Here is a 72089-nt window from a genome sequence, read left to right on the forward strand (position 1 = left end):
AGTCTATCTGCCCGCTGAGGTTTCAGTCTCCTGTTGTAAAGGACACCAAAAAGGGAGAATGCAAGTGGCACAAGGGAACCAAGCAGCCAATCAGGCAGCTAAGAGAGCAACATTACACAGTAACGACCTAAAAGGGGTTGCCACCTTAGTTCCACAGGCTAATTTGCCAGAAACTCCTTCATATACTGAAGGTGAGACTCTTAAAGCTAACAGTGAATGTTTTGAAGATCATATGGGGTGGTTATAAAAGGAGGGACTCCTTTTTCTGCCTGGAAACCTTCAGTGGAAGTTGGTTAACTCTTTACATGTCATCACTCATTTAGGGGAGAAGGCCCTCCAAAGATTACTAGAAAGGTCTTTCAGAGGAACGGGCCTCCAAACTATAAGGTAAGTGGTATCCTCTTGTCCCACGTGCCAATTAAAGACTCTTGAGAGTCCCTTGGACTGCAAGGAGATACAACCAGTCCATTCTAAAGGAGATCAATCCTGGGTGTTCATTGGAAGGACTGATGCTAAAGCTGAAACTCCAATACTTTGGCCACCTCATGCGACGAGTTGACTCACTGGAAAAGACTCTGATGCTAGGAAAGATTGGGGGCGGGAGGAGAAGGGGACGACAGAAAATGAGATGGCTGGATGGCATCACCGATTCGATGGACATGAGTTTGAGTGAATTCCGGGAGTTGGTGATGCACAGGGAGGCCTGGCGTGCTGTGATTCATGGGGTCACAAACAGTCGGACACAACTGAGCGACTGAACTGAAATGAACTGAACTGAAGGAGCTTGAAGACACCAGTTGGCCCAGCCTGTGCAACGGAATGGGACCTACCCAGGAGAGGACTGACAGATGGACTTCACCCAGATGCCAGTTTCTCAATGGTGTAAATACCTATTAGTCATGATAGATACAGTCACAGGATGGATTGAAGGCTTTCCCATCCAGGCTGAGAAGGCTAAGCAGGTGGGTAAAAAGAAAAAAAAAAAAAAAACTGTTCCATGAAGTTATTCCAAGATTTGGTCTGCCCAGGTCATTACAAAGTGACAATGGGACATAATTTACTTCTAAGGTCACCCAAGGGGTCTCCAAAGCATTGGGCATTACTTATTACCTCTATTGTGCCTGGAGGCCTCAGTCTTCAGGAAAAGTAGAAAGAGCCAACCAATTCTTAAAATCCACGATAAAAAAGATAACCCAGTAGACCTCCCTCTGTTGGAAGGAGGCTTTACCAATAGCTCTCCTCCATACCCATATTGCCCCTAAAAAACAGGTTGGTCTTAGTCCTTCTGAGATGCTATATGGGAGGCCTTTTGTTTATGTCAATGACCTCTTCCTAGATGTAGAGGCTCAGACCCTCTGGTCTTATAACAAGACCATTGGGCAATTCCAACAAGATATAGGCTTATGGGGTGTGAACCAGGACCCAAAAGATTCTAAAGAGCCACAACTACATATGCTCATTAACCTCAGATATGCAGATAACATCACCCTTATGGCAGAAAATGAAGAAGAACTAAAGAGCCTCTTGATGAAAGTGAAAGAGGAGTGAATATGTTGGTTTAAAACTCAACATTCAGAAAACTAAGATCATGGCCTCAGGTCCCATCACTTCATGGCAAACAGATGAGGAAATGATGGAAACAGTGACATACTTTATGTTTTTTGGGATCCAAAATCACTGTAGATTGTGACTGAAGCCATGAAATTAAAAGACGCTTATTCCTTGGAAGAAAAGTTATGAGCAACCTAAACAGCATATTAAAAAGCAGAGACATTATTTTGTCATCAAAGGTACATCTAGTCAAGGCTATGGTTTTTCCAGTAGTCAGGTATGGATGTGAGAGCTGGACTATAAAGAAAGCTGATCGCCGAAGAATTGATGCTTTAGAACTGTGGTGTTGGAGAAGACTCTTGAGAGTCCCTTGGACTGCAAGTAGATCCAACCAGTCCATCCTAAAGGAAATCAGCCCTGAATATTCATTGGAAGGACTGATGCTGAAGCTGAAACTCAATACTCTGGCCATCTGATGTGACGTATTGACTCATTAGAAAAGACCCTGATGCTGGGAAAGATTGAAGGTAGGAGAAGGGGAAGACAGAGGATGAGATGGATGGCATCACTGACTCAATGGACATGAGTATGAGTAAACTCCAGGAGTTGGTGATGACAGGGAGGCCTGGTGTGCTGCAGTCCATGGTGTCACAAATAATCAGACATGAATAAGCGACTGAACTGAACTGATATTCTCCAGGCACTCAAGTCTTAATTAAAGTCTGGAAAGATGGGTCTCCAAAGGCTCAACTCCAGCCTACATGGAAGAACCTCTACCCTGTAATACTTTCTACTCCCACCGCAGTCAAGGTACCAGGACATGACTCCTGGATTCACTACTCACAAGTCAAACTGTGGAAGAAAACAGAAGATGATATTCAATACACCTGTCAACAAGTTGAAGTGCCCGTTGAACAAGGATATACTAAATTACACCCAACCACAGAAAATATCACTCAACCTTAGATGGACACCACTATAAGGACTCTGAGGCTTGAGACTAGCAAGAGGGGGAGGCCCAGTGCCCCTCGCCATCCCAGCTCAGCAGGAAGTAGCCAGAGATACCTCAACAGCACTACTTCCAAAGAATTGGACCTCCCATCTCTTGAGGGGGAATGTTAGGTAGTTAGAATAAGAAAAAAGGAGTCCAAAATGGTGGTGGCTAAAAGACAAAGAAAGGGGAAAGGTCGTGGAAATGGAACAGAAGAAAAACCCTGGACCAGAGTGAGAATTTCAGGTAAAACATACACTCCCCCTTCTTGGCTAGCCCAAGTTGCATAGGGCATGTATAAAAGGAGGAAGCCTAGAAGGATTGAGGCCTCTCCTTTGAGGTTGGCCTGCCCTCACACCTCGAACATGTACTATCCTTTACTAAATAAAACTGAGCTGTAACCGAACTGTAACACTGGTCCACCATTTCAAATTTTTGCTGCAGCAAGACAGAACCAAGGATATTACACCCTCCACTGAGAAAAGAAAATTTTTTGAAATTAAAAGATGCTTGCTCCTTAGAAGGAAAGCTATGACAAACCTAGGCAGCATATTAAAAAGTAGAGACGGGGTGGGGGTGCGGTCCTAAGATGGTGGAGGAATAGGACGAGGAGATCACTTTCTCCCCCACAAATTCATCAAAAGATCAATTAAATGAGGAGTTTAGAACTGGGAAGTGTACACAACTCAGGGCCCGCTTTAGACAGTTCCCATACACAGCGATCTAGAGCCTGAGCAGTGTAGACTGGGAAAGCACACATGCTGTGAGCAGGGGCAAACCCAGTGTGGCCCAGACACTGCGAGCACTCCCCACACATGCCAGTGATATTTGTTTGCAGTGCTCCTCCCCGCCCCCCAACAGCACAGCTGGACAAGTGAGCCTAAATAAGTGACCACCTTCACCCCCTTGTGTCAGGGTGGAAATTAGACACTGAAGAGACTTGCAAACAGAGGAAGCCAAAATAAACAAAGAAGAGGGAACCACTCTGCAAATGACCAGTGCAACAGATTAAAACACTGTAGTTAGCACTGACTACATTGGAAGGGGCCTATAGACCTTGAGAAGTATAAGCTGGAACAAGGAACTGTCTGAAACTGAACTGACCCCACACTGTACTCAACAGCTCTAGAGAAATACCTAGATATATTTTACTATTATCATTTTTTGATTTTTTTTTAATTTTTAAGTTCTTTATTACTGCTTTAATTTTCATTTTTATAACCTAATATTACCTTGCCAAAAAAAGACCCTATTTTTAAAGCAAAATTCATATATATACATATTTTAATAACTTTTGTGATTTTGCTTTGTTTTTTTAATATTGTATTTTTGAGACTCTATCCTCTACTCTGGAGAAGGCAATGGCACCCCACTCCAGTACTCTTGCCTGGAAAATCCCATGGACGGAGGAGCCTGGTAGGCTTCAGTACATGGGGTCACTATGAGTCGGACACAACTGAGTGACTTCACTTTCACTTTTCACTTTCATGCATCGGAGAAGGAAATGGCAGCCCACTCCAGTGTTCTTGCCTGGTGAATCCCAGGGATGGGGGAGCCTGGTGGGCTGCCGTCTATGGGGTCGCACAGAGTTGGATACGACTGAAGCAACTTAGCAGCAGCAGCAGCAGTAGCAACCTCTACCCTAGATTTTTAATCTTTGCTTTTTGGTATTTGTTATCAATTTTGTACCTTTAAGAATCCAATCTTCAGTACCCATTTTTAATTAAGCGTGTGATTACTGGCTTGATTGCTCTCTCCCCTTTTGACTTTCCTTTTTCTCTCCCAGGTCACCTCTATCTCCTCCCTCCCCCTTCTCTTCTCTACCCACCTCTGTGAATCTCTTTTGGTGTTCTGGGCTGTGGAGAACACTTAGGGAACTGATTACTGGCTAGATCTGTCTCTCTCCTTCTGACTCCCCCTCTTCTCCTCCTGGTCACCTCTATCTCCTTCCTCCCTCTTCTCTATGTAATTCCGTGAACCTCTCTGAGTGTTCCAGAGAGTGGAGAGCACATAGGGAATTGATTACTGGCTAGATTTCTCTCTCTCCTTTTGATTCCCCCTCTTCTCCTCCTGGTCACCTCTATCTCCCTCCTCCCTCTTCTCTACTCCATGTAACTCTGTGAACGTCTCTGGGTGTCCCTCACTGTGGAGACTCTTTTCACCATTAACCTAGATGTTTTATCATTGGTGCTGTATGGATGGAGAAGTCTTGAGGCTACTGTAAGAATAAGACTGAAAGCCAGAGGTGAGAGGCTTAAATTCAAAACTTGACAACACCAGAAAACTCCTGACTCCAGGGAACATTAATCAACAAGAGCTCACCCAAAAGTCTCCATACCTACACTGAAACCAAGCTCCACCCAAGAGCCAACAAGTTTCAGAGCAAGACATACCAAGCTAATTCTCCAACAATGCAGGAACATAATCCTGAACATTAAAATACAGGTGGCCAAAAGTCACACCAAACCCATAGACACCTCAAAACTCACACTGGACACTTCATTGCACTTCAGAGAAAAGAGATCCAGCTCCACCCACCAGAACACCGATGCAAGCTTCCCTAACTAGGAAACCTTGACAAGCCACTAGTCCAACCCCACCCATATGGAGGAACCTCCACAATAAAGAGGAACCACAAACGTCCAGCATACAGAAAGGCCACCCCAAACACAGCAATCTAAACAAGATGAAAAGGCAAAGAAATATTCAGTAGGTAAAGGAACATGATAAATGCCCACCAAACCAAACCAAAGAGGAGGAGATAAGGAGTCTACCTGAAAAAGAAGTCAGAATAATGATAGTAAAAATGATTCAAAATCCTGAAAACAAAATGGAGTTACAGACAGTCTGGGGACAAGGATTGAGAAGATGCAAGAAATGTTTAATAAGGACCTAGAATAAATTAAAAAGTCAATCAATAATGAATAATGCAATAACTGAGATCAAAAACACTCTGGAGGGAACCAACAGTAGAATAACTGAGACAGAAGATAGGCTAAGTGAGGTGGAGATAGAATGGTCGAAATAAATGAAGCAGAGAGAAAAAAAGAATTAAAAGAAATGAGGACAACCTCAGAGACTTCTGGGACAATGTTAAACACCCAAACATTTGAATCATAGGAGTCCCAGAAGAAGAAGACAAACAGAAAAGGCATGAGAAAATACTTGAGGAGATAATAGTTGAAAACTTCCCTAAAATGGGGAAGGAAATAGCCACCAAAATCAAAGAAACCCAGAGAGTCTCAAACAAGATAACCCCAAGACAAAACACCCCAAGGCACATATTAATCAAGTTAACGAAGATCAAACACAAAGAACAAATATGAAAAGCAGCAAGGGAAAATCAACAAATAACACACAAGGGGATTTCCATAAGGATAACAGCTGATCTTTCAATAGAAACTCTACAGGCCAGAAGGGAATGGCAGGACATACTTAAAGTGATGAAAGAGAAAAACCTACAGTGCAGATTACTGTACCCAGCAAGGATCTCATTCAAATATGAAGGAGAAATCAAAAGCTTTACAGACAAGCAAAAGCTGAGAGAATTCAGCACCACCAAACCAGCTCTTCAACAACTGCTAAAGGATCTTTGCTAGACAGGAAACACAGAAAATGTTTATAAACTCGAAGCCAAAACAACAAAGTAAATGGCAATGGGATCATACTTATCAATAATTACCTTAAATGTAAATGGATTGAATGCCCAAAGAAAAGACAAAGACTGGCTGAATGGATACAAAAACAAGACCCCTATATAATATGCTGTCTACAAAAGACCCACCTCAAACCAAGGGACACATACAGACTGAAAGTGAAGGGCTGGAAAAAGATATTTCACACAAATGGAGACCAAAAGAAAGCAGAAGTAGCAATACTCATATCAGATAAAATAGGCTTTGAAATAAAGGCCATGAAAAGAGACAAAGAAGGACACAACATAATGATCAAAGGATCAATCCAAGAAGAAGATATAACAATTATAAATACATATGCACCTAACATTGGAACACTGTAATATGTAAAGCAAATGCTAACAAGTATGAAAGGGAAAATTAACAGTAACACAATAATTGTGGGAGACTTTAATACCCAACTCACACCTATGGATAGAGCAACTAAACAGAAAATTAGCAAGGAAACACAAACTTTAAATGATACAATGGACCAGTTAGACCTAACTGATATCTATAAGACATTTCACCCTAAAACAATGAATTTCACCTTTTTCTCAAGTGCACACAGAACAGTCTCCAGGACAGATCACCTCCTGGGCCATAACTCTAGCCTTGGTAAGTTCAAAAAATTGAAATCATTTCAAGCCTCTTTTCTGATCACAATGCGGTAAGATTAGATGTCAATTACAGGAAAAAACTATTAAAAATACAAACATATGGAGGCTAAACAACACACTTCTGAATAACCAACAAATCACAGAAGAAATCAAAAAAGAAATCAAAATATGCATAGAAACAAATGAAAATGAAAACACAGCAACCCAAAACCTATGGAATTCAGTAAAAGCAGTGTTAAGGGGAAGGTTCATGGCAATACAAGCTTACCTCAAGAAAGAAGAGAAAAATCAAATAAATAACCTAACTCTACACCTAAAGCAACTAGAAAGAGAAGAAATAAAGAATCCCAGGGTTAGTAGAAGGAAAGAAATCATAAAAATCAGGGCAGAAATAAATGAAAAACAAAGCAAAGGAGATCACAGCAAAAATTAACAAAGCTAAAAGTTGGTTCTTTGAGATGATAAATAAAACAGACAAACCATTAGCCAGACTCATCAAGAAAAAAAGGGAGAAGAATCAAATCAACAAAATTAGACATGAAAATGGAGAAATCATAACAGACAACACAGAAACACAAAGGATCATAAGAGACTATCATCAACTATATGCCAATAAAATGGACAACTTGGAAGAAATGGACAAATTCTTAGAAAAGTATAACTTTCCAAAGCTGAACCAGGAAGAAATAGAAAATCTTAACAGACCCATCACAAGCATGGAAATCGAAACTGTAATCAGAAATCTTCCAGAAAACAAAAACCCAGGACCAGATGGCTTCACAGCTAACTTCTACCAAAAATTTAGAGAAGAGTTAACACCTACCCTACTCAAATTCTTCCAGAAAATTGCAGAGGAAGGTAAACTTCCAAACACATTCTATGGAGCCACCATCACCCTAATACCAAAATCAGACAAAGATGCCACCAAAAAAAAAAAAAAAAAGAAAGAAAACTATAGGCCAGTATCACTGATGAACACAGATGCAAAAATCCTTAACAAAATTCTAGCAAACAGAATTCAACAACATATTCAAAAGATCATACATCATGATCAAGTGGGTTTTATCCCAGGGATGCAAGGATTCTTCAATACTCACAAATCAATCAATGTAATACACCACATTAACAAATTGAAAGATAAAAACCATACGATTATCTCAATAGATGCAAAGAAAGCCTTTGACAAAATTCAACGTCCATTTATGAGAAAAATCCTCCAGAAAGCAGGCATATAAGGAACATACCTCAACATAATAAAAGCCATATATGATAAACCCACAGCAAACATTATCCTCATTGGTGAAAAATTGAAAGCATTTCCCCTAAAGTCAGGAACAAAACAAGGGTGCCCACTCTCACCACTACTATTCAACATAGTTTTGGAAGTTTTAGTCACAGCAATCAGAGCAGAAAAAGAAATACAAGGAATCCAGATTGGAAAAGAAAAAGCAAAACTCTCACTGTTTGCAGATGACATGATCCTATACATAGAAAACTCTGAAGACTCCACCACAAAATTACTAGAGCTAATCAATAAATATAGTAAAGTTGCAGGATATAAAATTAACACACAGAAATCCCTTGCATTCCTATACACTAGCAATGAGAAAACAGAAAGAGAAATTAAGGAAACAATTCCATTCACCATTACAATATAAAGAATAAAATACTTAGGAATAAATCTACCTAAGGAAACAAAAGACATATATATAGAAAACTATAAAACAATGATGAAAGAAATCAAAGATGATACAAATAAATGGAGAAAAATACCATATTCATGGATCAGAAGAATCAATATAGTGAAAATGAGTATACTCTCCAAAGCAATCTATAGATTCAATGCAATCCCTTCCAAGCTACCAATGGTATTTTTCAGAGAACTACAACAAATAATTTCAGAATTTGTATGAAAATACAAAAAACTTCAAATAGCCAAAGCAATCTTGAGAAAGAAGAATGGAACTGGAGGAATCATCCTGCCTGACTTCAGACTATACTACTGTAACTATAAAGTTACAGTCATCAAGACAGTATGGTACTGGCCCAAAGACAGAAATATAGATCAATGGAACAAAACAGAAAGCCCAGAGATAAATTCGCGTACCTATGGACACCTTATCTTTGACAAAAGGAGACAAGAATATACAATGGAGAAGAGATAACCTGTTTAACAAGTGGTGCTAGGAAAACTGGTCAACTACTTGTAAAAGAATGAAGCTAGAACACTTTCTAACACCATACACAAAAATAAACTGAAAATGGATTAAAAATCTAAACATAAGACCAGAAACTATAAAACTCCTAGAGGAAAACATAAATCATAGCAGGATCCTCTATGACCCACCTCCCAGAGTAATGGAAATAAAAGCAAAAATAAACAAATGGGACCTAATTAAACTTAAAAGCTTTTGCACAAAGAAGGGAACTATAAGCAAGGTGAAAAGACAATTTTCAAAATGGAAGAAAATAATAGCAAACTAAGCAACTGACATCTGGTCCCATCACTTCATGGGAAATAGATGGAAAAACAGTGGAAACAGTGTCAGACTTTGTTTTTTTGGGCTCCAAAATCACTGCAGATGCTGATTGCAGCCAGGAAATTAAAAGACGCTTGCTCCTTGGAAGGAAAGTTATGACCAACCTTGATAGTATATTAAAAAGCAGAGACATTACTTTGCCAACAAAGGTCCGTCTAGTCAAGGCAATGGTTTTCCCCGTGGTCATGTATGGATGTGAGAGTTGGACTGTGAAGAAGGCTGATCGCCGAAGAATCGATGCTTTTGAACTGTGGTGTTGGAGAAGACTCTTGAGAGTCCCTTATACTGCAAGGAGATCCAACCAGTCCATTCTAAAGGAGATCAACCCTGGATGTTCATTGGAGGGACTGATGCTAAAGCTGAAACTGCAATACTTTGGCCACCTCATGCGACGAGTTGACTCACTGGAAAAGACTCTGATGCTGGGAAAGGTTGGGGGCGGGAGGAGAAGGGGACGACGGAGAATGAGATGGCTGGATGGCATCACCGACTCTGTGGACATGAGTTTGAGTGACCTCCGGGAGTTGGTGATGGACAGGGAGGCCTGGCGTGCTGTGATTCATGGGGTCGCAGAGAGTCGGACATGACTGAGCGACTGAACTGAACTGAACTGAACTGAAGCAACTGACAAAGGGTTAATCTCAAAAAGGTATAAGCAGTTTCTGCAGCTCTAGTCCAGAAAATAAAAGACCCAATCAAAAAATGGGCCAAAGAACTAAACAGACATTTCTCCAAAGAAGACATACAGATGGCTAACAAACACATGAAAAGATGCTCAACACCACTCATTATCAGAGAAATGCAAATCAAAACCACGATGAGGTACCATCTCACTCTGGTCAGAATGGCTGCTATCAAAAAGTCCACAAACAATAAATGCTGGAGAGGGTGCAGAGAAAAGGGAACCCTCTTACACTGTTGGTGGGAATGCAAACTAGTACAGCCACTAAGGAGAACAGTGTGGAGATTCCTTAAACAACTGGAAATATAACTCCCATATGACCCAGCAATCCCATTGCTGGGCATACACACCAAGGAAACCAGAATTGAAAGAGACACATATACCCCAATGTTCATCACAGTACTGTTTACAATAGCCAGGACATGGAAGCAACCTAGTTGTCCATTGGCAGACGAATGGATAAGAAAGCCGTGGTACATATACACTATGGAATATTACTCAGCTATTAAAAAGAATGCATTTGAATCAGTTCTAATAAAGTGGATGAAACTGGAGGCTATTATACAGAGTGAAGTAAGTCAGAAAGAAAAACACCAATACAGGATATTAACGTATATATATGGAATTTAGAAAGATGGTAACGATGATCCTATATTCAAGATAGCACAAGAGACATAGATGTAAAGAATAGACTTTTGGACTTTGTGAGAGAAGGCAAGGGTGGAATGATTTAAGAGAATAGCATTGAAACATGTATATTATCATATATGAAACAGATTGCCAGTCCAGGTTTGATGCATGAGACAGGGTGCTCAGGGCTAGTGCACTGGGATGATGCTGAGGAGTGGGATGAGGAGGGATGTGGGAGAAGGGTTCAGGATGGAGGACACATGTACATCCATGGCTGATTCATGTCAATGTATAGCAAAAACCACTACAATATTGTAAAGTAATTAGCCTCCAATTAAAATTAATTAATTAATTTAAATAAAATAAAAAGCAGAGACATTACTTTGCCTACAAAGTTCCATATAGTCAAAGCTATGGTTTTTACTTAGTCATGTGAGAGGACAATAAAAAAGGCTGAGCACCAAAGAACCGATTCCTTTGATGGTGGAGAAGACTCTTGAGAGTCCCTTTGACTGCACAGAGATCAAACCAGTCAGTCCTAAAGGAAATCAATCCTGAATATTCATTGGAAGGACTGATGCTAAAGCTGAAGCGCCAATACTTTGGCCACCTAATGTGAAGAACTGACTCATTGGAAAACACCCTGATGTTGGGAAAGATTGAATGCAAGAGGAGAAAGTGATGACAGAGGCTGATATGGTTGGATGGCATCACTGACTCAATAGACATGAGTTTGAGTAGACTCTGGGAGGTGGTGAAGGATAAGGAAGCCTGGCGTGCTGCAGTGCACAGGGTCTCAAAGAGTCAGACAGGACTGAGTGACTGAACACCACCACCTGGGTGGGGGCTTTAGTTTCTACAGAAAACTCAGAGGTATTTTGTATACTCCTTGAAGAAGAATCAGGCCCCTGCCCTAAAGCTGCATTATTGTTTTTTGACTGTTTCTCCTTTGTTTCTCCCTTCTCTAATAAAAAGCTCTTTGAATTCCCAACCCAGGGATCAAACCATCGTCTCCAGGCAAGAATACCATTTCCTACTCCAGGGGATCTTTCCAACCCAGGGACCATTGCAATGGCAGGATGGTTCTTTACGACTAACACCAACTGGGAAGCCTGAATGAAGCCTACTTTCTACAAACAAGTAACAAGAGACACAGAAAATCCAGTCATGGTCAATACAGAGTATTTTTATGAGGAAAAGAAAGTGAATTAATTAAACCTAATTTTAAAAATCACCTGTGAGACATGATGAGTGAGTGAGTGAAAGTCACTCAGTCATGTCCAACTCTTTGTGGCCCCATGGACTGTAGTCTGCCAGGTTCCCCTGTCCATGGAATTCTCCGGGCCAGAATACTGGAGTAGGTAGCTGTTCCCTTCTCCAGGGGATCTTTCCAACTCAAGAATTGAACACAGGTCTCCTGCCTTGCAGGCAGATTCTTTACCATCTGAGCCACCAGGGAAGTCCTGGGAGACGTGATACATGTTAACAATATAGAATCCTGGACCTCATCATCAGATATTCTGATTAAACAAGTGGTGCCGCTGTAGTTATCCTCAGACCATTAAATCACGCTGAAATAGTGTTTTATTATTATCGTCACTGTCAGAGACTCAGCAAGACCATGTGGAGAAGGGTCTCATTGCTCCATACTGACACAGGAGAAAAGGGGACAGGGCATAGACTTTAAAAGAATGATATAGGACAAGACATAAAACAAATGGGTCCAAGATGGTGGACAAGTGAACTTCCACCATTGTAGCCACATGTACCGGTAAACAAACTCACTCAGAAGGACAGTACAGACAGTCAAGTGTAGTTTATTACACCTGCGGGCCCAAGGCAGAGTCTCCTCTTAGCCAAGGACCCCAACCAGTTTCTGTGAAAACTTTATATACCCTAAGTGTACGTGCACAAACCCACCTCCCCAAATTCCTTGAAACTTGCCCAAACAAAAAGGGAGAGATGCAATCACAATAAACCCATTACTTATGTGTCATGAGCTTAAATAAACAATTGGTCATTTATCAACAGGCCCGAGGTAACCCTCCTATAAGCACAACAAAATTTATGACCCTGTCCGGTGACAAGGGTGATTACTGTGTTTTCCTTTAGACAGTGGATAATCTAGGTACATGTCCTGAAGCTCTTTTGTCCAGAAGGGGTCTGTTCTTTCATTGGTATAGACACCGAGCACAAAGTTCAGAGTCCACCGGGAGGGTGACCATGCGTGCAGCTTATGTAGGTCACGCCTAAAATGGAGTCCAGATCCCTCGGTTTCCTTCTCCACCACTAGACCCTGAGCCTCGGTATACACTCATTGTAGCACATCAGCAAGCCAAGTGATAGTGGTCCTCACAGTCACCATGACAGGTCCAAGTTGTTGTTCAGTTGCCAAGTCATATCCAACTGTTCTCAACCACATGCACTGAAGCATGCCAGGCTTCCTTGTTCCTCACCACCTCCCAGAGTTTGCCCAAGCTCATGTCCATTGAATTGGTGATGCCATCCAACGATCTCATCCTCTGTTGCCCTCTTCTCTTCTGCCTTCAGTCTTTTCCAGCATCAGAGTTTTTACCTGTAAGTCAGGTGTTCACATCAGATGGCCAAAGGCTGACTATAAAAAACTAAAAAGTGGTCAATGGCCCAATTCCTGGAAATCTCCACCCCCTTCCTGTAAATAGTTGCAATAATCCTCCCACGCATTAGCCTATGAAATTACCCATCCCATAAAAACTAACCACACCATATTTCAGGGCTTCTCACCTTCTGAGGTGGCCCACGCTCTGTGGAGTGTGTTTCTCTCTAAATAAACCCACTTGTTACCTATCACTTTGTATCTCACTGAATTCTTTCTGTGATGAAACATCAAGAACCTGAGCTTCATTAAGTCCTGAAACCAAGTGTGTGATCTCAGTTGGAAACCACAAAGGTTCAAGTCCCAAACTGAGTTTTAGCCAGGTTCAAGTCTGAGCACATGGGTTCAAGTCCCAATCGGAAGTAAACAGTTTCAGTAATAACAGATTACTTGATCAGCTAATCAGCATCTTGAAAAAACAACTTTGGTCCCAGGAAGCGAGTAAATACCCTAGCACAGACTCCTAGTAGTTGAGGTGGCTTAAGAAGGTTGGTTATCAAGTCCAGAATTATAGAAAGCCTGCATGGAGTCTTGGGCTTCCCCAGCTAGCTAATAATATTCACATGGTTTTGTTTGCAATTAAAACTTTCTTAAAAAAGAAAATTTCTTTATACTGCATTCAATTAGTTGTTGGTTCTTGATTTCTAACACATGTCTTTTTTTCACTTGCACCATTGCAGGCCCTTGATAACGATCCTCGACTATTAGAATGGCAGCCAGGAAATTAAAAGACGCTTACTCCTTGGAAGGAAAGTTATGACCAACCTAGATAGCATATTAAAAAGCAGAGACATTACTTTGCCAACAAAGGTCCGTCTAGTCAAGGCTATGGTTTTTCCCATGGTCATGTATGGATGTGAGAGTTGGACTGTGAAGAAAGCTGATCGCCGAAGAATTGATGCTTTTGAACTGTGGTGCTGGAGAAGACTCTTGAGAGTCCCCTGGACTGCAAGGAGATTCAACCAGTCCATTCTAAAGGAGATCAATCCTGGGTGTTCATTGGAAGGACTGATGCTAAAGCTGAAACTCCAATACTTTGGCCACCTCATGCGTCGAGTGACTCACTGGAAAAGAGTCTGATGCTAGGAAGAATTGGGGGTGGGAGGAGATGGGGACGACAGAGAATGAGATGGCTGGATGGTATCACCGACTCGATGGACATGAGTTTGAGTGAACTCCAGGAGTTGGTGATGGACAGGGAGGCCTGGCGTGCTGTGATTCATGGGGTCGCAAAGAGTCGGACACAACTGAGCGACTGAACTGAACTGAACTGAATGTTCTGCTTTACCCCCTTAGAAATCCACTCTGAAAACTCCTCAGTGTTCAGTCCTTCAGAGATTTCCTATTACCAAAAACCAAATTCACAAATTTCAAAAGTGCATACTTCGTTAAATTGAAATGTAGATTACTGTGCTTCCCTGGTGGTTCAGTGCTAAAGAATCCACTTGTCAAGGCAGGAGACACAGGTTTGGGATGACCCCACAAGTCACCGAGCAACTAAGCTTGGATGCCACAACTATTGTACCTGTCCTCTATAGCCTGGGAACCACAACCACTGAGCCCATGTGCCACAACTACTGAAGCCTGCCCACTCTAGAGCCCGTGTTCCACAACAGGAAAGCCACCACAACAAGCAGTCCATGTACTGAAATTAGAGAGTAGCTCCCATTCTCTGCAACTTGAGAAAAGTCTGCACAGCAACAAAGATCCAACACAACCAAAAATAAATAAATAGAAGTATGTTAGTCATTCAGTCGTGTCCAACTCTTTGCAACCCCACGGACTGTAATCCGCCAGGCTCCTCTGTCCATGGAATTCTTCAGGCAAGAATACTGGAGTATATAGCCATTCCCTTCTTCAGTGGATCTTCCCAACCCAAAGATCGAACCCAGGTGTCCTGCATTGTAGGCAGATTCTTTTTTAAAACAAAGAAATGTAGATTATTAAACAGTATTTGATGACTTGAACAAAAAGGAAATGGCAAGACATGAATTCAAATAAAATACTATTGAAGAGCAAAACTAAATTTTAAAATTTTCATACTGAACATGTTTTAATTTTTGCCAAGAAATGGCTACTAATTTTTGCAAGAAAAAAAATGATAACATCACATTTCTTTGAAAATAGTGTTTGCAGTCATCTATGTGAAGTAAATCAATCTGCAATGTTAGAAAATAAATTTCATGGAACAGTATGGAGGTTCCTTAAAAAACTAAAAATAGAACTACCATATGATCCAGCAATCCTACTTCTGGGCATACATCAGAGAAAATGATAATGCAAAAGAATACATGCACTCCAGTGTTCATTGAAGCATTATTCACAATAGCCACGCTATGGAAATAACCTAAATATCCATCCACAGAGCAGTGGGTAATGAAGATGTCGCACGTATATACAATGGAAGGTTCAGTTCAGTTCAGTCGCTCAGTCGTGTCCAACTCTTTGAGACTGCATGAATCACAGCACGCCAGGCCTCCCTGTCCATCACCAACTCCCGGAGTTCACTCAAACTCATGTCCATTGAGTCGGTGATGCCATCAAGCCATCTCATTCTCTGTCGTCCCCTTCTCCTCCCGCCCGCAATCCTTCCCAGCATCAGACTCTTTTCCAGTGAGTCAACTTGTCGCATGAGGTGGCCAAAGTATTGGAGTTTCAGCTTGAGCATCAGTATTTAACTTAAATGCAGAGTACATCATGAGAAATGCTGGGCTGGAAGAAGCACAAGCTGGAATCAAGATTGCTGGGAGAAATATCAATAACCTCAGATATGCAGATGACACCACCCTTATGGCAGAAAGGGAAGAAGAACTCAAAAGCCTCTTGATGAAAGTGAAAGAGGAGAGTGAAAAGGTTGGCTTGAAGCTCAACATTCAGAAAACAAAGATCATGGCATCTGGTCCCATCACTTCATGGGAAATAGATGGGAAAACAGTGGAAACAGTGTCAGACTTTATCTTTTTGGGCTCCAAAATCACTGCAGATGCTGACTGCAGCCAGGAAATTAAAAGACGCTTACTCCTTGGAAGGAAAGTTATGACCAACCTAGATAGTATATTAAAAAGCAGAGACAATGGAAGGTTATTCAACCATAAAAAGAATGAAATGATGCCATTTGCAGCAACATGGATGGACCTGGAGATTATCATACTAAGTGAAACCAGACAAAGACAAATATCATGATTATTGCTTATATGTGGAGTATCAAAACGACACAAATGAAGAACTTTCTTACCAAAGGGAAATAGACTCACAGATGTAGAAAACAAACTTACCAAAGGATAAAGGGAAGGGAAGGATAAACTGGGAGATTGATGTTGACATAGATACACTACTATATATAAAATAGGTGAGTTTTGGAAAACAAAACAAAAATAAAATAAAATCGATAACTAATAAGGCCTACTACATGCCCCCTGGAACTCTACTCTGTAATGACCTATATGGGAAAAGAATTTTTAAAAGAGTGGATATGTGTATATGGATAATTCACTTTGCTATGCAGCAGAAACTAACACAACATTGTAAATCAATTATACCCCTATAAAATGTTTTAAAAATGGAGTATAAGCTACACAAATTTTGAATTGATATGTTGTGCACCAGCCTGGAGGACAACCCACGCCAGTATTCTTGCCTGGAGAATCCCATGGACAGAGGAGCCTGGCGGGCTACAGTCCATAGGGTCGCAGAGAGTCAGACAGGACTGAAGCGACTTAGCACGCAGGCACGTTGTGCACCTGACACTGATACTGTAAATCAACTCCTTCAATTTAAAAAATAATAATAATAAGGAAAAAAATCCTAAAAAGGAAAAGAAAAGGTACTTCATGTAAGTTTGTGAGTTTGTGTTTGGGCGGATTTCTGAGGCTCCAGAACTTAGACCGGTTCCTCAAAGCGGTTCAGAACACTGAAAAGAACTGCTTACATACACAACACCACCGTTGGCAAAAGTAACATCCCGCTTGGAGTCTTTCCTTTGGTAAGATTCCAGGCGGGGCGTGTCCCAACGCTGGGCGACTCACCACCGCAGGCACTGGGGGTGGCAGATCGCGGACCTCGCTCCGGAAGCACGCTCAGGGGGGCAGGTACCAGGGCGACTGCGCGACGCTTTTCGGACGGGACTGCCCCGGGGGAAGGTTCAGGGACAGCCACCTGAGACGGCCCCTCGCTCTGCGCGCTCTGAGTCCGGAGGAGACGCGTCCGTTGCCCCTCCGGCAGCCCTCGCTGTCCCAGCCATGGCCACGCGCCTCCTCCGCGGGACCCTGCGCCTGTGGGGCGGCCGCGCTGCCCCGTGCCTGCCGCCGGCCTCGCGGTGAGTGCCGGCTGGGCTCCAGCTAGTCCGGCCCCGGGGCTGCAGCGCCGGGCGGCGACCCGCACACCACTCCTGGGGCCTGGAAACCAGGCGGCCGCGCTCTCGGGGCCGGCGGTCTCGCCACCAGGGGCTGGGGTTGAGTTGTGGGGGCGAAAGTGGGTGGGAGAAGAGGCTGGGCCTTGCCCCTGGACTCACAGAACCTAGTGGGACCCACGGCGGTTAGCAGGGCGGCGCCGGCCTAGCAGCCTCAACGCGAGCGCAGCCAAAGGCGGCGGGAGGCGCGGGGGTGGGGGAGGTTCCCAAATACTGCTGTGGCTCCAGTCTAGCCCGAGTGGATCCGAGGGCCGCAACGGGCACTGTGAGTCCGCATTTCTTAAGAGTTCTTGCGAAGCGTCGACGCACCCTCTGGCCACAGTTGGTAAGAGTTCGAGGCACGATTTCTGGTCCAGTTAGATCTGTGGAAGAAGGCACAGCCAACTTGTGAACTTGGAAGCGGGACTTTCACTGCCTCCCAGATCTCTAGAAAAGAAAGCATATGCAGCGATGCTGGCTTAGAGAAGACATCCCAGGACAGGAAAAGACCTGGTGACGGCCGCATTAGATAAGGAAATTAACGTAAGACTTAACAAATCCTTTAGTAAGTTAAATGCATGGGAATTAACGGAGAGAGTTTCTAAGTGACTCGGTGATTATTAAGGTAATGTTTATAAGATCAAAAGCTTCCGATACCGGCTGACACCTCAAATACAGTCATTGAATAAATAAACTGGAAGCACTTGTTTATTTATTCATTCCGTTCCGTTCCGTTCCGTCGCTCAGTCGTGTCCGACTCTTTGCGACCCGGTAGACTGTAGCCTACCAGGCTTCTCCGTCCATGGGATTTTCCAGGCAAGAATACTGGAGTGGGTTACCATTTCCTTCTCCAGGGGATCTTCCCGACCCAGGGATCAAACCCGGGTCTCCCGCATTGGAGGCAGATACTTTAACCTCTGAGCCACCAGGGAAGCCCTATTTATTCATTACCTATGTAAAAAAGTGACACGATGGATAAATCAACTTATGGCGGCATTATGGCAGCTCTGGCTCAGTGGTAAAGAATCCGGCCTGCCAATGCAGGAGAGGTGGGCTACAGTCCATGGGGTGGCAGAGCCTCAGATGGGACTGCACACACACAAGATGCTGTGGGAATGGAAACAAATTTCCTGCTGCTCCTGAGGAGGGCTGGGAAGGCTTCATGGAGGAGTAAATTTACTTTTCGATACACATATTTTTCTAAGCTCTCCCCCAAACTTCATAAGACAGTGATGCTCAAATTTTTGGATTTTAAACTTTGTGCTGTTAAACTTTGTTGTTTAGTTGCTAAGTCTGTCGGACTCTTTGCGACTCCAGGTACTAGCCCGCTGGGCTCCTCTGTCCATGGGATTTCTCTGGCTAGAATACTGGGGTGGGCTGCCATTTCCTTTCTTAGGGCATCTTCCCCACCCAGGGATTGAACCCACATCTCTTGCTTGGCAGGCAGATTCTTTACCACTGAGCCAGCTCCAAAGCCTCCTGTGAAAATGAGAGGGCCTCAAAGATCTTTTGTTTACCTCAGTTTTATCTATGGACATTGATGTCAACAGATATCTACAAAACTGGGAAATTTTTTTTTATGTACCAAAAATCTTTATTCTCACATCTGATACCAAATCTGTGGCTGCAGGTAATATGTCACAGTTTTGAGAATAAAATGTCGCATTGTCTTCATTCTTTGGAAGTCTTCAGTCACAAAATTACACCTTATTTTCGTAGCAAGATAAGTGAATTAGGTTGGAAGGGAATTAAGGAGTTACACTGATGATAAAAGGGGAGCACTTTTCTGAGCATATCCTTTCAGATTAATTTACAAAAGTAGTGACAGAACCATGATTTCAGTGAAAATCAACATAAGTTATACCTTAAAAAAAATCAGAAATACTAGGTATAAGTGTGCAAAATTCGAAAATGTGAAATTTTACAAACATTTAGTTCACATAAAAGTAGCTCATTACATGTTAACATAAACATTTTTACAAAAAGTAATTTTTCCACAAAGAAAAAAGTGAGAAGAGTGACTTTGTTTTGCATTTTTGTAGATCCCTTAATATCTGGCTTAATAGCAGGCAGCCTGATTTTCTTTTTCTTTTTTTAAACTTTTTATTTTATATTGGCATATAGCCAATTAGCAATGTTATGATAGTTTCAGGTGGACAGCAAAGGGACTTAGCCATACATATACATGTATCCATTCTCCTCCAAACTCCCCTCCTGTATCAGTCAGTCAGTTCAGTTGCTCAGTCGTGTCTGACTCTTTTTGACCCCATGGACTGCAGCACACCAGGCTTTCCTGCCCATCACCAACTCCTGGGACTTGTTCACATGAATGTCCATTGAATCGGTGATGCCATCCAACCATCTCATCCTCTGTTGCCCCCTTCTCCTCCTGCCTTCAGTCTTTCCTAGCATCAGGGTCTTTTCCAGTGAGTCAGTTCTTCACATCAGGTGGCCAAAGTATTGGAACATCCAATGAATATCCAGGACTGATTTCCTTTAGGATTGACTGGTTTGATCTTGCAGTCCAAGGGACTCTCAAGAGTCTTCTCCAACACCATAGTTCAAAAGCCCCTCTCATATAGACTGCCTCTAACACTGAGCAGAGTTTCCTGTGCTATGTATGGTAGGTCCTTGTTGGTTATCCATTTAAAATATAGCAGTCTACATGTTGATCACAAACTCCCTGCAATCCCTTCCGCCATTCTTCCCCCAAACATTCCCCCTCCTAAGTTCCTTCTCTTAAGTCTGTAAATTAAGACTGCCTGATTTTCATACCTTCCTCTTCATTGTCTATTGTGATGTTGTTTTGATTGATGGATGGGAAGAATGAGCTTCCCAGGTGGCGCTAGTGGTTAAGAACCCGCCTGCCAAAGCAGGAGATGTAAGAGACACAGCTTTGATTCCTGAGTAGGGCAGATCCTCTGGAGAAGGTCATGGCAACCCATTCCAGTATTCTTGCCTGGAGAATCCCATGGACAGAGGAGCCTGAAAGGCTACAGTCTATAGAGTCACATGGAGTTGGACACCACTGAAGCAACTTAACACACACATAGGAAGAATATTGGAACAAAGAGGACGCGAGAGACTCTCTGAATAGGTCAGAGGCTCTAGTTTTATTGTAACAGGTGTTGACCAAAAAATATAGTCACAATCTGAAAGTAGAGAGTTATTTTATTTGGTGGAAATGTTTAGGACTCCAAGCCCAGGAGACAGCCTCTCAGAAGCTCTGAGAAAACTGCTCCAAGGAGGCAGGAAGGGAGTCAGGCTATATACAATTTTGCAACAAAGACAGATGGCAGTCTGCACATCAAAAATCAGGTATCAAATTAAGGAATTTAGCATTCTATGTATGGGAAGATGCAAGTCTCTTGGCTCAATGAATTCATTCCTTCATATGTACCTCAGCTATCTGGGGCCAATCCTGTTTCCTTGTTCACCTTGCTTCTTGCATTCCCCCAGCTCCTCAGCAATCACTGTGGTGGGGATGGCAGCATCTGCTGGATCTCAGTTTTGGGAGCCCTCTTTCACTTTTGGAGGCCAGAAATCACTGATGGCTGTGACATTTCTTGTTGATTAATATGGCAGGAGATATTTTCATTTCACACAGGCTTGTTAAACTTTAACGTGCGTGTGAATCATTTAGGATAAAATATCAAAATACAGTTAGGCCTGAACAGCATGTATTTGAACTTCGAGGGTCCACTTACATGAGAGTTGGTTTCAGTAGTAAACACTACAGTACTACACAGTCTTCGGTTGCCTGAATGCGTGCAGCACTGTGCTCTGGAGGAATCTCAATAATGGAGAGCTGATGATGGAGTACACATGGATTTTTGACTGTGTGAAGGTTGGGCATCCCTCACCCCTGTGTTGTTCACAGGTCAAGTATGCTGACTGATTCAATAGGCCTTGGATGAGGCCTGAAATTGTGTCTTTATCACCAGCTCCCAACCTGAAGGTACTTGTGGAGACTGTCTCCCTTCTTTTATAATGTAAATGAGGCTTAAAAAAATTATGATGATAATAATAATTAGAGCCTAGCCTATTAGATTAGTAGCAGTTTAATGCATTAGGAAAACAATGAACAATTTATTCAGTACAGATTCCTGGGCTTTGTAGGGAGAAAAGGGGCCAGTATGTTTAGTACTGGTTCCTTGGTCTTGGAAAAAAAATGGATATTCCAGAAACTTACTGCCAAGTGTTTTGATTTTCGTCCCCCTGCACATTCTCTTTTGAACACTTTCGACTGATCTGAAAGTCTTTGTTCTTTTTGGTACTTCTGTCACTTTCCTGTGTCTTAGTGTGTTTTATTTAGAAATGTTCCAAAGATTTCCTTTATGTTATGTGGGATATAAAATTTTAAGATCCAGGAAGACCCAAATATAAGTTCCACTCTATTATTTACTAATCATGCTGACAAATGATTCAGTGTCTTCAAGTCTCAGTACCCTAGTCTCAGCACATTTTTTCCCTTGAGGAAAAATCCCAAGTATGCACCAAGACATTGTGTATTATAAAGAAGTTGGAACCAATCCTTTCAGTAGAGAATGAAGTAGATTTTATTCTATTGCTGTAATGTTACAGTGGTGTGCAAGACCTCTGCTTGCTATTGTATCCCAAGTTGCCTGAATGGTTCCTAGTACATATTATACACTCAGAAAGTATTTGTTGGCTATGTGAATAAATAAGCTATTAAAAATGATGATTTGGAAGACAGAGTAGCAAACCAGAAAAATATCAGTGAAGATAAACAGCAGACCAGGTATAACAATTGTACTATTAAGTGTTCTCAACTAAAGATTACCGCATAAAAGACATCTCAGATTGTATTAGCAAATTAGACTCAACTAAGAACTGAACTGAACTGACTGAAGAGTTGCTTATAATAGGTAAGCCTAAAGCAAAATGACACAATATACATATTAAGTGTATTAATCAGCTCAGACTTCCATAACCAAATGTTGTAGACTAGGTGGTTTAAACAGAAATCTATTCCTCATAATTCTAGTGGCTGAGTAGTCCAAAAGCAGGGTACTGGCCAGTTCATTTGCTGGTCAGAGCCATCTTCCTGGCCCATTGTTGTTCAGCCATTCAGTTGTGTCTGACTCTTTGCAACCCCATGGACTGCAGCATGCCAGGCTTCCCTGTCCTTCACCATCTCCCAGAGCTTGCTCAAACTCATGTGCATTGCGTCAGTGATGCAGTCCAACCATCTCACCCTCTGTCATCCCCTTCTCCTCCTGCCTTCAATCTTTCCCAGCATCAGGGTCTTTTCCAGTGAGCTGGCTGTTCGCATCAGGTGGGCAAAGTATTGGAATTTCAGCTCAGCATCAGTCCTTCCAATGTATATTCAGGACTGATTTCCTTTAGGATTGACTGGTTTGATCTCGCAGTCTAAGGGACTCTCAAGAGTCTTCTTCAACACCACTGTTCAAAAGCATCACTCCTTCGGCACTCAGCCTTCTTTGTGGTCCAACTTACGAATCTCTGTCCATAGTTCTTCAGGCGCTCTGTCTATCAGATCTAATTCCTTGAATCTATTTATCACTTCCACTGTATAATTGTAGGGAATTTGATTTAGGTCGTATCTGAATGGCCTAGTGGTTTTCCCTATTTTCTTCAATTTAAGTCTGAATTTTCAATAAGGAGTTCATGATTTGAGCCACAGTCAGCTCCTGGTCATTTTTGCTCACTGTATAGAGCTTTTCCATCTTCAGCTGCAAAGACTGTAATCAATCTGATTTCAGTATTGACCTGATTTCCTGGCCTGTAGACAGCCTCCTTCTCCCTTTGTCCTCACCAGACCTTTCCTTGTTTGCATACAGAACTGTATCTCTCTCTTCCCCTTCTTATAATGTAAGAAGGCAATGGCAAGCCACTCCAGTACTCTTGCCTAGAAAATCCCATGGATGGAGGAGCCTGGTAGACTGCAGTCTGTGGGGTCGCTAAGGGTCGGACACGACTGAGCGACTTCACTTTCACTTTTCACTTTCACACATTGGAGAAGGAAATGGCAACCCATTCCAGTGTTCTTGTCTGGAGAATCCCAGGGATGGGGGAGCCTGGTGGGCTGCCGTCTCTGGGGTCACACAGAGTCGGAAACGACTGAAGAGGACTTAGCAGCAGCTTCTTGGTTTAGATTCCAGCTTTAGGACCTCATTGAACTGTAATTACCTCCTCAAAGCCATATCTCCAAATACCATTACATTGGGAGTTTGAGCTTCAACATATGAACTGGGTTGAGGGGAGGGAAGCAAGTGCAATTTAGTCCATTGCATTTCAGTTCATTGCATTAAGCAAAGAGACAAACTGGAACAAAATAGCCCATTTCAGGGGGAAAAAAAGAAATGCCTAATTGCCAATAAAGAAGACTTAGTCTTTTCTGGACTAAGAAGAAGAGGAAGAAAAAGGAAAAGGAATCAAAAGATAGGATCAGATCCGAGTCTAAATAAGGAAGAGAGAAATCCAAAACAGTATCATGCAAAACAGAAAAATACTTTTTGGCAATATTCAAATATATGATAAAAAGTTTTTTTAGATGTGAGCTCAAAAGATACAAAGTGGTACACAGAGTTTTGAAGTCTTTTTAGGTGTACGCCTAGGGAGGAGGGAGATCTGAACTCAGACCATTTAACAAAAGGAACTACAGAGATGTCTTTTTTGAAGCCTGGTATGGGGCACTGCAGGGAGATGAAAGGGCAGTTTCCAAAGGTCTTGAATAATTCTCGACTAATCCCTGCAGAGACTGCTGGGCATTTTGATATCGCTTTACAATTAGGTTGTAATGCAGCAATAAAAATCAACACGGTCCTGCTGATGTATGGCAAAAACCATCACAGTATTGTAATTATCCTCCAATTAAAATTAATTAACCAATTAAAAAATATCACAGTTTGCATGTTATATACCTGCCATTTGAAATTGTATAATTCTGGATAAAATATTGATGGGGATTACGTTATTTTAAATACTGTACATTACATGAAAGCATATACATAGTAGTCGTCCTGACTTGCAGGGGAGATTCCATATATAAGTTGATGGCTCAGATGGTGGGGAATCTGCCTGCAATGTGGGAGACCCATGTTCAATCCCTGGGTCGGGAAGATCCCCTGGAGAAGAGAATGGCTACTGGCTCCAGTATTCTTGCATGGAGAATCCCATGGAGAGAGAGTAGCCTGGCAGACCATGGAGTTTCACAGATTCAGACACGACTGAGCAACTGACTACATGATAATGATTATTCTATTGTACTATTTGAATTTTACATTATTTAGTTGACATCACGTGAATTTTACATTCTTTAATCAGCATCACGTGACAGTGCTAGTCTACCTCAGCTCACACATGTGATTAGTTCTAGGCACGATGTCCTCTTTATGGATTTGGAAGTAAAGTTTGAATTGAATCAGGGTAAGCTACTTCTTTGGAGAAGGAAATGGCAACCCACTCCAGTGTTCTTGCCTGGAGAATCCCAGGGACGGCGGAGCCTGGTCGGCTGCCGTCTGCGGGGTCGCACAGAGTCGGACACAACTGAAGTGACTTAGCAGCAGCAGTAAGCTACTTCTTAACCTCACCCAATGGAGGCAGATCCTAAAGTGGTTCTGCTCAAATCTGAACCGGTTTGTATGATTTCAGACTCTCTACTTGTCTCTAAAATGACTCAGGGGTGCAGTGGGTGGAGGGGAGTCAGAATTTTTTCCATGTTATCCTATAGAATTAATTTTCCATGTTGTTCAATGACATTAATTTGGATGTGAAGAGTAACCTTTGAATTTTCTTAATGTGTTTGTATTTTTAAGATGTTCTCATTCTGGAGGTGAAGAACGTCTAGAAACTTCTTCTGCTAAAAAATTAACAGATATAGGAACTAGAAGAATCTTCTCTTTAGAACATGACATTTTCCGGGAAAGTGTAAGGAAGTTTTTTCAAGAAGAAGTGATTCCTTATCATGCAGAGTAAGTGGCACATTTTCTTTTAAAGTAATACACATTATAGGTCCAAGGACTGTTTTCTAGAATGTTCTTTGTTTCATAGAAACAGTACTGTGTTCAGTGCTTTGTTAACCTTTATTTTTACCACTCTTCAATATAATAGTGAAAGGTTACAGGATTCTTGAACTAGTTCAAGGGCTTTCCTGGTAGCTCAACAGGTAAAAAAACCTCCTACCAATGTAAGAGACTCAGGTTCAATGGCTGCCTATTCCAGTATTCTTGCCTGGAGAATTGCATGGACAGAGGAGCCTGGTGAACTAACTGTAAGCTACCCATCCATGGTGTTGCAAAGAGTTGGACACAACGGAGTGCACATGCATGCATAAAATTTAAATGAATTTTAAAATACACCATTAAAAAAAATATATTAAGGGGCTTTCCTGGTGGTCCAGTAGTTAAGACTTCATTTTCCAATGCAGGGGGTGCCAGTTCGATCCCTGGCTGAGGAGCTAGGATCCCACATGCCTTGTGGCCAAAGGACCAAAACATAAAACAGAAGCAATATTATAACAAAATCAACAAAGATTTTATTTTTTTTAATAATTTTTATTTAATAAATGGTACAAAGCACAATGCCAAAAACATTAACAGTTAAAATTTCACCAAATGAAAAAAATACTGTAGAATACACAGTTGCAAAAAGAAAAAAAATGAGTTTATTCAGGATTAGCAGAGAATTGCAGTTCAGGGTCTGCAACCACGGTGATCTGTGTGCAAGCCCCTCCACAGCAAGGGAAAGAGAGCATGTTCATAGAGAGGAAAAGGAAGTTGGGAGGGCTGGGATAAACACAGAGCCCATGGCTTTTCAGTGGCTGAGCCCTTGCTGGGAGAAAGGAGTCTTTCTTATTCCTGTTGGGCCCTACTGTTGTCACAGAGTATGAGAGCACCCCCCTTATTATCTTAAATTAAGGGACCATTCCTGCTCAAAATCATTCATAAATTCAAAATGTAGCCATTTAAGTAATATGAAAACACTTTTTCTGATTTTAAAATGTTTTGTTATTTGCAGATGGGAGAAAGCTGGAGAAGTGAGTAGGGAGCTTTGGGAAAAAGCTGGAAAACAAGGACTACTTGGTATCAATATTGCAGATCACCACGGTGGCATTGGGGGGGACTTGTATTCATCAGCTATTGTCTGGGAGGAGCAGTAAGTATGAAAACATTTGAAATTGAGTCTTGTTTTGTTATCTCACCTTTCAGAGATGAGTTTAAAATTATTTTTAATCTTCTTATAAGATCGAAAATCTCCTTTTAAGTTGACAAATAGTTGCTTCGTTTCTAATTGACCCATGTGACTGTTTCAGAGATTTCAGTTGCTAAATGGGAAAAGATTTGAACCATCAATTCATCAAAAAAGAAATGCAAATAGCTTTTCAAATGAAAAATTTTACCCTTTCTACCAATCAGATGCAAATTAAATTATATGTAAAGGAAGGACTGGGGGCGGGAGAAGAAGGGGACTACAGAGAATGAGATGGCTGGATGGCATCACCGTCTCGATGGACATGAGTTTGAGTGAACTCCGGGAGTTGGTGATGGACAGGGAGGCCTGGCGTGCTGTGATTCATGGGGTCGCAGAGTCGGACACGACTGAGCGACTGAACTGAACTGAGAGATATAGCATGTTGAGTACAAAAGGTAGTTCAAATGAAAAGTCACCCGGTGCTGACAAGCTTGCAGGTAAAAGAGACTCGTATACTCTTGGTGGCATTATATATTGAAGCAATAAGTGCTTTGGTGATTAAAATCATGGATACATAAAAAATGAAAATATTTCTACTCTTTGGATGCCATTTTGGGGAATTTGTCTTTAGGAAATAATTTGTTAGAAAAAAATAACAGCTATGTACAAACGTCATTGCCTTGTTAGATTATAATCCCTCAAATTTGGAAGCAATCTAAATGTACGGCAGTGGGAGAATGAATAAATATATTCGTGCCATGACCACAGCTGTATTCAGTTAGTTCAGTCACTCAGTCATGTCCTACTCTTTGCGACCCCATGGACTGCAGCACGCCAGGCTTCCCTGTCCATCACCAACTCCCGAATTTCACTCAAACTCATGTCCATTGAGTCGGTGATGCCATCCAACCATCTCATCCTCTGTCATCCCCTTCTTCCGCCTTCAATTTTTCCCAGCATCAGGGTCTTTTCAGATGAGTCAGTTCTTCACATCAGGTGGCCAAAGTATTGGAGTTTCAGCTTCAGCATCAGTCCTTCCAGTGAATATTCAGGACTGATTTCCTTTAGGATAGACTGGTTGGATCTCCTTACTGTTGGCCTCTCAAGAGTCTTCTGCAACACTGTAGTTCAAAAGCATCAATTCTTCAGCACTCAGCTTTCTTTATAGTCCAACTCTCACATCTATACATGACAACTGGAAAAACCATAGCTTTGACTAGATGGACCTTTGTTGGCAAAGTAATGTCTCTGCTTTTTAATATGCTATTTAGGTTGGTCATAACTTTTCTTCCAAGGAGCAAGCGTCTTTTAATTTCATGGCTGCAGTCACCATCTGCAGTGATTTTGGAGCCCCCCAAAATAAAGTGTGTCATTATTTCCATTGTTTCCCAATCTATTTTCCATGAAGTGATGGGCTCTGATGCCATGATGTTAGTTTTCTGTGTGTTGAGCTTTAAGCCAACTTTTCCACTCTTCTCTTTTACTTTCATCAAAAGGCTCTTTAATTTTTCTTCACTTTTTGCCATAAGTGTAGTGTCATCTGCATAACTGAGGTTATATCTCCCAGCAATCTTGATTCCAGTTTGTGCTTCATCCATTCCAGCATTTCTCATGATGTACTCTGCATATAAGTTAAATAACCAGGGTGACAGTATATATCATTGATGTACTCCTTTCCCAGTTTGGAACCAGTCTTTTGTTCCATGTCCAGTTCTAATACAGCTGTATTAGAAATACATATATCCTTATGGCAAAGGTCATTTGCTAAAATGAATATAGTTACTTTGTGTAGGATAATATAGTTGTAGGTGGTAAATTTTTTTAATGTTTTATCTTTTAATTCATTAAATAAGTGATCATTGAGCTCTGCTAGAGCACTGTCATTTTGTTAGAGCCAGAAATTAAATGGTTAGCAAAAACAAAGAGAGAAAACCTTCAGGAACTTCATGGGTTTGTGAGGAGATAAGCTATCAGCACATAATGTGATAAGGGTTTAGTACTGCCCTTTGAACATCTATTTCCTGGCCACGGGCTGCCAGAAACATATTGAAGTGGATGATGAATGAAGACTTCAACAAAAGCTTCATACCTTTTGTGAGAAATGTTATGGCCACAGACACTGACCCTCTAGGTGAAGAAAAGAAGGATTATGTGATCCAAATCAGTGGGAATGACAAACAGGGTTTCCCATGAAGCAAGGTGTCTTGACCCATGACCAAGTCTGCCTGCTACTGAGTGAGGGCCATTCCTCTTATAGACGGAGGAAGACCGGGGGAGAAAAGAGCCCATCTGTCCGGGGTTGCATTGTGGATGCCAATCTGAGTGTTCTCAATATGGTCATCATTCAAAACAGGGAGAAGGATATTCCTGGACTCACTGATACTGTTGCTTCTCATCGCCTAGAGCCCAAAAGAGCTAGCAGAATCTGAAAACTTTTCAGTCTCTCTAAAGAAGATGATGTCCACCAGTATATTGTGAGAAAGACTCTAAACAAAGGTTAGCAACCCAGGACCCGAACACCCAAGGTTCAGTGCCCTGTTACTCCCTGTGTTCTGCAACACAAACATCGGCATATTGCTCTGGAGAAACAGCGAACTAAGAAAAAGAAGGGAGAGGTTACAGAATATGATAAACTTTTGGCCAAGAGAATGAAGGAGGCCAAAGAAAAATGCCAGGAACGGTTTGCCCAGAGATCAAAACTGAGATGTTCCAAGAGTAACAAATGAATAAGAACAGACATTAAAAAAAAAGAAAAAGACCTTCTAGTACTTGTTTTCTAATTAAGAATCAGAGGAAGGAAAAAGAGAAAAAAAATAACTGTGTTGTGCTTTAAATTGTCTTCTCTTTTTTTCTTTCTAAGAGCATATTCAAATTGTACAGGCCCAGGTTTTAGTCTTCATTCAGACATCATCATGCCGTATATTGCAAACTATGGTTCAGAAGAACAGATTAAGCGCTTCATCCCCGAGATGGTTGCAGGGAAATGTATTGGTGCCATAGCAATGACAGAGCCTGGGGCTGGAAGGTAAATCAACGTTTGGTTGGTTTTGAAATCTCAGAAGCAAGGTCCTAACCACAAATATGAATGAGTATAGGCCTTCTTATGCTCTGTAAAAATCAGGCTACTCTATGGATCTCAATCAAATATTCATTTGTATAAACAGTTTAGAATATATCAGACATGATTTTTCAGTGCATTTATGTGAACATTCCTAATATTAGTTAAATGTCAATTTTTATAATGGTGTAGCAGTGTAAATTATTGCAGTAGATACATAACAACATTTCCATAGTTTATTTTTTGCCAGTTAATAAATTCTTTTATCATTTCTTTCAATTATAGTGATTTGCAAGGAATAAGAACAAATGCCAAAAAGGATGGAAGTGACTGGATTCTCAATGGAAGCAAGGTTTGTAAAGAATGGCTTCCATAACTCTCCTCTCTGAAGTCATGCTGTGGGTAACAAAGCCTTAAAGACTACTCATCACTGAGTCTTCTCAGATCTCTAATTCACATGGGAATTGTTTACTTGAACTGGCACAGGAACTGAGCTGATTTGTTTGGAGACAGTAAGAATTGTACAGCATTCATAATACCTGAGATATATTCCTCTTCTTTGTTCTGTTTGCATGTTCTCTCACTAATATGGAAACTGTTGTTTTAGCTTCCAGGCAGCCTTTCCAAACCAGAAAAAGAAAAGGTGAGGCTTCAGTTCAGTTCAGTTCAGTCGCTCAGTCGTGTCCGACTCTCCGCGACCCCATGAATCACAGCACGCCAGGCCTCCCTGTCCATCACCAACTCCCGGAGTTCACTCAAACTCATATCCATCGAGTTGGTGATGCCATCCAGCCATCTCATTCTCTGTCGTCCCCATCTCCTCCCGCCCCCAACCTTTCCCAGCATCAGAGTCTTTTCCAGTGAGTCAACTCGTCGCATGAGGTGGCCAAAGTATTGGAGTTTCAGTTTCAGCATTAGTACTTCCAATGAACACCCAGGATTGATCTCTTCTAGAACGGACTGGTTGGATCTCCTTGCAGTCCAAGGGACTCTCAAGAGTCTTCTGTAGCACCACAGTTCAATAGCATCAATTCTTCGGCAATCAGCTTTCCTCACAGTCCAGCTCTCACATCCATACATGACCACGGGAAAAACCATAGCCTTGACTAGACAGACCTTGGTTGGCAAAGTAATGTCTCTGCTTTTTAATATGCTCTCTAGGTTGGTCATAACTTTCCTTCCAAGGAGTAAGCGTCTTTTAATTTCCTGGCTGCAATCAGCATCTGCAGTGATTTTGGAGCCCAAAAAAATAAAGTCTGACACTGCTTCCACTGTTTCCCCATCTATTTCCCATGAAGTGATGGGACCAGATGCCATGATCTTTATTTTCTGAATGTTGAGCTTCAAGCCAACCTTTTCACTCTCCTCTTTCACTTTCATCAAGAGGCTTTTGAGTTCTTCTTCCCTTTCTGCCATAAGGGTGGTGTCATCTGCATATCTGAGGTTATTGATATTTCTCCCAGCAATCTTGATTCCAGCTTGTGCTTCTTCCAGCCCAGCGTTCCTCATGATGTACTCTGCATATGAGTTAAATAAGCAGGGTGACAGTATACAACCTTGACGCACTCCTTTTCCTATTTGGAGCCAGTCTGTTCCATGTCCAGTTCTAACTGTTGCTTCCTGACCAGCATACAGGTTTCTCAAGAGGCAGGTCAGGTGGTCTGGTATTCCCATCTCTTTCAGAATTTTCCACAGTTTATTGTGATCCACACAGTCAAAAGCTTTGGCATAGTCAATGAAGCAGAAATAGATGTTTTTCTGGAACTCTCTTGCTTTCTCCATGATCCAGCGGATATTGGCAATTTGATCTCTGGTTCCTCTGCCTTTTCTAAAACCTGCTAGAACATCTGGAAGTTCGCGGTTCACATATTGCTTAAGCCTGGCTTGGATAATTTTGAGCATGACTTTACTAGCGTGTGAGATGAGTGCAATTGTGCAGTAGTTTGAGCATTCTTTGGCATTGCCTTTCTTTGGGATTGGGATGAAGACTGACCTTTTCCAGTCCTGTGGCCACTGCTGAGTTTTCCAAATTTGCTGGCCTACTGAGTGCAGCACTTTCACAGCATCATCTTTCAGGATTTAAAATAGCTCAACTGGAATTCCATCACCTCCACTAGCTTTGTTTGTAGTGATGCTTCCTAAGGCCCACTTGACTTCACATTCCAAGATGTCTGGCTCCAGGTGAGTGATCATGCCATCGTGATTATCTTGGTCGTGAAGATCTTTTTTGTACAGTTCTTCTGTGTATTCTTGCCACCTCTTCTTAATATCTTCTGCTTCTGTTAGGTCCATACCATTTCTGTCCTTTATCGAGCCTATCTTTGCATGAAATGTTCCCTTGATATCTCTAATTTTCTTGAAGAGATCTCTTGTTTTTCCTATTCTGTTGTTTTCCTCTATTTCTTTGCGCTGATCACTGAGGAAGGCTTTCTTATCTCTCCTTGCTATTCTTTGGAACTCTGCATTCAGATGCTTATATCTTTCCTTTTCTCTTTTGCTTTTCACTTCTCTTCTTTTCACAGCTATTTGTAAAGCCTCCTCAGACAGCCATTTTGCTTTTTTGCATTTCTTTTCCATGGGGATGGTCTTGGTCCCTGTCTCCTGTACAATGTCATGAACCTCCGTCCATAGTTCATCAGGCACTCTATCTATCTGATCTATTCCCTTAAATCTATTTCTTACTTCCACTGTATAATCATAAGGGATTTGATTTAGGTCATATCTGAATGGTCTAGTGGTTTTCCCTACTTTCTTCAGTTTCAGTCTGAATTTGGCAATAAGGAGTTCATGATCTGAGCCACAGTCAGCTCCTCGTCTTGTTTTTGCTATCTGTATAGAGCTTCTCCATCTTTGCTGCAAAGAATATGATCAATCTGATTTCGGTGTTGACATCTGGTGATGTCCATGTGTAGAGTCTTCTCTTGTGTTGTTGGAAGAGGGTGTTTGCTATGACCAGTTCGTTCTCTTGGCAAAACTCTGTTAGCCTTTGCCCTGCTTCATTCCATGCTCCAAGGCCAAATTTGCCTGTTACTCCAGGTGTTTCTTGACTTCCTACTTTTGCATTCCAGTCCCCTATAATGAAAAGGACATCTTTTTTGGGTGTTAGTTCTAAAAGTTCTTGTAGGTCTTCATAGACCTACAACCGTTCAACTTTGGCTTCTTCAGCATTACTGGTTGGGGCATAGGCCTGGATTACTGTAATATTGAATGGTTTGCCTTGGAAACGAACAGAAATCATTCTGTCATTTTAAGATCACATCCAAGTACTGCATTTTGGACTCTTCTGTTGACCATGATGGCTACTCCATTTCTTCTAAGGGATTCCTGCCCACAGTAATAGATATAATGGTCATCTGAGTTAAATTCACCATTCCAGTCCATTTTAGTTCACTGATTCCTAGAATGTCTATGTTCACTCTTGTCATCTCCTGTTTGACCACTTTCAATTTGCCTTGATTCATGGATCTAACATTCCAGGTTCCTATACAATATTGCTCTTTACAGCATCGGACCTTATATTGTCCAGATAGGGGACAAATAATAGTTCATGAATTTGATGTTGATGAGAAATGAGGGGAAAGACTTCTTATAAATATCAAGAAGAGTTTCAAAAGATCTAAAGAGAAAAAGTATTTTTAATAGAATTTAAGAGCCCTTCAACCTTTCTGAGCATCACATCAATCCACTGATAGAATTGGAGAGCCTTTGAGATTGAGATTATAGATAGGCTCAGAAGTAAATGTATCTTTTAGAGTCTCACATCACTGAGGGCAGAGGTTTTTGTTTACTTAAACCTGTGTCCAGTATACACCCAGTAAAGATTTATCGATGACTGAGTGTTCAGTGAAGAAAAGATATTCATTGTCTGCACTAAGGATATCTTTCCAAAAGTTTCAAAGACTACTGAACAACTAAAATGTCTTTGAACATTAAAAAAATTTTTTTTAGTTTTCTTTGTTGCTGTTGTTACTGTTTCTTTTAAAAAAATTTTTGGCTGCACCACGTGACATATGGGATCTTAGTTCCACAACCAAGACACCCATACCCCCTGCATTGGAAGCACAGAGTCTTCCCCGCCAGGGAAGACCAAATATTTTCTTATTTGTTTTCAACTAAGACCTTTGTGTTTGCAAAATCATAAGCTTGAATGTTGCAATGCTGTTAAATTGCTATAACAATTTCTAAGCATCCAGTTTCTGTACTTATATCATCAAGGATTAATAGCAGTTTGTGGACTGACACATTTTGAGTAGCCCAGTTCTAAAGACCGTTCCATTATCTAGCTTCATAATTAATTTAGTTTTGGTTGCACTGGGTCTTTGCTGCCGTGTGTAGGCTTTCTCTAGTTGCAGCAAGTAGGGGCTACTCTCTAGTTGTGGTATGTGGACTTCTTGTCCTGGTGGCTTCTCTTGTTGCAGAGCATGGGCTCCAGGCATACAAGGCTTCAGTAGTTGAAGTTCCTGGGCTCTAGAAAGCAGGCTCAGTAGTTGTTGTTTATGGGCCTTAGTTGCCCTGGGGCATGAGGAATCTTCCTGGACCAGGGATAGAACCTGTGTACCCTGCATTGCCAGGCATATTCTTGACTTTTGGACCACCAGGGAAGTCCACATAGTCATTATACAGAAAAATAATCTGCAGTATCAAAAAATTTGGGAAATGTGTCCTCCTACTCACTCTTTGAGAAGCTGGTATGTATCATAAACTTTCAGAAGTTGGGTATAGAGTGTTTTATGCCTGTAAGAAAAAGGAAATTCTCTTTTTGTAGACTATCTTGAATTACTGATGTTTTTCAAACTTGTCTGCGTTCTCAGTAGCTCAGTTACGTCTGACACTTTGCAAACCCATGGACCGCAGCCCACCAAGCTCCTCTGTCCATGGAATTTTCCAGGCAAGAATACTGGAGCAGGTTGCCATTTCCTACTCCAGGGGATCTTCCTGACCCAGATATTGAACCTGAGTCTCTTGCGTCTCTTGCGTTGGCAGGCAGATTCTTTACCACTGAGCCACCTGGGAAGCCAAATATACTTTAAGAAATATTAATCTGAGTTATTTTTCTAAGGATTATAATAAACAGGTGCTAACTATTAATATGATATATAACCAATTAACTCTGCACAAAAAGGGCTTGTTTTGGTGGAAGAGTAGGGTATTTGGTCAAAAGTGAAATGGGAACCATGTTCTCCTAAGATTCCAACTTTCTAAGTCAGCCCAATCTTCTCAGTTAGACTCTTCTATGGGAACCACCCAGGAAAGTACCTCAGATTTTCAAAAAAACTATTAGACATAATAAAAAATTTAAAGGAAGCAGAAGTAAAGGAGCAAGTAAGTAAATACATTACATCAGTAAGATGACTTAATATATACTTATTAAAGCATCAACACAAACTTTTTAATGGAATAGGAAAATAATTGTATTAACTGAAAAGATCAAACATTTAAATGAAACGCTCAGCTGGAAAAGAATCCACCTGCAATGTGGGAGACCTGGGTTTGATCCCTGGGTTGGGAAGATCCCCTGGAGAAGGGAAAGGCTGCGCACTCTAGTCTTCTGGCCTACAGAAGTCCATGGATTGTATGGTCTGTGGGGTCACAAAGAGTCAGACACGATTGAGTGACTTTCACTTCATGCGTATAAAATGTAAATACAGAATAATTCCAACTATATTAAAAGATAAAAGATCAGAAAGGAATTTCTCAATGATGTTTGCATGCTGGCTTCATGGAGGATTTTTTTCCCTTTTTCTTTGTGATACTGTATACTATCTATATCTATAAAGAATTTTTGTTATAGGCGTTCAATACCAAACAAAAAATAAATGATGCCCTCACTAGGGATAATCTCAGCCCCATAAAAAGTTTTGACTGTCATAATTAAGAAAGAAGTCAAAGTGATCTCGTACAAAGAGAATTCTCTTGTAATTTTATTAGAAAAGAGGGTCAGTCATGGTGGAAATGTTCACATTAAGTATTAGTAACATAAAGATAACAAACACTGTTTCAGAAATTCAGCTGGTATCTGCATAAATGGTCTTTATTATTTTAGACAGGTAGGAAATTGAGAGACCTAAATGGCTTTTGAGCAAGGGAGTGGTATACTGGAGAAACACTGTAGAAAAAAATAATATGTTTACCATGATATGCACAATTTTTTTGAGGAGTATGATTTTCTCACTTTTTGAGCAAACATCCTTGAAGGCCTTCTGTATGCCAAACCTTGTTCTAAGCACTGAAGATACGTGCATAGGAAATAGTCCCCACCCTGAAGGAACTACTAGAGATGCTGAGAGTTTTTTACTGTTATGTCACTTACAACTATGCCTTCACCAGTGCTTTTATTTCCTGTCATGTACACAGCACTAACATCACCCCCATCTCCCATTATTGCTTAGTATCAGCACTTTGTATTTTAGAGATGAATCTTCTTATAAGAGGCATGGATGGTAGGTAATGAGAGTAACCAACACTGTTTTATGCCTGTACTGTTTCAAAGGGACAGAGACAAGATTAGATCATTTGTATAGAGTTTGACAGATACTAAGATCACTGCAGATGGTGACTGCAGCCATGAAATTAAAAGACTCTTGCTCCTTGGAAGAAAAGCTGTTACTAACCTAGACAGCATATTAAAAAGCAGAGACATTACTTTAATGACAAATGTCTGGAGAGTCAAAGTTATGATTTTTCCAGTAGTCATGTATGGATGTGTGAGAGTTGGACCATAAAGAAAGCTGAGCGCTGAAGGATTGATGCTTTTGAATTGTGGTGTTGGAGAAGACTCTTGAGAATCCCTTGGACTGCAAGGAGATCCAACCAGTCCATCCTAAAGGAAATCAGTCCTGAATATTCACTGGAAGGACTGATGCTGAGCTGAAATTCCAATACTTTGGCCACCTGATGTGAAGAGCTGACTCATTGGAAAAGACCCTGATGCTGGGAAAGTTTGAAGGCAGGAGGAGAAGGGGATGACAGAGGATGAGATGGTTGGATGGCATTACCAACTCGATGGACATGAGTTTGAACAAGCTCTGGGAGATGGTGATGGACAGGGAGGCCTGGCATGCTGCAGTCCATGGTGTTGCAGAGTTGGACTGGACTGAGTGACTGAACTGAAAGATGGTAAATTTAGGATGCTGTGGAGCACTTAATCCAGTCTGGGGAATTTGAGGAGATTTTTTGCAGGAGGTGATGTCTGAATTTAGTCCAAGATGAGTAGGATTCATTGTAGCAGAGTTGGAAAAGGGCCTCTCAAGTAGAGGAAACAAGATTTCCGAAGACCCATAGGTAAAGATGACCTTAAGAACATTGGGGACAGCAAGTCATGCAGTAGATCTCACCTAAAACAAAGGAATGAGGAGAAAGTGGAATAAGAGATAAGGCTGGACTGGTAAGCTAGTGCCAGTATGTGATGAACCCTGCTAAAAAAAAACCTGAAAAAGTGCTGAAATAGATTAGAAAGAACTGTATGTCAAATTGAATATTACGTAGGATAATAACATGATTTACTGACCGTTCACTGACATTAGGAAGGGGGCTTCCCAGGTGGCGCAGTGGAAAAGAATCTGCCTGCCAATGCAGGAGACCTGGGTTCAGTCTCTGGGTTGAGAAGATCCCCTGGAGGAGGAAATGGCAACTCACTCCAGAATGCTTGCCTGGAAAATTCCATGGACAGAGGAGTCTGATAGGCTACTACCCTTGGGGTCGTAGAGTCGGACACAACTAAGTGCACATGTACATCGTACCCTGTCATGGGGAAAAACAGATTGATACTCCGGATTAAATAGGAGTAGAGGTAGGAAGAAATATGTTCCTTGAATTATCAGCTGGAACTATCCAGAAGCAGGTGGATATTCATATTTACTTTGTGTATATTTGTCTTCTGGATAAATATTTGATAAACTAATATCTTATTGAGTTTATTGTTTTATCACTCCTTAATCAGTCCATGGACTATACAGTCCATCAAATTCTTCAGGCCAGAATACTGGAGTGGGTAGCCATTCCTTTCTCCAGAGGAAATTCCCAACCCAGGAATTGAACCCAGGTCTGCCACATTGCATGTGGATTCTTTACCAGCTGAGCCACCAGGGAAGCCCAAGAATACTGGAGTGGGTAGCCTGTCCCTCCTCCAGCAAATCTTCCCGACTCAGGAATCAAACCAGGGTCTCCTGCATTGCAAGCAGATTCTTTACCAGCTGAGCTGCCAGGGAAGCCCTCCTTAATCACTGCTGCTACTGCTGCTGCTAAGTCACTTCAGTCGTGTCTGACTCTGTGTGACCCCATAGACGGAAGCCCACCAGGCTCCCCTGTCCCTGGGATTCTCCAGGCAAGAACACTGGAGTGGGTTGCCATTTCCTTCTCCAATGTGTGAAAGTGGAAAGTGAAAGTGAAGTTGCTCAGCCGTGTCCGACCCTTAGCGACCCCACGGACTGCAGCCTACCAGGCTCCTCCATCCATGGGAATTTCTAGGCAAGAGTACTGGAGTGGCTTGCCATTGCCTTCTCCGTCCTTAATCACTATCTTTCTTATTTAGGCCATCTGTCATGAAATTGAAAACCGTGCCTTTTCAAAAACTGATAAATCTGAAAGTATAAATACTTCAATAGTATCATGCCATTCAGAGCAGATTCCATTTTCTCATCTGAAACTTCTTTCTAAAATACGGTATATCATTTTTATAGATAATTTTGTTTTAATTTAAAAAGAATATAATAATCAGTTCATTATTATTATTATTTACAATATTGATAGTGGGAACAAAATGTATAGAATTCATTCTTTGAAACATTGAATAATTTCCCCTCATGTAATAGCCTCATTTATGAATGATCAACACTGCAACTATTTGGAGAGGTTACAGTGTTCTTGCCTGGAGAATCCCAGGGACGGGGGAGCCTGGTGGGCTGCCGTCAATGGGGTCACACAGAGTCGGACACGACTGAAGTGACTTAGCAGCAGCAGCAGCAACAGAGAGAGGTATAAACATGTTTTGTTTGGTTTAGTTTTCTCGAATGTTTTCGCCCAGTCTTGACTTACACATGGACCTGAGTTATTGTGGAGCATCACAGTATACTTGGGATTTTGCAGGTATTTGTCACTAATGGGTGGCTGTGTGACGTTGTGATCGTAGTGGCAATCACAAATCAAGAGGCTCGCTCTCCTGCCCATGGCATTAGCCTTTTTCTGGTGGAAAATGGAATGAAAGGATTTATCAAGGGACGAAAGCTAGATAAAATTGGACTAAAAGCCCAGGTAAGTCATAATACAAATGTGTTTTCATAATATAAATCATTTATAAATATATTGTGTATATACAATTGAGTTTACTCAGTTATGCTTTATATATAGAACTACATATAGCACAATCATACCTTTCTTCCTATGCTCGATTCTTAAAATATGCTTTTTCAAAAATGATTGTGGAAATTTATTCCACTGTTTATGCAACTGTTGTCAGCAGTAGAAGTGAATTAGGATACTTTGAAAATCTGCTTTAGAACATTAACTGCGTAATGATACTGCTATTTTTGAAATTAAATTATGAAATAACAGGAAACATTTTTTCCTGCTACTTGGTAATTATTTAGTAATTTTTTTGTTACCAAAAAGAAGAACATGTTTTACCTGATATGCATTAGAAATCCTTAGTGCTCAATATCTACAGAACAGAACAGTATTAGAATGACAGTGTATCACAGTGGGAAAGCCACTTTTGGAATCAGATAGACTTCGATTTGAATCACAGGTTTACCATTTACTAATTGTGATCATTAACAACTTCATCTTGTCTGCCAATTTGTTTTGTTTTCTAAATGGCAGTACTAATCATCTCATCAAGCTCTTGGGAGATTTAAATGTGGTAATTCTGTACTCAATCGAATGATCCCTTAGGATACGGCAGAATTTTTCTTTGAAGATGTACGGTTGCCAGCAGGTGCCCTACTTGGAGAAGAGAATAAAGCCTTCTGTTACCTCATGCAAGAGCTTCCACAGGTCAGAACTATTAAAAGAATGAACCTTTTGATTTGATGATGGACTGGAGTAGGATAATACAGGACTATATAAATCCATGCATACAAAACTTGTGATGTAGCCAGTCACTTGACTAAAACTTGAAGTTGTAAAATATACATATATTTTATATATTATATATATATTATTTATTTTATATATATTATATATGTACATACAAAAATCATATTTATGATTTTTAAATCAGACTGGACATATGAATAAGTGAACTCAAGGATATCCAACTAAAGCTTATAAGTGAGTCAGGAAAATAAGATTTTCAGTCCTATGATTCCTTCTTGGAATGATTTTAGTATCTTACCTGCAAGTCAAGAATTTTTAGCTCTTTGTAAGGAAATAGCCAAAATGTTTGCCAAGTACTTTTTTTTAAATTAATACTCAAACAGCTTTGGAATTTCTTTTCTCATAAGTAAGTAAAGAGAAGAGGCAAATGAATTACTTATATATCTGTATAAAGACAGTCATACATAAAGATAAAAGATTTTTTTAAGAGACTTATTATAGATGATCAAAATAGTCTTATAAATCTCAGTGGGAGTCTTTTCTTATAAAGAGTTAAATAAGTTAATCTTTAGGAGTTTTATAAAGATTATTTATGTGATTTATTGTCATTGAAATCATATGAAAATCACTTGTGTAATTAGAGTAATTATCTAATTTGGGGGTTATAGGAAAGGCTGATAATTTCCGAGGTAGCAGTTTCAGCCAGTGAATTCATGTTTGAGGAAACCAGGGACTACGTTAAACAAAGAAAAGCTTTTGGGAAGACAGTTGCAGATTTACAGGTAAGCTTTTCGTTGGTATTACATAGTCTAATTTTCCCTGGCAGATCAGCTGGTAAAGAATTTGCTTGCAATGCAGGAGACCCTGGTTTGATTCCTGGGTCGGGAAGATCTGCTGGAGAAGGGATGGGCTACCCACTGCAGTATTCTTGGGCTTCTCTGGTGGCTCAGCTGGTAAAGAATCCACCTGCAATGTGGAAGACCTGGGTTGGATCCCTGGGTTGGGAAGATCCCCTGGAGAAGGGAAAGGCTACCCACTCCAGTATTTTGGCCTAGAGAATCCCATGGGTTGTATAGTCCATGGGGTCGCAAAGAGTCAGACATGACTGAGTGACTTTCACTTTCACATAGTCTCAATTTGCTCATCTGAAATGGGTCTCAGCTAAACATGAATGTGGAGTAATTTTCACATAGGTAATGTCAACTGAAAAATATGCACAACTTAAAAGTTGAGAATTCTGTTTTACTTGATGGACAAAGCTGAGGATGTGAGCTCCAAAGACAGCCTCTTAGACAGCTCTGAGGGACTGATCCAAACAGGTAAGGGAGGAACCAGATAAATAAGAGTTTTGCAACAAAAACCAGATAGTTGGAACATCCAAAGATTACAGTTAAAGAGAGTCAGACACACAAGTTCATGAATTTATTGTTTTCCTCTGCAGGGAAGATGCAAGAGTCCACACTCATTGAAATCACTCCTTTGATATGCACCTTAACCACCTAGGGCCAGTTTCCTCTTCTCCACCCTGATTGCTTTCCAGGTACACAGTTGAAGACAGCTGCAGTGGCTACTGGCTTGATGGCCACAGTTTTCTTGGTTTACCTATATGGCAAGCAATATTTTCCTCCACAATGATACTAGAATCCATGGAAGTGGATGAAACCACTGAGGGAAAGAGGAGAGATTAAGACAAAAGAGGTTTCTAGGACAGAGTCCTGAGGAAAAAAATATGAGATTTAAAGGCAGAATAGGAAAAGAAAAGCCTACAGAGACAATTGAGAATGGACTGCTAGAAAGGAGAAAGCAAGTCAGGCAAGTATTGTCACCAAAGCCAAGAGAAAAGAGGATTTCAAGTGGGCAGGAGCTACTTAGGGGGAAAATAAGGTGGAGGTCACCGTGTGCCCACTGGACATAATGATATGGAGGTTATTTCGTTAGCGTCATTAATGGATGGTGTAGTGTCAGATTGGTGTTAGACTGGTGTGGTGTCAGACCAGAGTGAACAGAGGAGTGAACGGAAGTGAGGAAGTGAAAATGCTGGTGTTTGGCAACTCTTGGGAGAAAGGTTGGTAACTGGGAAGTGAGAAGAGAGGGTGGGGAGGGGAGTGAGGGGAACACTTGGAGATCATGTGAAGTAAATGACAATTCTTAATTTCTGTTATTATTACTAGGATGAGAATACTAGAGTTGTAATTTAATGCCTAGAGAAAGGATTTAGTAAACAGGGCAAGGTTGCAGATATGGAAACCATAATTAAATGTGTCTGATCTTTGAGAAAGTGTGAGGGTATGGATGCCAAAGTGCATGGAAAGATAGGCTTTCACATCCCTGATAGGAAAGGCCTTTCTTCCATTGAAACAGGAAGAGGAAAGAATGAGCAAGGGTCAGCTCCTCAGTTCAGTTCAGTCTCTCAGTAAGGTCCGAATCTTTGAAACCACATGCACTGAAGCACTCCAGCCTTCCCTGTCTATCACCAACTCCTGTAGCTTGCTCAAACTCATGTCCATTGAGTTGGTGATGCCAGCCAACCATCTCATCCTCTGTTATCCCCTTCTCCTCTTGCAGTCTTTTCCAGCATCAGGGTCTTTTCCAAAGAGTCAGTTCTTCGCATCAAGTGGTCAAAGTACTGGAGTTTCAGCTTTAGCTCCAGTCCTTCCAATGAATATTGAGGGTTAATTTCCTTTAAGATAGACTGGTTTGATCTCCTTGCAGTCCAAGGGACTCTCAAGAGTCTTCTCCAACAGTTCAGTTCAGTCGCTCAGTTGTATCCGACTCTTTGCGACCCCATGGACTACAGCACACCAGGCCTCCTTGTCCATCACCAACTCCTGGAGCTTGCTCAAACTCATGTCCATTGAGTTGGTGATGCCATCCAACCGTCTCATCCTCTGTCGTCCCCTTCTCCTCCCTCCTTCAATCTTTCCCAGAACCAGGGACTTCAAATGAGTCAGTTCTTCACATCAGGTGGCCAAAGTATTGGAGTTTCAGCTTCAGCATCAGTCCTTCCAATGAATGTTCAGAACTGATCTCCTTTAGGATGGACTGGTTGGATCTCCTTGCAGTCAAGGGACTCTCAAGAGTCTTCTCCAACACACAACAGTTCAAAAGCATCAATTCTTCAGCACTCAGCTTTCTTTATAGGCCAACTCTCACATCCATACATGACTACTGGAAAAACCATAGCTTTGACTAGATGGACCTTTGTCGACAAAATAATGTCTCTGCTTTTTAATATGCCATCTAGGTTGGTCATGACTTTCCTTCCAAGAGGTAAACATCTTTTAATTTGATGGCTGCAGTCACTATCTGCAGTGATTTTGGAGCCCAAAAAAAGATAAAGTCAGTCACTGTTTCCACTGTTTCCCCATCTATTTCCCATGAAGTGATGGGACCAGATGCCATGATCTTCGTTTTCTGAATGTTGAGCTTCAAGCCAACCTTTTCACTCTCCTCTTTCACTTTCATCAAGAGGCTCTTTAGTTCTTCTTCACTTTCTGCCATAAGGGTGGTGTCATCTGCATATCTGAGGTTATTGATATTTCTCCCGGCAATCTTGATTCCAGCTTGTGCTTCTTCCAGCCCAGTGTTTCTCATGATGTACTCTGCATATAAGTTAAATAAGCAGGGTGACAATATACAGCCTTGATGTACTCTTTTCCAGATTTGGAACCAGTCTGTTGTTTCCTGCCCTGCATACAGATTTCTCAGGAGGCAGGTCAGGTGGTCTGGTATTCCCATCTGTTTAAGAATTTTCTACAGTTTGTTGTTATCCACACAGCCAAAGTTTTTGGCATAGTCAAACTAATGCAAAAATAGATGTTTTTCTGGATCTCTCTCACTTTTACGATGATCTAACGGATGTTGGCAATTTGATCTTTGGTTCCTCTGCCTTTTCTAAATCCAGCTTGAACATCTGGAAGTTCATATTTCATATACTGTTGAAGCCTGGCTTGGAGAATTTTGAGAATGACTTTACTAGCGTGTGAGATGAGTGCAATTGTGCGGTGTTTTGAGCATTCTTTGGCATTCCCTTTCTTTGGGACTGGAATGAAGACTGACCTTTTCCAGTCCTGTGGCCACTGCTGAGTTTTCCAAATTTGCTGGCATATTGACTGCAGCACTTTCACAGCATCATCTTTCAGGATTTGAAATAGCTTAATTGGAATTCCATCACCTCCACTAGCTTTGTTCATAGTGATGCTTTCTAAGACCCACTTGACTTCACATTCCAGGCTGTCTGGCTCTAGGTGAATGATCCCACCATCGTCATTATCTGGATCTTGAAGATCTTTATTGTACAGTTCTTCTGTGTATTCTTGCCACCTCTTCTTAATATCTTCTGCTTCTGTTAGGTCTGTACCATTTCTGTCCTTTATTGAGCCCATCTTTGCATGAAATGTTCCCTTGGTAAATCTAATTTTATTGAAGAGATCTCTAGTCTTTCCCATTCTATTGTTTTCCTCTATTTCTTTGCATTGATTGCTGAGGAAGGCTTTCTTATCTCTCCTTGCTGTTCTTTGGAACTCTGCAATCAAATGGGTATATCTTTCCTTTTCTCCTTTGCCTTTTGCTTCTCTTCTTTTCACAGCTATTTGTAAGGCCTTCTCTAATATTTTTGAAGAGATCTCTAGTGTCTCCCATTCTATTGTTTGCAAAAGCTCTCTTCAGAAGACTTCATGTCTTTCTATATCCATAGGGAAATAAGAAATGTGAGTGAATAGGGATGGAAGTAGGAAGGTTTGAAATCCTTTCTTCGGAGTGAGAGACTGAACACTAGAGACACTTACAGTAAGCTTTCTGTCAGTACTGAGGACCCAAATGAGGTTAATGATCATGAATTTGTAGCAGAATATTCTGCTTTTTTGTGTATTAGCTTTATTGCAAGGGTTTTGGTTTGCTCTGGATTTTGCCAAGAAGTTTAAAGTATTTTCAGAATAACTCAGAATATGGTGGCCATAATCACTAAAATGTCAATCAAATTTTAAACCCTCTAATTTCTTCTTAAATGAAAAACAACTTATAAATAATGCAGTCATCAAAAATCCTGCAGTTGGAAGTCTAATTGCTAAGTTCTAAGTGCAGTGTCTTGCCTGAAACACGTTGCGAAGCAAAAAGGAAAGATGAAATACTTTGGTAAGTTTTCAGCACAGCATTATATGAAGTTAAATTCAGGTGTGATTTAAATTCTAGTACAACTCCTTAAGTCTTTGTGGTCTAGGCAAGTTGTATTATCTCTCTCAGAAGTACTTTCTTCTTGGTAATATGTGAGTAATATGAGTAGTTACCTCACAGAGTTGTTATGAAGATAATACCCATAAAGGGCTTAGAATATTGTCTGGCAAAGCAAGCTTTCATTAAAGTTAGCTACTCTAATTGACCCATGAATGGCACATGTTTGAATGGCACGGGTCCATTTAAATGTGGATTTTTTTCAATATATACATTGGAAAAATTTCTGAAGATTTTAAGACAACTTAAATAGTGCAGATGAACTGTGTAGCTGAGAAATATGAAAAAAATAAGAAAATGTATATCATGAATTCTTAAAACGTGTAGATGCTTGTCTATTTTATCATTTACTACCATAAAGTATATACAAATTTACTATAAAAAGTTAAATTTATCAAAATTTATGCACACAGACACAGGATGCCATTGATTATGCTGCTGCTGCTAAGTCGCTTCAGTCGTGTCCGACTCTGTGCTACCCCATAGACAGCAGCCCACCATCCCATCCCTGGGATTCTCCAGGCAAGAACACTGGAGTGGGTTGCCATTTCCTTCTCCAGTGCAAGAAAGTGAAAAGTGAAGGGGAAGTCGCTCAGTCGTGTCCGACTCTTTGCGACCCCATGGACTGCAGCCTACTAGGCTCCTCCGCCCATGGGATTTTCCAGGCAAGAGTACTGGAGTTATGCTAGGCTATCATAAAGTAATCATACTGCTGTTTCTTTGTTATCAATGCACTAGTCATTTTACATGTAAATTTCTTTTTCATGTAATCTTTTCATTTTGAGAAACACTGTTTCACTGAGCAAATATGTATCGATTGCCTTCTGAAGGTTGTATGCTCAAATGTAATTTGACAGACATGACTCTGGAAATACTATAAGCTCCTAGCAACAGAAAGAGAGTGATACTACTTTTTATCACTCTTTGACTTTCCCAGATGTATCCAAAGTGGAATTAGTATTATTTACTTCTCAGACCCAACCACTATCACTTTCACATCAAAATTGTTTATATATATATATATATGGCTGATTCATGTTGAGGTTTGACAGAAAACAACAAAATTCTGTAAAGCAATTATCCTTCAATTAAAAAATAATTTTAAAAATATTCTTCCCTTTAGCCCTATTCTGGGTACTATAAAAAGTGAATCAAATAGACATGTTTTCCATCCCCTTGGAAATCTACACTTCCTATGTTCATTAATTTCATATTAAATTACAATGAAAATGAGAGTAGTATACCCAGATTGCCTGTAGACTTCAGAATGTTAAATATTATTTGACATTTAACCGTGAAAAATATAGAAAATTGTTATATTTTCCAATGGGAGAAAAAGATTCTTCTAAAATATTTACTTATTTAGTAACATATATGTGCATATGTGTAGATATATATGTATCTATTTTGATAGCAAAAAGATAACAGTCCTTTACAAAGCAAGTGGCATTTTATTGCTGCCTTCTTTCAAAGGTAGTTTACTAAAATTTCACTAGGTGGCAGTACCATTCTGCTTCTACAGGTATCTACAGCATTGGTAAGAGCAGTATTGTTTTCCAAGTAGATGTGTGGTTCTGAGATTTCTGAGATATTTCTTCTGATCTTCTTGTTTTATATAAATAACTACCTTTGAATAATATTTTCATACTCAATCTAGATATGTATCCAGAGAAGAATGAATAATATGTGCTTTTGCATGCCTGCTGAGTCACTTTGGTCATGTCTGTTTGCGACTCCATGGACTATAGCCCACCAGGCTCCTTTGTCCATTGGATTCTCCAGGCAAGAATACAGGAGTCGGTTGCCCTTCTCCAGGGGGTCTTCCCTGCCCAGGGATCAAACCTGTGTCTCTTATGTCTTCTGCACTGGCAGTTCTTTACCACTATGGTTCCAATATTAAATTGAAATAGTAGACCTTTAAATGTTATATAATATGTGACCAAATGTCATTTTTATGACCATATAACGATTCAGTTTCCTGATACCTGTTATCCTAGAATTTTAAACATTTTGGGCCTTTCTGACCACTTGGACACATTTTACAAGATTTATTTTCTTTTTAAACTGGAGATCTACCATACTTAAGTTGCAGTAGTTACAGGATTTTCATTTTATCTCGTCCATAGTCTCCAAAGTTGCTGTCCAGTCTTATGATTTTCCATGGAATGGACAATACAATAGTAAAATTCAGATATTAAATAATGATAATGTGTGTCATTGATTGATGTTCTCTGTATATCGGGCACTGTGATAAATGATTGTTTCTCCTTTATTCTTAGCAACTGCATATAATAAAATATTACATTTATCCTTATTTTACAGAAAAGGATTTTGAAGCATGGAGAGGTTTAGTTATATGCTCAAGATCTCATAAGTATTCTAGCTCTGGAACCTACACTCTAGGTTTAGGTTCCACAGCTAGTTTTACTGCCTCTAGTGATACCCATTCACTGGTTTTATTACCCAGAAATCCAAAGTAGATAGACTCCTTTTCTTTTCCCACCTCTTTCACCCATGGACAGTGAAGTGAAAATTCAGTGTTCTTTTCTGCTGGTGCTGCTACTAAGTCGCTTCAGTCGTGTCCAACTGTGCAACCCCATAGACAGCAGCCCACCAGGCTCTGCCGTCCCTGGAATTCTCCAGGCAAGAACACTGGAGTGGCTTGCCATTTCCTTCTTCAATGCATGAAAGTGAAAAGTGAAAGTGAAGTCACTCTGTCGTGTCTGACTCTTCGCGACCCCATGGACTGCAGCCGACCAGACTCCTCCGTCCATGGGATTTTCCAGGCAACAGTACTGGAGTGGGTTGCCATTGCCTTCTTCCATTCTTTTCTAACACAAGCTTTAGTTATTTCCTGTGTTATATATGCTCTTCTAAGAGGACAAAGTATTAAGGAAAAAAATAAGAGAGGTAAAAGTTAACACTTCTTCCTTACATTTCTCCAAAAAGGGACTATTCAGTTCTTAGACCTTGAGTGTGGGATTGTGTGCATGTGTGCCAAGTCACTTAAGTTGTGTCTGACTCTTTGCGACCCTGTGGACTGTAGCCTGCCAGGCTCCTCTGTCCATGGGATTCTCCAGGCAAGAATACTGGAGTGGGTTGCCATGCCTTCCTCCAGGGGATTTTCCCGATCCAGGAATCAAACTCGCGTCTCTTGAGTCTCCTGTACTGGCAGGAGGGTTCTTTACCACTAGTGCCACCTGGGAAGCCCAAATGTGAGGTTAATTAACTGTAAAATCAGGTAGTAAACCTAAATTGTTATAGTTTATCCTTGAGTCACGCTGTTTAAATGAAATACTGGGCTCAGTAACTTCTCCAGGGTGTCTTCCAATTCCATAATTCTGTGTTTTTAAGAATTGTATTATTCAGAACTCAGAAAGAGATGCTATCTGATACACTTTGCAACTTTAGGGGAAAATGCTAGCTATAGTAGTATCTATGAGTGACTAGTAATGAATGTTAAAAAATACTGCTGTGAGCATGCTGATCATTCACCAAATGCACCTTGCTAATAACACGTGGTACAATTATTAGCTACCATAATTTCTGAAAGCATGATGCATTGTCTGCAGTGAAGAGCACAGGCCAAGTCTGGTAACACTCAGCTCAATGCCAAGAATATGTAAATATTTATTCTTTATCCCCTAAGAGTAAATTATGTGCTCTTGCAGGCTTTAATCAGAGAAGGCAATGGCAAGCCACTCCAGTACTCTTGCCTAGAAAATCCCGTGGATGGAGGAGCCTGGTAGGCTGCAGTCCATGGGGTCGCTAAGGGTCGGACATGACTGAGCGACTTCGCTTTCACTTTTAACTTTCCACTTTCACACATTGGAGAAGGAAATGGCAACCCACTCCAGTGTTCTTGCCTGGAGAATCCCAGGGACGGGGGAGCCTGGTGGGCTTCCGTCTATGGGGTCACACAGAGTCGGACACGACTGAAGTGACTTAGCAGCAGCAGTAGCAGAAGCAGGCTTTAATTCCTTCAAACCTGTGACCTGAATGCACTGAAGCAAGAATTTTCTAAATGAGCCCATCCTGGTCTGAAATTTAGCTTCTAGAAACTCAGCATTTCCATCAAAGCAGCTCTCTTATGAGATATTTGGGCTTAGAAATCTTGATTCTGTTGTAAATAGTGCGTAAATTCTTAAATCTGGGCTTCCCTGGTGGCTCAGTGGTAAAGAATCCGCTTGCCAGTGCAGGAGACACGGGCTCAATCCCTGATCCAGGAAGATCCCACATGCCTCGAAGTATCTAAGCCCTTGAACCACAACTACTGAGTTAGTGCTCTAGAACCTGCAAGCTGCAACTATTGAAGCTTCAATAGCTTCAACTATTGAAGTCCATGTGCCACAACTAAGAAGCTTCCTTGCCAATAGCCCATGCTCTGCAACAAGAGAAGCCACTGCAACAAGAAGCCCGTCCGTGCGCTGCAACTAGAGAAAAGCCCATGCAGCAACAAAGACCCAGCACAGCGAAAAATAAATAAATAAACAAACAACCATTTTTAAAAAATTCTTAAATGTGCCATCACATGCTGTGGAGGGGATGTGCAAAAATATATTGAGACTTGTCAGATTCTTCCTTATTTTCCAAATGAAGTGTCATAGGTAGTGTCATTGATCTACACCAAGACTAAGCTAAAAATTCCATTTCAGGGATTTTCATGGAATATACACTCATCTGTTTTCAATGTGTAGGAGGGTATTGCTCCACTATTTTGTTTCCTATTCAACTTTTAGATTGTTCTGTGAGTAAATTCGGATGTGTGGGGTGGGAGTAGGAAACTTTGTGCTGACTGAAAGGTAAACATTTGGCTTTTTAAATATAAATGAGTAGAAAGGGAGATCGAAAAAGTAAGGGAAAGTCTGAGAAAGGAAGAGAGTTTTGGTATAAACTGTCATGTTTTGAATTAGAGGCTAACACAGGTCCATGTAGTCAAAGCTATGGTTTTTCCATTAGTTACGTATGGATGTGATAGTTGGACCATAAAGAAGGCTGAGCACTGAAGAATTAATGCTTTGAAACTGTGCTGCTTAAGAAGACTCTTGAGAGTCCCTTGGACAGCAAGGAGATCAAACCAGTCAATCCTAAAGGAGATCAACCCTGAATATCCATTGGAAGGAATAATGCTGAAGCTCCAGTACTTTGGCCACCTGATGCGAAGAACTAACTCATTGGAAAAGACTCTGATGCTGGGAAAGATTGAAGGCAGGAGAAGGTGGCAGCAGAAGATGAGATGGTTGGATAGCATCACCAACTCAATGGACATGAGTTTGAGCAAACTCCAGGACCAGTGAAGGACAGGGAAGCCTGGCATCCTGCAGTCCATGGGGTCTCAAAGAATTGGATACAACTGAGTAACTGAACAACAAGTATAAATATATTTTTAAAATATACAGTTTTTAAATTTTATTTATTTATTTGTTAAATTTTTTTGGCTTGCTGTGTCTGTGTTGCCACATGGGCTTTTCTCTAGTTGTGGTAAGCAAAGGCTGTGACACATGGGCTTAGCTGTTCAAAGGCATGTGGGATCTCTCTGGGTCAGGGACCGAACTCATGTCTCCTGCGTTGGCAGGTGGATTCTTTACCACTTAGCCACCAGCAAAGCCCTTAATGTCTAATAATATTTTTGATATTGTCCTTCTAGCTTGTTTCTTTATTCCAATACAGAGAAGCAGGAAATGTGCATACTTGATTTCATTAATAGTTCTTCATGGATTTAGATTCTGGAGAACAGATATTTTCAACAGCTGTGCCTAAAGGACTATACCACACAATGCTGCTCACCCATTAGTCCTGCTGTTTTTCCAAAAGTTCCCTAAGTAGTCTAAATTTTTTAACCTAAAATATGAGATGTTATTTTGTATTTATCGACCTTTGCATCTTGTCTTTGGGTACAAGTTTTCTTAGCAATGAAATATAACATTAGCTGTGTAGTTAACATGCATCTTTTTTGAAGGGGAAAAAAAAACCCAGTAATTCCACGTCTTTTATGCTCTAAAGATCTTTTATTATATAATTTTTGATTTGCGAAGTGACTCAAAATATGCTCTTCTCCTTCACTCATCTTTTCCTTTCATTTCCTTTAAACTCAAGGCAGTGCAGCATAAACTAGCAGAATTAAAAACATCCATATGTGTAACCAGAGCTTTTGTGGACAGCTGTCTCCAGCTGCACAGAATGAAACGTCTGGACCTTGCCACTGCTGCCATGGCAAAATACTGGTATGCATGTTACGGTAATTAAAATGTGGTGTTTGCACAGACAGTTATGGAATTCTTCCAAAGTGAAGCTCAGCCTTGACGGTCTTAAAGGAAGAATGCTGAGTAAATGAACACTAGCAGTAAGGACCAATTTTTTAAAAAATGCTGAATGTTCCCATTAAACCTATTTATAATGTGCTAAAACTTACCCAAGTTACTGTTTAACTTTTAGCTTACCCTCGAAAAGTATTAAATATGATGACTAATTCATTATTTCAAGTAGTAGTTGATTCTCAAATTAGCTGAAGAGTGGCAGTAGAGTAAGATAACAAAAGAACAGTTATACTTTGAGTCCTGAGATAGAGTCGCAATTCTGTCATTACATAACTGCAATTAAATTTAATTATTTGTGGGCCAATATTTTGATATCTGTGAAATGAGTAGATTGGGCAAGATTTTTCTGTTTAAGAGGTTTTCTAGACCTCAGAAAAAATTTCTGAAGTTTTGATGGTCCAATCAATTTATACATGCTCTATTAAGCAAAAGGAAAAAAAAAATGTTCTGTAAGACAATTTTTAGGGACTTCCCTGGCCTTCCAGTGGCTAAGACTCTGGGTTTCCACTGCAGGGGTCTCAGGTTTGATCCCTGGTTGGAGAACTAAGATTCTGCATACCTCATGGTATGGCCAAAACCACAAACCAAAATTAAAAAATTTTCATTTTCATTAAACATGATTAGCAACATTATTAAAGATGAGTTAATTGAAAAAAGCACCCCCCCCCATAGGCCTTTTGTGTATTTTAAGATGCAAGAACATAGTTTAAATCAGATTCTGAAAGTGGGTTTTGTTTCCTCTTTTAAAAACAAACATTCTCACATCTCATTAGCCCAAAAATAACCTGGAAAAAATTCCTGTTGTTATTCATTAACTTGTGTTCACTTCAGTGAGAAGTAGAATGAGGAAATATGCAGAATAGTGGTTTATGTAATGACTCCAAAATGATAAACTTGCCAGGTTGAAAAGTCATGTGGAATTACTAGAAATTAGCATTTTGCGGGGGAGATACTTTACATTTATATTTATAGCAAGTTTTTTAACTAGTGGAAAATAGTGTAAAATTTTTTAGATATTTTGGGAAAAGATATTTGGATAGCTGGTGGCCTTATTGTTCTTTGAAAACACCAGGTTAATAGACATACTGGTATTTCATATTGGAGAAGAGGAAGCAACTAATTATAACCCAGCAAATATTTCACTAAAATACTTGTCAAAGACAAAAATGTGTAGAATTCCAAATATCACTGCCCCCTGAATCTTGTCTGTTAATAATTATATTGTTACTGTATTTCTCAGGAACATCTTGACCTGTCCTATGGCTTGAGTTAAAAATTATTTTTCATAGGAAAATGGTTCAATGCTTACCTTTGTTTTATGTTTCCCACTGTTGAAAGTAAGTTGAAAAGATTTTGAACTAACCAGTTATTTTATGGATTTTAACAGTAGCTAAAATTGCTGTGATTAGATCAGAAAAGAATATATTTTTCAAGCACCTCATATTTATATATACTTCAGGAATAATAATTCCCCAATAATCTTTAATAAGTGTCCTAGATGATAGTATGTGCTTTAATAGACGTCTGTCCTCTTAGGTTTTCACTTTTACTTTCAGTTTATTTCTGAAAACACTAAAACATATATTTTACAGTTAAAAATTCAGAATTGAAGCCTTTGCATAGGAAGTGACATATTTGAAGAAAACACAAGATTTCTTCTGTTTGAAGATTACACAAGGCAAAAGAAAATAGATGACTATATAATTTTTCTGCTAACATATCACACAGAGAATCTGAATAAATTAGACCAGATTCAAGTTTTTACTATATTCTTTTTAGGCTTAAAGTACCCAACACCTAATAAATAGTCTAAATTTTCTACATTTTGTTTCTAGACTTAACAGAAACCCAGCCAGAAATATAGTTGATGAAGAAAGTATTCAGTATGTGAAAATACTCTTGAGATTTATTTCACATATAATTTATATCGGTCTTCTCTGGTTGACTGATATACCTATTTTTATTTTTATTTTTTTTTACAGAAAAATGTTTTATTTTTTAAATGCCAATAAATACAACATGTGTACAGTATGATAACAAAAGCTCCCCTCAAATATCCCAATCCCTTCCCCAAATATACACACCATGCCTCCCTCCTTGCTGATAACAGCAGTTAGCAAATGTGGAGCGTATTTTACAGACTTTTATCTATGCATCTACAAACATACACACACATACACAACTGTAATGGAGGATAGTGTTTTTGAATAAGATTATACAATGGCAAGCCACTCCAGTACTCTTTTTTTTTTTTGAACAGAGGAAAATTTATGCGTCGAACCTGGACTGGTCACTTATGATAATATACATGCTACAATTCCATTCTCCCCAATCATTCCACCTTCACCCTCTCCCACAGTGATATACCTATTTTTAATTGTTTGATAAATGTATGCATTTAAACAGTCATTTGTTTTCTGGTTGTAAAGCATCTCATGAAAATTCATTTCAAATGTTCCTTTTCTGCTTTTTATTTTGGACATCTAGGGCATCTGATTTGCAAAACAGAGTAGCTTATGACTGTTTGCAGCTGCATGGAGGTTGGGGATACATGTGGGAGTATCCCATTGCAAAGTAAGTAGGCCTGTTGTCTTATGCTTTTCTGGGTGATGTGAAGAAAAAGGAAAACTTCTTTACCTGTCCTTTGTACACTGAGTATAGAGGGAAAGGAGGTGCAAAATCTTTGCATTTTTCAACCCCCTATGGATTGTGTTCAGGTAGATAGAAACAACTTCATGTTATCAGCTTACCACTAGGATTTAATCATTTTTTAAGAAAGTGAACAAGATATTAAATATAAATAAATATATAATATACTAAAGCTTTATTTGAATCATTATTCAGGATTAGTATCACTTTTATAGTCACATATTATTTTACTATAATTGTTTATGTTTATTCAGATTTTTCTTCTAGTTTTTTACTGTGACAAAACAATGCTTCAATAAACACTTTCATACGTTTATCTCAGATACATGTGTTTTTTATCATAACAGGACAAAGTCCCAAAAGTAGTATTGCTAGTTCAAAAGTATGCATATTTTACATTTTAATGCATTTCCAGATCATTTCCTCCAGTTTGAAGCAACTCATACTCAAATGAGCAAAGACTGAAGATGACTTATCCTCTTAAGTTATGTGCTTAGTCGTTTAGCTGTGTTCAACTCTTTACGACCCCATGGATTATATAGCCTGCCAGGCTCTTCTGTCAGTGGGATTCTCTAGGCAAGGATACTGAAATGGGCAGCCATTCCCTTCTCCAGGAGATCTTTCTGACCCAAGGGATTGAACCCAGGTCTCCTACATTTCAGGCTTATTCTTCACTGTCTGAGTTACCAGGGAAACCCTTAATTTGCATTGACTATTAATTATTTTGTTTTATTTTGATACTGTTGTTAAGAGCACTTAACATGAGATCAACCCTCTTCACAGAATTTTAAGTGTACCATACAGTATTGTTAACTCTAGGCACAGTGCTGTACAGCAGATCTCTGGAACTTATTCATCTTGCTTGACTGAAACTTTATGCCCATTGGTTAGTAACCTCCCATTTCCCCTTCTCCTTAGTGCCTGGAAGCCACCATTCCTTTTTGAGACTATGAATTTGACTACCTTAGATACCTCATATAGCTGGGATCATGTTGTATTTGTCTTTCTGTGACTGGCTTATTTCACTTAGCAGAATGACCTCAAGGTTCATCCAGGTGGTGACATATTGCAGAATTTCCTTTTGCTTATGATTGAATAGTATTCCATTGTATGTTATACTACAGTTTCTTTATACATTCCTCTGTCCATGGATGTACAGGTTGTTTCCACATCTTGGCTATTGTGAGTAATACTACATTGAACAAGTGAGTGCTAGCATCACTTGGAGGTCTTGATTTCAATTCTTTTGTATAAATATCTAGAAGTGGGATTTCTGGATCATAAGGTAGTTTTATTTAAATTTTTTAAGAACTTCCGTACTGTTTTTCATAGCAGCTGCTGTGCACCACTTTGCATTCTCTCTAACCGCAGCGTGCCAGTATTGCAATTTCTTCATCTCCTTGAGAACATTTGTCTTTTGGCCTTTTAGCTAATAGAAAGATGTGAGATGATATTTCATTGTGGTTGATTTACATTTTCCCTGGTGATTAGTGACACAGTATTTTTTCATATACCTTTTGGTCATTTGTATGTCTTTGAACTTATCGCTTTTTAAAAAATAAAAAAAATACGCATTACAGAAAAATTAACCTACATATGAAGTCAATATAAAATCTTAAATTTTTTATTGTTTATTTAGCTCTAAAAACAATCAAAAGTGTCATTTTTTCTAAGTAGAATAAATACAGCCTTTTTATTGTATTACACATGAATATTCCTGTTACCGTTTCGAAGCAGTTCCAGTTTGTCCATAGGCATCATCCTCTTCTGTGATTCTTCCTCCATCTCCATAGTTTCTTCTTTCCCTTTTCCTGTAGTCTTTGCCTTAGTAATCCCTCCATGGCATTTCTCCTTGTCATTATAGAAAATATATTTTTCCTCTTATTTGTCAATATTTTCAGCTTACATAATTTTCCCAAGGAAGTTTTTGCTATATAGAGAGAAGTCCAATTTAGTTTTGAATCTGAGAATGAGAATGCTATGAGCTTCTAAAAACTTCTTATAATATTAATCTAAATATAGAATATCTAAAAGGGAAACAGTATTAAACTAGTATTCAAACTTACTTTCAAATTTATCATTTTGGCAAGCATAACTGAAGACATTTTATTTGCTTATAGTCCTTAATAAGGAAAATAAACATTGCAGTCAAGTTATATTAAGAACATAAGCTGCAGCATAGATGTAATTTACTAATTTTCTGTAGCCACTGGGTAGCTCAGAAAGCTTTAATCACAGGATATATATAATTTATAACTTTCTATAAAAACTCAGCAAGTAGGGTATTTTCCTTCCTTTAGAATGTAGGCATGAAGTAACTAACTTATTTCCTTTTCTTTATCAATCCTTGGACTTGGGTTTTGGTATATCCTTTCAGAACTACTTCAAACAGGCCTTAAACAAAAGCAGATTTTCTTTTTTTTTGATCTTTGAATAGTCATGAAGTCAGAAGTAAACCGAGTTATGCTAGCACAAATTAAAGCATTGCTGGAATTTTTCCTGTGTGTTTTTATGTTTTAGTCACAATATTAACTCATCTTATTTATAATATTCACAGTGCTTAAGAAAGTGATAAAAATGGGTGTTTATATTTTTCTGCTTAACTGTGCTATTATAACTGCTTCTGGGAATGTAGACAATGTCATGGTTCAGTGCTTGTCTAGTTTAGTTCTGTTCCTAAGAAAGGCATTTAGGTGAAGAAGAGTCAGCCATCTGCATGGTCCAGGATTAGAGTATAGCATAAGTCTTGGTCTGTTTTCTCAGAGGCAATTCCATCAGATCAGTAGCAAGCAAAAATGGTAACTTGATGACTTATTTGAAATTTCTGGTTTCAATTTGAGAGACATACTTCCTTTCAGGAGTAACAATCCTCTTCTTGGCCAAGTTCTTAGTTTGAAGACTGTATGAACTTTTAAACTAGACTGCTTTTTTCTCTCCAAAGACAAAGGGAAAGAACTTTACATAAGATGACAAGGGAGAATAGTGGATAAGATCAAAAAAGCTAATTAGATACATTAGGCAGTATGTGGATGAAGTATACAGATTTTGATACGATAGAAAAAAATCATTCTAGTTGTATTTTTTATACCTTAAGTTTAAACTGTATTATTTGTGTGCTTGTAAACTCCAGGAATTGGTGATGGACAGGGAGGCCTAGCATGCTGTGGTCCATGGGGTTGCGAAGAGTCAGACATGACTGAGCGACTGAACTGAACTTATGCCTGTGCATGTTGCTGAGTCTTGGTTTCACAGATCAAGGAGATGCTTTTTTATTTATTTTTTTCCTGTTTGTATAAAATAACTGGTTTTAAGTGTGAGCTTTACTTCAGTCTTACTCATTCGGCTTGGGGCTAGGAGACCAGATGCTCAAGTTTTGTCATTTCAAGACCTGTTTGTTGGGAAGAACAGTGTGAGATAAAGAGCTTCATCCCTGTGTGGTTAAACATTCCTTCTGCTGCCATTCTGTGAATTTTAGTTGATGACTGAATTTAATTAATAACTTATAAAAGGTCTACTGGTCTCTGTCAATTACCTACTCCATTGGAACTTCTTTAATGTGAAAAAAATGTGCCCACCTCGGTCCAAAAAGATCCAAAAGCATTGAAATTGCTGAAGTAGGCTAAAATGCCAGATAGGTTCTCTAAATGAAAGTTCTGGATTTTGTGGGCAACAATGGAATCTGTCTAAAAGAAAAAATATATTTGAAAACACAATTGTCTCTAGATTTCAAGTTTCATCAAAAAGTAGGTATTGAGACTCTAAAATTCCTTTGTAATACAGTAAATCAAATAAATAAATACTGAGTGCTCAAGTAAGGTACCATTGCTAGGTACCATGATGAACTTGGACAAGGAAAAGTTCAGAATTGATCATGTTCCTAGAGAGCCAGCACATTTAATTTGTCTCAAATTAAATTAAAAAAAAAACCCAGTTTAAGGCTTAGAAAAAAAATGCGTTTGAATTTGTCTACTAGAAAACTGCAAAGCTTAATAACTAATCTTATATTTCTGGACCAATGAAAATATTGATACAATTAAAAAGATTTTTGCCAAAGTGGCAAGATACCTACCTTTTTACTCCAGGTTGCCAATGATCTATTATGTGATCATTAAATAGCAACCGTTAAGTAGTATATGTATTAACTTTTCAGCACCTCAGTTCCTTTACCTGCAAAATTAATAATATTTAGCCTCCCTAATTCCAGAGCTGAGAGGATAAAAAGAGAAAAGATAAAAACAACTATACAGTGTTATGTTTGCTGTCATCACTATCAGAAGTAAACTCAGTCACTCGGTATTTCAAACTCATACATTACTGGGGTGATTATTAATCATTTCCAAAACATAAGTTACTTGTTAACTTTGTGAAGTAATAATTTTCTGAAGCATCAATTTATACTGCTGATGGCAGCAGAATTGGTGGGAATCTAAAGGACGTTAAAAAATATGTACTTTTCTCTTTTTTTTATAAAACCAGTAGATTTCAACCGTTGGGGGAAAACATTAAAGGTAACAAGCTATTAAGACATTGCATTCATTTCTAAATTTAAAATAGCACTTTTTAGGATCTTCTTCGGAGAAGGCAATGGCAAGCCACTCCAGTACTCTTGCCTGGAAAATCCCATGGACGGGGGAGCCTGGTAGGCTGCAGTCCATGGAGTCGCTACGAGTCAGACATGACTGAGCGACTTCACTTTCACTTTTCATTTTCACACATTGGAGAAGGAAATGGCAACCCACTCCAGTGTTCTTAGCTGGAGAATCCCAGGGACGGGGGAGCCTGGTGGGCTGCCGTCAGTGGGGTCACACAGAGTCGGACACGACTGAAGTGACTTAGCAGCAGCAGCAGCAGGATCTTATTATATGTGCTGAATTTTACAAGATTAAAAGAAACATACTTAGAAATGTTATTTTGAATTTGTACTCTCTTCAAGCAAACTAAAACAAATCTATGCAAGTGATCAGTATCTGAATAGAATCTTATAATCATACCAATCTAGGATAAATGCCATACTGAAAAAAAGTAATTTATGAAGAACTTTTATTGTTTGAATTTCATTAAAGGAACACTGTAAAGTAATTAATAGTTACCTGGTGAGACAAAACTTATAATTTCTAATATCCTTTGTTTATTCCTTTAATCATCTTCTTATTTATCCAGAGCTTATGTGGATGCCCGTGTCCAGGCAATCTATGGTGGTACCAATGAAATAATGAAGGAGCTGATTGCAAGAGAGATCATCCGTGACCAGTAGACATCTGCCCACATCCTGGAATCGTATTACAGCTAATCTGGTTTTAAATCTACTCAAGAAAAAATACAACCCGGAAAGGGAGGGAACACTAAACAAGTTTTTATCTGATCTCTCTATAGAGAAAGAAATCAAATGCAAATATAAGATTATCACAGTTGGGGGAGAAATCTTTGAATCCAAAGATCATAAAGTTTTCCAATATAAGGTTTAAACTGTTTTTTGCATAGCTAAATGGCAAAGATTCTCTGATTATAGAAGCCTTAATGTTTCATTTATCTCTAAAATTCTAAAAGAGTATAAATGCTTAGGTCTTTAAAATTTAGGCAGAAGTAATTTTTTATTATACTATTAAATTTTTTACGGCACATTGATTTTAAAAAAGAAGAATAAATATATTTGAAAGTACAAAATAAGTTTAGATATCTTTTATTTCAAATTCCCCAGAACAGTGGTTTCTACCACCCTACCCCTAAACCTGATTTTAAGTAATGAAACACTTTCTTCAGTCCAAAGCTTATGCCAAGTCCTTGTGAAATCTTGATGTGTGAAGCGCTGCTTAGGTTGAAGCAGAAAGCCTCCTACCAAGGAAAAGGAGTACGTCAAGGCTGTATTCACCTTGCTTATTTGACTTACATGCAGAGTACATCATGAGGAACGCTGGGCTGGAAGAAGCACAAGCTGGAATTAAGATTGCCAGGAGAAGTATCAGTAACCTCAGATATGCAGATGACACCACCCTTATGGGAGAAAGTGAAGAGGAACTCAAAAGCCTCTTGATGAAAGTGAAAGAGAAGAGTGAAAAAGTTGACTTCAAGCTCAGCATTCAGAAAACTAAGATCATTGCATCTGGTCCCATCACTTCATGGCAAATAGATGAGGAAACAGTGGAAACAATGTCAGACTTTATTTTTTTGGGCTCCAAAATCACTGCAGATGCTGATTGCAGCCAGGAAATTAAAAGACGCTTGCTCCTTGGAAGGAAAGTTATGACCAATCTAGATAGCATTTTAAAAAGCAGAGACATTACTTTGCCAGCCAAGGTCCGTCTAGTCAAGGCTACGGTTTTTCCCGTGGTCATGTATGGATGTGAGAGTTGGACTGTGAAGAAAGCTGATCACCGAAGAATTGATGCATTTGAACTGTGGTGCTGGAGAAGACTCTTGAGAGTCCCTTGGACTGCAAGGAGATCCAACCAGTCCATTCTAAAGGAGATCAGTCCTGGGTGTTCATTGGAAGGACTGATGCTAAAGCTGAAACTGCAATACTTTGGCCACCTCATGGGACGAGTTGACTCACTGGAAAAGACTCTGATGCTGGGAGGGATTGGGGGCAGGAGGAGAAGGGGATGACAGAGAATGAGATGGCTGGATGGCATCACTGACTCGATGGACTTGAGTTTGAGTGAACTTCGGGAGTTGGTGATGGACAGGGAGGCCTGGCGTGCTGTGATTCATGGAGTCGCAAAGAGATGGACACAACTGAGTGACTGAACTGAAATGAACTAGGGCCTTAAAGCCACTAGGACTCAGCTAAGCAAATCCCCACAAGAGAATTCCACTGGTTCCTTAAACCACTGACACCTGGGTTTTCAAGAGATTTCCATCCCAGTTTAATTGCTAGAAGAGCACACCATTATCCTTAATAGTTTCAAGATATTAGTATATTTTATAGGTACCAAAACAGTGACTTTTATTTGGGAGCAGTATAATTTTTTAATTAATTTAACAGATTTATACTTTGTGTCTTCGTCTATAAGCCAAGCTGTTAAATTGATGAAAACTATGACTTAAAACAAAGAATGCTCAAACTACCCCACAATTGCACTCATCTCACACGCTAGTAAAGTCATGCTCAAAATTCTCCAAGCCAGGCTTCAGCAGTATGTAAACCGTGAACTCCCAGATGTTCAAGCAGGTTTTAGAAAAGGCAGAGGCACCAGAGATCAAATTGCCAACATCCACTGGATCATGGAGAAAGCAAGAGAGTTTCAAAAAACATCTATTTCTGCTTCGTTGACTATGCCAAAGCCTTTGACTGTGTCGATCACAATAAACTGTGGAACATTCTGAAAGAGATGGGAATCCCAGACCACCTGACCTGCCTCTTGAGAAACCTGTATGCAGGTCAGGAAGCAACAGTTAGAACTGTACATGGAAGAACAGACTGGTTCCAAATAGGAAAAGGTGTACGTCAAGGTTGTATATTGTCACCTTGCTTATTTAACTTCTATGCAGAGTACATCATGAGGAACACTGGGCTGGAAGAAGCACAAGCTGGAATCAAGATTGCTGGAAGAAATATCAATAACCTCAGATATGCAGATGACACTACCCTTATGGCAGAAAGTGAAGAGGAACTCAAAAACCTCTTGATGAAAGTGAAAGAGGAGAGTGAAAAGGTTGGCTTGAAGCTCAACATTCAGAAAACAAAGATCATGGCATCTGGTCCCATCACTTCATGGGAAATAGATGGAAAAACAGTGGAAACAGTGTCAGACTTTATTTTTTGGGCTCCAAAATCACTGCAGATGCTGACTGCAGCCATGAAATTAAAAGACACTTGCTCCTTGGAAGGAAAGTTATGACCAACCTTGATAGTATATTGAAAAGCAGAGACATTACTTTGCCAACCAAGGTCCGTCTAGTCAAGGCAATGGTTTTTCCCGTGGTCATGTATGGATGTGAGAGTTGGACTGTGAAGAAAGCTGATCGCCGAAGAATCAATGCTTTTGAACTGTGGTGTTGGAGAAGACTCTTGAGAGTCCCTTATACTGCAAGGAGATCCAACCAGTCCATTCTAAAGGAGATCAATCCTGGATGTTCATTGGAGGGACTGATGCTAAAGCTGAAACTCCAATACTTTGGCCACCTCATGCGACGAGTTGACTCACTGGAAAAGACTCTGATGCTGGGAAAGGTTGGGGGCGGGAGGAGAAGGGGACGACGGAGAATTAGATGGCTGGATGGCATCACCGACTCTGTGGACATGAGTTTGAGTGAACTCCGGGAGTTGGTGATGGACAGGGAGGCCTGGCGTGCTGTGATTCATGGGGTCGCGGAGAGTCGGACACGACTGAGTGACTGAACTAAACTAAACTAATGACTTAAAAAATTGGCAAGATCCATAAGTGAATAAACAAGTTGTAATAAGGTAAGAAGTAAATAAACAATAATTTCAATTCATGATAAAGGTAATAAAGGAAATGAAGTATATTAAATAGGAAAATGAGGAAATGACATTTAATTTAATTATTACCAAAAAATAGGCCATTAATTTGTAAACTGCCAGCATCATTTTAGTACTTGTTTTCCTTTGCAGGCGTTGGTGAGACAGAGAATAAAGTAGTTTTTAAACGGAAATAAATAGATATATTCTTGTTCAACTTAGAGAACTTCGATATTTTATTTGGTGTTGTGGGTATTAAACATTGTTTTTTAATGCAGTCATTACAACTTGGTAGAGCAGAGAGAAGAGAGAATACTTTCATACCATTCTGTCCTAGTGTCTTACACAACTTTGATTTTCTCTTGGGTAGAACTTTGTATGATTGCCAACTTGAGTTCTTGCTCAGTAAATCTACAAAATGGGTGAAAATAAATTCTTATTAGGTATTACTGTATTTGTCATTTTCACCTCACACCAACTGCCAGGAAACGATAGAGAATTAGATCAAACACCCCACCCCAGCCCCAGCTCCTTTCCCAATCTTAAAGGAAACTAGATTTTAGGAATTAAACATCTGTAGGATAAACAGTAAAGTAACCTAACAAGAAATGCCTACTATGTAGAGCTGGACAAACCTAGGTTTGAATGATGACGTTTACCATTTAGCAACTATTGGACCTTGGGCAAATTCTGGGTCAGGATTCTTTCAGGTGCAAATGACAAGGAAATCCAATTCAGACTATCCTAAGCAAAAACTTGAGTGTGCTGGCTAAAATGAATTGTAGAGTAGTTCATATAATGTAAAGAACTGTAGGAACTTAAGGGCCTGATTCTGGAGTTTAGAACTGCCAGCACTTAGACTGTATCCATTTATCTCTACTTTTCTTTACAAATTTGCCCAAATGGACACTGCTGAGAAATTTCATTACAGGGCCTGTAAAAATAACCTTGGGCTGCTCCTAGCCTACATAGTTCAGGACAATGTCATTATGAAGTAGGGGAAAGGTGTACTGTGATTGACACTCATCAGGAGCACAGACTGGGAGAAGCCATTCCTTAAGCAGAGAGTCAGTTCAGTTCAGTTCCAAAGGTCCCTTGCACGCACTGCTGCATCCCAGAGTTCAGTTCAGTTCAGTTCAGTCGCTCAGTCGTGTCCGAATCTTTGTGACCCCATGAATCACAGCACGCCAGTCCTCCCTGTCCATCACCAACTCCCAGAGTTTACTCAAACTCATGTCCATCGAGTCGGTGATGCCATCCAGCCATCTCATTCTCTGTCGTCCCCATCTTCTCCCGCCCCCAATCCCTCCCAGCATCAGAGTCTTTTCCAGTGAGTCAGCTCGTCGCATGAGGTGGCCAAAGTATTGGAGTTTCAGCTTTAGCTTCAGTCCTTCCAATGAACACCCAGGACTGATCTTTAGAATGGACTGGTTGGATCTCCTTGCAGTATAAGGGACTCTCAAGAGTCTTCTCCAGCACCACAGTTCAAATGCATCAATTCTTCGGTGATCAGCTTTCTTCACAGTCCAACTCTCACATCCATACATGACCATGGGAAAAACCATAGCCTTGACTAGACGGACCTTTGTTGGCAAATTAACGTCTCTGCTTTTTAATATGCTATCTAGATTGGTCATAACTTTCCTTCCAAGGAGTAAGCGTCTTTTAATTTCCTGGCTGCAATCAGCATCTGCAGTGATTTTGGAGCCCCCCAAATTAAAATCGGACACTGTTTCCACTGTTTCCCCATCTATTTCCCATGAAGTGATGGGACCAGATGCCCATGATCTTCATTTTCTGAATGTTGAGCTTCAAGCCAACCTTTTCACTCTCCTCTTTCACTTCATCCCAGGAGTACATTCTTGTAATTTGTATTATCAGAAGGTAAAAGGATTGTTAAGGTAGGATATTTCCTAGAATGATCCCTGAAATCTGTTTTTCTATTTCTTTTAAGCTAGTTGTTTATCTGGCAAATTCAGTCTTCTTCTGCACTCCCTCCAAAGAAGCAAATGTTGTATCATGAACTTAAAGCGTAAAGCAAAACAGGGAGCTCAGAGTGTGTTCTTTAGCTTTTTATTTAGTTTTCTTTTCTTTAATAGCTAATCTTTGTATTTTGCTTGTGTGGCTTTGATTGTTGTCCCCCAGGGAAGGAATTTAGCATCTGTATCTCACACAGTGCTAAGTGCTCAAGAAATGATAAATAATAATAATGCTCAAAAGAACAGACTGGACCGACACAGCAGGAAAGCCACACTGTTTAAATAATTAATGAGAATGAAAAAGCCTGGGTAATTTTGGGTTTTGGCTCAGATTTTTAAAATCATAATTATTGCCCTAAAATTATTTTTTCCCTTTGTTTCTTTGATGGTGTCATTGAAAATGAAACTATATAAAAGAAGCTGTTTTGATATGCTGTTTTAAAAATCTAACAGCAAATCTTTACTAATCTAGTAATTTTAGTAGTTTATTGCTCACGGTATAAGATTTCTAGGAGGCTGCTTTTTTCATATGTCAGTATTATTTTCGGCACACACAGCATTTATTTATTTGAAGTCATTGGAAAGATTTGACATTGAGGTGGAAGTCAACTGTAGGCCGATCTGTCTTCAGCTTTATAATAAATGTTGAAAAGGAATTCTCCTTTCAAATATCCTTCTTTGAAATTTCATTATCATGACAAATTTTAAGAAAAATTACATAAAAATTCAAGCACACTCAAAAAATAGTGAAAGTAGTGTAATGAGCCTCTAGCTTCAACATTTGCCAATGTATTGCCCCTAATTCTTTTCAACAATTTTGAAGTAAATCCCAGACGTAATCCTGTTTCACATACATATATACTTCAGAATGTATGTGTAACTGATTAAGTTTTTTTTAATATAACCACAGGGCCATGATCATAATTTAAAAACTTTAAAATATAGTTACAGGTTAACAGTAAATTTTTCTTAGTTGCATCAAGAATGCCCTTTGTAGTTGGTTTATTCAAATCAGGATCCAAGCAATGTCCACAGATTGTATTTTTGGTTTTGTCTTCTTCATCTCTCACTTTCTCTCTTTTTTATGTTTTGGGGTGGGGAGTATGTGGTTTGCTGTGCAACATGTGGGATCCTGTTTCCCTGACCAGGAATTGACCCTGTGCCCCTGCAGTGGAAGTTTAGAGTCTTCACCACCGGCCTGCCAGGAAAGTTCTTAAATACTAGGCACTAGTCTTTTTTTTTTTAACTTTTAAAATTTTATTTATTTTTGGCCACACCAAGTGCCTTGTGGGATTTCCATTCCCTGACCAGGGACTGAAATTGAGCCACCGTAGTGAAAGACTGGAATCCTAACCATTAGACCACCAAGGAACTCCCTCTTTTATAACAGTCTTCCCTTCTCTCTTTTTCGTTCTCCCTTTTTACATTTTATTTTTTAATATATAGCAAATTTGCTTGTTTTGGTATACATGGATATGATAAAATTGTCTTTTTTGGTACTCTAAGTTTTAGCATATATATAGATTTGTGCAACCACCACCGTAATCAGGATACAGAACAGTTCTATTATACCAAAAAAAACTACCTCTGTCCCATTATAGTTACATCATTTCTGCACTTTTAGCCCCTGGAATACATGCTTGCATGTTCAGTCACTCAGTCTTGTCTGACTTTGCAAACCTTGGACTGTGGCCTGCCAGGCTCCTCTGTCCTCTTGCCATTCTGGCAAAAATACTGGAGTGGGTTGCCATTTCCTCCTCCAGAGGCTCTTTCTGACCCAGGAATTGAACCCACGTCTCCTGTGTCTCTTGCATTGGTAGGCAGATTCTTTACCACTGAGCCACAGGAAAGCCCTCTAACCCCTGACAACCACTGATATATTCATTGTTTTATTATATTTTTGTCATTCTGGGACTCATACAATGGAATCATATAATATGCAACTTTTTAAGAACAGCTTTCTCAGCAAAATGCATTTATGTTTCATTCATGTTGTGTGAATTAACAGCTCGTTCCTTTTTCAGTGCCAAATAGTAGTTCACTGTATGGATATACCACAGCTTATGTATTCATTCATTTTGATTGCTGAGGAATTATGGGGTCACAGAGGGAAATGTATGTTTAACTTTATAAGAAATTGTAGAGTTATTTTCCCAGAATTCTTGTGCCACTTTGCCTCCCCACCAGCAATATAGTTCCAACCGTTTTGCATCTTCTCTAGCACTTGGGTTTTTTATTTTTATTTTAAACATTCTAATACTATGTAGTGGCATCTCACTGTGGTTTTAATTTGCATTTCCCTCATGTCTAATGATACTGAACAACTTTTCATGTGATTATTTGCCTTCCATGTATCTTCTTTGGTGAATCGTTCAGATCTTTTGCCCATTTTTAGTTGCGTTGTTTGTTAACTTCAAGCTTCGAGAGTTCTTTATATGTTCTAATAGAGTACATCATGAGAAAAGCTGGGCTGAAGGAAACACAAGCTGGAATCAAGATTGCCAGGAGAAATATCAATAACGTCAGATATGCAGATGACACCACCCTTATGGCAGAAAGTGAAGAAGAACTAAAGAGCCTCTTGATGAAAGTGAAAGAGGAGAGTGAAAAAGTTGGCTTAAAGCTCAGCATTCAGAAAACTAAGATCATGGCATCCAGTCTCATCACTTCATGGCAAATATATGGGGAAACAGTGGCTGACTTTATTTTTCTGGGCTCCAAAATCACTGCAGATGGTGATTGCAGCCGTGAAATTAAAAGACACTTGCTCCTTGGAAGGAAAGTTATGACCAACCTAGACAGCATATTAAAAAGCAGAGGCATTACTTTGTCAACAAAGGTCAGTCTAGTAGAGTCTATGGTTTTTCCAGTGGTCATGTATGGATGTGAGAGTTGGACTCTAAAGAAAGCTGAGCACCAAAGAATTGATGCTTTTGAACTGTGGTGTTGAAGAAGACTCTTGAGAGTCCCTTGGACTGCAAGGAGATCCAACCAGTCCATCTTACAGGAGATCAGTCCTGGGTGTTCATTGGAAGGAATGAATTTGAAGCTGAAACTCCAATACTTTGGCCACTTGATATGAAGAACTGACTCATTTGAGAAGACCCTGATGCTGGGAAAGATTGAGGGCAGGAGGAGAAGGGGACAACAGAGGATGAGATGGTTGGATGGCATCACCCACTCAATGGACATGGGTTTGGGTGGACTCTGGGAGTTGGTGATGGACAGGGAGGCCTGGCGTGCTGTGGTTCATGGGGTTGCAGAGTCAGACATGACTGAATGACTGAACTGAACTGAACTGAATACTGTCAAGCACCAGGCAAATTCAGGCTGACAGATTCAGCCAGTAAAGAAACAATGAGCCCTTTACATACTCAGTTTTTTGCTTACATAGAGAATGCAAAGATAAATAGCCAAAGGTTCCAGCCCTCTGTGGCCTTTGCACAGGATGACACAAACAGAAGAGGCCGGATGACTGCCGTGAGAAGGATGGGACACTCCTGTGGAGGATTCCATTCCAGCATGCTGCTAATCAATTTTATAACTGCAGGTTTCTTTATGGATGGTGAGGCAGAAAGCCTCAGACTCCACCAAAATCTGGAAACAATGAGACACTGGCCCGTGACAGCCCCCCTCACTTGGAGAGCAAGTGAGAAACAGAATTGTAGCAGCACATCCCATGTCTCCCATGCTCTCCTGTACCAGGAGGTTCACAAGGCCTTATGGTATTCTGTCACAATTCAGCTGCTGTCCAAGCGTTGCCTTTGTGGTCTGTGTGGAAACATGCAAGGTTGTCAGGCTCTGGCTGTACTCCTAGAGATACAAGTCCTTTCCCAGATATGTGATCTGTAAATATTCTCTCCCTATCTGTAGCTAGTTCCTTCATTCTTGTAATAGTGGGTTTCATAGAGCAAAAGTTCTAAATTTTGACGAATTCTGATGTATCCGTTTTTTCTTTTCTAGATTACACATTTAGGATACCTAAGAACTCTGCTCAAAATCAAGTCATAAAGTTTTTCTCCTGTTTTATTTTAGGAATCTTATACTTTATGTTGTTCACTTAGATCTATGTTCAATTCAGTCATGTTTTTAGGGGTGAGATGTCAAGTTACATTTTTAATTTTTGCATATAGATGTATAGGTGACTAAAACTAGCCCATGAGAATGAATTTCAGCAGCTAGTTTTAGTCACATGCCTATCTGAACCAATGATTGTGCCAAAGTAAATGGACTGCCTTACTTGGCTTAAGCAAACTGGAGCCTACTTTGGGACATGGAAATAGAAGCAGATTCACTCAAAGCTCGTGAACTGGGAGGAGGGCTGCATATGAGCATGAAAAACAGGAAAATGTTAGGAAAGGAAAATTATGGAATAAAGATCATCTTTTTTTAAGATCAGTGCCTAAAGATTGTCACATCTCCAATTAGATATGGTTTCATTTGTTGGTGCCATTTATCATTTTTTTTGACATGACTTTTGTAGTATAAAGCTTTAATATTCATCCATGCACATATCTGCTTTCTGGGCACATGAAAGGTTTCTATTTCTTGGTTCCATTGTAATTGTGTGACTAGTTCTTGCCAAAGGATTGTGGATGGAAGTGAAGTATGTATCTTACCCCGTGGCAGCAATTGTAGAGGTAGGGGTGACATATGTTCAAAGCATAGAATAAAGATTCAACTTATGGAAGGCAAGTGTTCTGAAAAGTTACCCGGCCTGCAACAGATTTTGTGTGAGATAAAAATAAACTTTTTGTACATTAATTGACTGTAATTTGGGGATTGTTTGTTACTGTAACTTGATCATAACACACCATGACTGATACAACATCCATTTGTTCTTATATGTTGTATAGAGGATATGTGTTGTATATATGTTGTAATAGAGGATATAAAACTGCTGTTACAATATATAACACCTCAGTGTTCCCAAGAAACTGCCATGATATGCACACTTCATATTAAATGAGTCAGAATATTGGGATAGTTTTTCAGCTGTAGTGAGTTCTGACTGGTATCTCTGGATATGCTTGTTCAGTGTAAAGACCTATGAGATTAGTGTCTGAAAACAGAACTTTGATCATTTCACTTTCTGATGCAAAACTCTTCAGTGGTTCAACTATTACCTGCAGAATAACTCTACATCCTTTACTTAAACTTCTGTATTTTGGTCTTAATTGACCTTTGCAGACTTATATCAGTTAAAAAGAATAATGGGCACAGCCACAGAACCTGAAAGGGGAATGTAGTTCAAAATCTCGTCAGTCTTTTTGTTTGACATAGAGCAAACTCCAGGAGATGGTGAAGAACAGGGAAGCCTGGTGTGCTGCTGTCCACGGGGTTGCAAAGAGTTGGACATTACTGTCACAAGAGGTGACAATGTGTTCAAGTTTAGCTGTACTTCCTAGTCTCCCATGCAACTAGATACATGCACATTTGTAGAATTGTTGAGAGAAACATCAGGGAAGTTACCTTAGAGGCCCAGTTTGCTTTCTATCCCTTTCTTGCCTGCTGCTTGAGCAATGAATATGACTGGAGTTCCAGTAGCCCTCAGGCAACATGAAGTCACTTTGAGAATGGAAGCCAGGGTTGAGAATGGCAGAAGAAATTAATAGGAAGGAACCTTCATTTCTGGTTACCTTGTAGAGCCAAAATATCAGCTCTGGGTTGTCTCTCAACTTTTTTAAAAAACAAAACATGTTTCAGAGATTTAACCTGGTGGTCGAGTGGCTAAGACTCTGCACTCCCAATGCAGGGAGTCTGGGTTTGATCCCTTGTCAGGGAGCTATATCCCACAGGTGTCAACTAAAGATGTCATGTGCCACAACTAAAACCTGGTGCAGTCAAATAAATAAATAAATGTTTTTGAAAAACAAAACATGTTTCGTTACTGTTAAGATGCACCATTATATATTATTAAGAAAAAACCCACTGCCAATCAAACATTCTTGTTCCATTGCTTTGTTATTGTATTGCTGTGAAAAAATGTGTCAGAATCAATAAAATATGACAAGAAGTATTAATTCTTGTGTTTTTAAGCCATCATTATTTGGAGCTTTCAAATACATTTCACACATAACTGATGTAGGCTAATTTTTAATTTTTCTGCCTGTCTACATTTTGGACTTAAAACTCCTTGAGATTTCTTGGTCACAACCTTCATCAGAAAGCCCTTGTTTTAAAAATCAACTTTATTGAAGTATAATTCTCATACAATAATATGTACCTGTTTTTAAGTATACATTTTGATGAGTTTTGACAAATGCGTGTACCCATTTGACTTCCATCATGATCAAGATAGAGTTATTTCCTTTACGTCATATACCCAATCCCCCTCAGTTCCCCCACCCCAGCCTCACAACTGTTGGTCTGCTTTCTGTCATTATGGGCTAAATTTGTCTTTTGTAGATTAAGCTTTAAATAAATGGAATCATAAAATATTTATTCTCTTTTGTGTCTGGCTTCTTTCTCTTAGCATACTGTCTGAGACTCAGGTATGTTGTCGTGTGTGCCAATAGTTTGTTTCCTTTTTATTGCCGAGTAGCATTCCATGATATGGATGTGCCACACATGGTTTTTCACCATTTGATGGATCTTGGGTTGTTTCCAGCTTGGGACTATTTTGAAAAAAGGTGCTCTGAATGTTTGTATACACAGGAAGTCATTTTTTGGTCTCTAAAGTCATGGGTCAGTTCTGACTCCTCTTGCCTCCTGCCCTCATTCCAAGAAGAACCCTATAGCTCTTGCTATTTACCCTATCTTTGTCTGCTTATTTGTTGATCTTGGCTTTTTGTCACTGTTGTTCAGTTGCTCAGTTGTGTCCGAATCTTTGTGACCCCATGGACTGCAGCACGCCAGGTTTCCCTGGCCATCACCACCAATTCCTAGAGCTTACTCGAACTCATGTCCATTGAGTCGGTGATGCATCCAAACATCTCATCCTCTGTCATCCCCTTCCCCTCCTGCCCTCAATCTTTCCCAGCATCAGGGTCTTTTCCAAGGAGTCAGCTCTTCACATCAGGTGGCCGAAGTATTGGAGTTTCAGCTTCAGCATCAATCCTTCCAATGAATATTCAGGACTGAGATCCTTTAGGATGGACTGGTTGGATTTCCTTGCTGTCCAAGGGACTCTCAAGAGTCTTCTCCAACACCACAGTTCAAAAGCATCAGTCCTTCAGTGCTCAGCTTTCTTTATAGTCCAACTCTCACATCCATACATGACTACTGGAAAAATCATAGGTTTGACTAGACAGATCTTTCTTGGCAAAGTAATGTCTCTGCTTTTTAATATGCTGTCTAGGTTGCTGCAGTCCACAGGGTCACAACCTAGACAGTATATTTCCTTTCCTTCCAAGGAGCGAGAGTCTTTTAATTTCATGGCTGCAGTCACCAACTGCAATGATTTTGGAGCCCAAGAGAATAAAGTGTCTCACTGTTTCCATCGTTTCCCCATCTATTTGCCATGAAGTAAAGGGACCAGATGCCATGATCTTCACTTTTTGAATGTTGAGTTTTAAGC

At 39.9% G+C, this 72089-nt stretch overlaps 1 protein-coding gene and 1 pseudogene across 1 annotated transcript; both read left to right on the top strand.

The window, feature by feature from the left end:
- The first annotated feature begins 17361 nt into the window (after window positions 1-17361).
- On the top strand, window positions 17362-59797 carry ACADL (acyl-CoA dehydrogenase long chain). The gene is made up of 11 exons (XM_055398934.2): window positions 17362-17638; window positions 25513-25668; window positions 26714-26851; window positions 29748-29912; window positions 30231-30297; window positions 39030-39194; window positions 39834-39935; window positions 40646-40759; window positions 51303-51430; window positions 54011-54097; window positions 59333-59797. Exons 1-11 carry the CDS (start codon window positions 17562-17564, stop codon window positions 59424-59426), a joined length of 1293 nt encoding a protein of 430 aa, XP_055254909.1. The 5' UTR covers window positions 17362-17561; the 3' UTR covers window positions 59427-59797.
- LOC148778517 (small ribosomal subunit protein eS6 pseudogene) lies at window positions 27352-29739 on the top strand (annotated as a pseudogene).
- Window positions 59798-72089: the final 12292 nt, after the last annotated feature.

This window comes from Moschus berezovskii, chromosome 2, assembly GCF_049115385.1.
Source record: "Moschus berezovskii isolate FMDL1 chromosome 2, NW_MosBer_1.0, whole genome shotgun sequence".
In the NCBI taxonomy this organism is placed as follows: Eukaryota; Metazoa; Chordata; class Mammalia; order Artiodactyla; family Moschidae; genus Moschus; species Moschus berezovskii.

Excerpts from the sequence above, each read along its gene's own strand:
- ACADL (XM_055398934.2), top strand. The coding sequence starts at position 17,562 with ATGGCCACGCGCCTCCTCCGCGGGACCCTGCGCCTGTGGGGCGGCCGC. Across the intron at positions 39,195-39,833 it reads AAATTGGACTAAAAGCCCAG|GATACGGCAGAATTTTTCTT; the intron begins GTAAGTCATAAT and ends ATGATCCCTTAG. Across the intron at positions 51,431-54,010 it reads GCTGCCATGGCAAAATACTG|GGCATCTGATTTGCAAAACA; the intron begins GTATGCATGTTA and ends TTGGACATCTAG.